The sequence below is a fragment of the Pleurodeles waltl genome, chromosome 1_2 (genome assembly GCF_031143425.1).
Source record: "Pleurodeles waltl isolate 20211129_DDA chromosome 1_2, aPleWal1.hap1.20221129, whole genome shotgun sequence".
In the NCBI taxonomy this organism is placed as follows: domain Eukaryota; kingdom Metazoa; phylum Chordata; class Amphibia; order Caudata; family Salamandridae; genus Pleurodeles; species Pleurodeles waltl.
The window spans coordinates 827,681,365-827,753,453 of NC_090437.1; the positions used below are offsets into that span (position 1 = coordinate 827,681,365).

The 72,089-nt window shown below is 45.6% G+C and overlaps 1 protein-coding gene across 5 annotated transcripts; it reads right to left on the minus strand.

Annotated features, from left to right (window-relative positions):
- Positions 1-4,000: 4,000 nt before the first annotated feature.
- LOC138304411 (uncharacterized) lies at positions 4,001-45,715 on the minus strand. Of its 5 annotated transcripts, none has more exons than XM_069244428.1 (3): positions 45,354-45,680; positions 21,113-21,169; positions 4,001-4,644 (listed from the first exon to the last, which is right to left on the minus strand). In XM_069244428.1, exons 1-3 carry the CDS (start codon positions 45,663-45,665, stop codon positions 4,333-4,335), a joined length of 681 nt encoding a protein of 226 aa, XP_069100529.1. In that variant the 5' UTR covers positions 45,666-45,680; the 3' UTR covers positions 4,001-4,332. The 5 variants fall into 5 exon arrangements, 3 of the variants coding, with proteins under 3 accessions (XP_069100529.1, XP_069100537.1, XP_069100546.1); XM_069244436.1 differs by lacking the exon at positions 4,001-4,644 and adding an exon at positions 10,615-12,650 and having other exon boundaries at positions 45,354-45,704; XR_011205565.1 differs by lacking the exon at positions 21,113-21,169 and having other exon boundaries at positions 45,354-45,715.
- Positions 45,716-72,089: the final 26,374 nt, after the last annotated feature.

A 72,089-nucleotide genomic window follows, 5' to 3' on the forward strand; every position in this document is an offset into this window, starting at 1 on the left:
TGCCCTTGGGGTTTCAGCCACAAACCAATGGTCAGACTGAAAGTGTGAATCAGGAACTTCAGCAATACTTACGATGCTACTGTAATGGCACTCAAAGTAATTGGTCAGATTTTCTTGCCCTTGCTGAACTTTCCTATAACAATACAGTACATAGCGCAACCGGAGCAAAACACCTTTTTATTGCACCTATGGTTTCCATCCTAGGGCCTTTTCCTCGTAAAACTTTGTCAGTTCCTGCAGGCACTTCATTTGCACGAAGAAGCCACCATATCCAGAGCCGAATCCATACCACTCTTTTGGCTTCTAAACAAGCAATGAAACAAAAGGCGGATCGTCAACGTCAGAAGGTGCCTTTGTATGAAGCAGGACACAAGGTGTGGCATTCCTCCAGATTTCTGCCCTCACGGTTATCTAAAAACAAACCAAACCTCATTTTTATGGGCCCTTTCGGATACTTCAAGTGTTGAATCCTGTTGCTGTTCGTCTACAGCTGCCTCATACTTGAAGAGTTCATCCTCTTTTTCACTTGTCCCAGTTAAAACCTTTCATTCCTGATCCGTACAACTGACATTTTCAATGACCTCCTCCCCGCTCTGTGGAAGGCCATCCTGAATATGAGGTGCACGAGATCTGTGATTCTCAATTCTTTTGGAATCAACTGCAGTTTTTGATCCACTGGAAGGGTTATCCCCTCACTGACTACTATTGGAAGGATGCCTCATCTGTCCATGCACCCCGTTTGGTTCACCTCTTTTCTTCTCATTTTTCTGACAAGCCTGGGGCCTTGGGAAGGGGCCCTACTGTGACGCCGTGCTCCACTGTGGTGTCCCTCCTGCGCACCTTGGCCGGGCCGACGCTCCGATACTCGAAGCGGCAGCATCGCCGTGCCCCATGTTTTTGCTTGTCTTTGTTTTCGGCGCAGTCGGTAAGCACATTTCGTGCTCCCGGTCACGCCGCTCTTCCTGCCTGCATACCTGATACTTTTTTCCCTCACTTACCTGGTCAGGACCCTATTCTTTCTTCCTTTTTCCTTCTTCTTTTTCCACCTTCACTTCTTTTTCTTGTTCTTGTGTCCACGTTGTTTTCTTCTTGGTGTTCCTTTTTCCCAGCATGCCTTCTTTCTTTTTCCTTTTATACTGCTACATTTTTCCTATTCTTTCCTATGTGGCCTTCCCAATTCAAGATGGTGTCGCTCTTTCTTCCTGTTTGTCACTTCCTGTCTCCTAGTATATAAGCCTTTCAGTCCTGGCCCTCTTTGCATTGCAAACACTTCCTCTTGGTGGTGATCTTTGCTCCTGTTCATCGTGTTTTCTCCAGTTCCTGTTGCTCTGATTGAGACTTTCCCAATTTTTTCCTTTTTTCACTCTTGCTTTTTTCCTCTTTTTCAGGAGTTCCTGTTTGGAGGTTTTTCACACATTCTTTGGGATTTTCCTCTGGGACTCCTTCTGGAGGGTACGGTCTGCTTAGGCGTTTCCTGTCAAGCAGCACTGTGGCTACTAGAAAGAGTCTCCCTTATCTTGGTCAGTCCAGAAACAGCAGAAGACCGGGTGCACTTTCAAATTCTTCAGTCAAAGTTGAGAAGCATTGTGCAGACCATGACATCTACTATCAATGTAAATACCCAGATATTTATAGGATTTAACCTCCGCTAACTGGGATCCATCCAACCAAATTTTGAGAGAGTCAAGCTTCCGACCCATTGACATTGTTTTTGTCGAGTTTATTTCCAGTTTATAAATTTTTACGTAATTCCTTAACTCATTGAAAGATCTTTGCAATCCCACCTTTGTTAAACTCATCAGCACATCATCGTCTGCATAAGCAAGGTGTGTCAGTTGGAGGGAATCCACGCATGGGGGATGGGAGTTAACGACATTTAGCATAAGTGGTAAATCTGCCATGTATATATTGAAGAGATTAGGGGCCAGGAAAAACTCTGTTTTTTGCCCTTATTAGTTGGAATCTTCCTTGATATACGTGTGCCATTTCCCAGTTTTTCACAGACCCAGGTATCTGTATAAAGTTGCTCTGTCCCTCACAGTATTCTAGCTGGAATGTTCCACTGCCTCAACTTTCTACAGAGAGAAAGCTTTTAAGTCCATGAAACGTAAGTCCAATTCCTATTGTTTCCTCTTGCATTTGTCAGCTAGCAATGAGATAGCTAATACGTTGGTGTTTGTACCCAGGCCTTCTGAAAAACAATCTGATTTAAAGGAATAAGGTGATTCATGTCTGACCAATCTAACAGGTCTTCTAGAAGGAGTGATGCATAGTATTTTGCTTCTGCATCTAATAGAGCAATTAATCTGTAGCTGCCGGGGTTCTTACGATTGCCTCCCTTAAATGGGATTAATTATAGACCCCGCCAACTAGCTGATATGTTGGCTGCTAACTCCAATTCCTTGAACAGTGCTGACAGTGGCTGGGCCCAATACACTGGATCACATTTGAAGATAGCCTGCGGGATACCATTTGGGCCAGGGGCACCGTCTCATCTACCTCTAGTTATTACTGCTCTGATTCGTTCTTGGGAGTACAGTATATATAATTGCTGCTGCTGACTTTGATCTAATTTAGCTCTTTCGGGCATTTCCTCTTGGCTGCTCTGATTGTGTTCCACTAAAAAATTGTTTACTGAAAATTTGACCTGCATAGGGCCACACCCGGACATCTCTGTCAGGTAGTCCACCCAGTCAGACTCTTGCACATTGACGTTATTTACATATTTTGGTTGGCCTATTCAGGTCATTCACAATCCCCCAGAATGATCTTGAATTAGGCATTTTTGAAGCGTAAATAACTTTTGTCCAAAATGCTTCTTTCATTACTTTTCTATCCACCCATAACTGTTTCTTGTAATCTTTTCTCAGCTTTTTTACTTTATCCCACGCTGCAAGATCAACGTCTGCAATTTTTAGTTTCCTTGCTGCCCTTTTTAGTTCTTTTTTTGCAGTCGAGTTTTTTCTGACATTTTTATTTCCTTATTGCTAGCTACTTGCTTAGATGTTATACGTGAACATCCCACTATGAACCATGTACAGTATTTACCCCAAGCATCTAGTGAGATATTTAGCAAATGGTTATTTTCCTCTCATAATTGCTTTGCTTTCTCATCTAGATATGCCAAAGAGGCTGAGGACCATCTCAGGCATTTTAGATTTACTGATGTTAAAGCACCAGGGTCTTCATGAGCTGTTGCATGTTGCAGAGCATTAAATCTGAAAGTTATCCATTGTTGACAATGATCACTAGCTGTGGTGAAATTGATTGAATAGATTTGTAAATAAAGAAACAATGTAAGCAAAATAATTGTGTAATCTAATATGAATCGAGAATGAGGCCCATAATAAGTATATTTTGGTGGCGTATCCTCAATTGTTCTCCCATTGATGATCCTCATTCCAAGATATTCTAGGGCTTTAACCATAGATTGACCATGACGATCCATTCGTTTGGATGTCAAATTATACTGTGGCATCACAGGATCTGCTAGCTTTATGTCTGTTAGTGTTGAAATTATTCATTTATTCAATGTTTGTTTATTTTTTGCATTTGGATGCACATACACATTCAACAGTAGAACCAGGTTTGTATTATATCTCCGCCAGCAATTGAAGTTAACTAGCTGTAGTCCTGGATCTAGGAATTGTTGTTGCACTGTGTTAACCTCTAGAGCTGTTGATGCATAAACAGTCAACCCACCTTTTGCTCTTCCAAAATGTTCAGATCTTTCTGCCTTAACGAAGTAATGGGTGTAGCCTTCCAGCGGTAATTCTTCTGTTGCCCATGTCTCCTGCAATGCTATAATATCAAACAATTCCCATTCGGGAAGGTGGGTTGCCCTCTTGCAGCAGTGGTTTAGCACCTGCAATGCTCCATGATAAGATGTGTACATCAATTTTTGGCTTCCCACTACAATTGGAAATGTGAAGAGGCTGTTCAATTGCATAAGTTTATACATGAAGTGATACTGGATTTTGTTATAAAGATGACGCTGTGATTAATATTTATCTCTTATCTTTATTGCTGTCTCCGCTCTCCATCAAAACACCTTCTCCACTCCTCTCATCTGTCCCCAATATTCTAAGACAAGATGCATTTCTCATCTGTAAGGTTGTACTGTTGTAGAATAAAGAGAAGGGGTGGTAACAAACATACTATGGAGATTATATCATGAATATAATAAAGGGAAGGGGTGATAAGGAACATCCAATATGACTGTATATCATGAAAGTAATTGACATAATAACACATCTTGTGGTAAGTATGGTTTTCCTGTTTGGATTGAAATTGCATAAGTAAGGGGCTGTCAGTAAGGCTTATTTGAGCTTTTCAAATGAAGAATGGTGTTCTTCCAGTCATATGTATTGTGTATGGTTTTTGATGAGTTCCCTCAGATTGCTTGTAGGCTTGCAAACTTCTTACAAATGTTGCCATATATTCCACAAACCCTAAGAAAGACTTGAGTTCATCTTTGTTTTGCTTCAAGTAAACATGTCTTGGGTTTGAATCCTTCTTTAGAGATGGTGTGACCCTGGTATTCCATTGCACCAACTCCAATTTGGCATTTGGCTGCCTTTCCACAGTTTTTGGCTTCATCTTCGAAGGCAGTAAGGCAGCATGTCCATCAGAACTCAGAATCACCTAGGGACAGGTACAATGAGCTTTTTTATAATGGTCACAAATGCTTGAATTCAACATTTTCTGACTATTCAATTGCTTTTTTCTATGAACTAATCCCATTTTAGGAGTTACAAAGTTTTTTTCTGACTCCTAAAATGGGAGTCCAAATGGATTCTGATTCAGTTATCTGGAGGGGGCATGTTGTAGGTGTCCTTTCCAAATACCAAATCGGTATTATAATCATATGTATAAATGTTTTCACAACTGAAATCTGGTTTCAAAACATCTCAAACAAGGTGGTAATGCATTCTGAAAATGGAAGGGGGTCTTTTGAGACCTCTTAGCTTTTGTGAATGTAAAAAACAAAGAGTAGGCAGTAATCCAAGTTACCAATGTCAACGAAAGAAAATTTAATTAAAAAACGAAAATACTTGACGATTTTTTTAAAACAGCACCGTTTCCTACAAGGAAAAAAGGCTGCATTAAAAAGAGTTTGTTTTTTATTTAAAATCAGTTTTGTGCCTCCTCCCATGATTGACCTCCCTCCCCTGAAGGCTACCACGCCTGTGATGGCCTCCAATCATATTTGTGACCCAACTCATTCATATTCATGAGATATATTGGATTACAACTATCGATTAGACTTTTAAGAAAGGACCTATTATTACAACAGCATCGCAACAGTAAATTGTGACCAGTAAATATTTTGTCTGGGTTCAAATCTCAGACACATCTCCTAGTCGCCAGCGAGCTGAGATGTTGACTAAATAAGGCTTCCCTAAGGGATCAGGCACAATAATTCCCTGGACCCAGAAGGCATTTCCTACTCCTTCCAGGCAATTTGCAGCTTTCGTTGCAGAGCCACATTTTAATTTTGTCCATAACCTGAAAAGAAAGCTGACAATCAAAGATCTAACTCTTTGAATGCATAACTTGCCCCACCCTGCACTGTTGTGTGTCTTTGCACCGGACAATGAAAATCCTTGTCGATCAGAGCAGAGAAACTTAGCAATATTTATTCTTGGTTCGACCATTCATATCTGCTCTGTTCAAATTGTGCGGCAAGTGGGCTCCTCCCATCAAATGTTCCACATGAGGATGCAATTTCCAGAAACCCCTCTTTCTGTAATTTGTTTGAGCCAAATCATGTTTTTTTTATTATTAGTGCCAGACTTTTACATCCACATCCCTTGTAACCCAAAAGCTGCAGGAAGAGGGGTGGATTTGGGAGTGGCCTGACAGGGGACAGAAGGCTGTAACCCAGTTAATGTACTCTGACTGTGGTGACATTCTTGACGGAACAGGCAGCAATCTTCCAATGCACACTTTCAACTGAATCAAAACAAAGAATGTTCTCACTATCCCACCAGTCTTCAGCTGCAGTCAGCATGTCCTGGGATGGTTCAGGAAACTTCCAGATCTACTTGCAGATCAAAAAAAGACCTGGGAAGCCCTCGATTTTGTGCAGCCAATCACAAAGAGGCACTCTGAGATGGACTCCAGGACCATACAGTGAAGCACAAGCGGCACACTCCACTCAAAAGTCCTACCTCCTGCATGAAAAGAAGAGAGGTACTCTTCCCCAGTGAAACACATGGATGGACAGAAGGACCAAGATGAGGAATACTAGCAGATCTTTTAACAGGTGGGGCCTGTAGTCATACCCCTCCTGAAGGTGACAGGCACAAAGGGTCTGTCCCTTCTACTAGAATGCTGCCACCCCACCAGTCTTTCTCAGCCTAGTGAGAGGATAGTAGACATTCCCAAAAGGAGGGCAGGACTTTGGTGCCCTTTTTGACCTCAGTCATGTTCTGGAGTCCCAGTCCATCACACAGGAGACATATCATATCATGACTTTATACGCAGTCAAAAGTAAGATAGTGGCAAATACTGATCAGAGCCATGCTGGTGGCATTTCTGTCTCAAAAGTAGGTAAAGTGGTTAAAGTGCCTTAAAGAGAAGGACTTTCTTGCCATTCCATTTTTTTAAATAATAAATCTGGAGTTGTCTTTTAAGAGAAAAGGATGTCTCCTAATAGATAACTATTAATCAAATTAGACTGAATAATTACCACACTTTCTTTTAAGGATCTTGTTAACTCAGCTCATAGCTCTTGTGAAGTAACTATTACTGATTTAGTAGCATCGGGATTCACTAATTTTGCACAACTGAAACTAATTTCAGGATAAACAATGACCTAATCATGTTTGACAGAAAAAAATAATTGATCGGAAAACAACATCTTAGTGTAATTCCATACTAGGTTTAACTTGAATAAAAAAATGTATGAGTATATGTATGTACATGGTACTTTTATAGAACTAACCCCAACAAAAAGCAGCAAATGCTGGGTATTGAACTTTCTCCATTTTTCTTCTAATGAGCTATAACAACTTTCAGTTTGGTAAGCTCTTTGCAGAAGTAACCATTACGATAACCCTGTTTTCCTATGTTACTAAATTAGGCAATCATCCACAACATACACTAGTACAGTTTTCTTCTGCGTTCAAAGTACAGCTAGGTGGTCATATCTTTTAGGATGCTAAATTACTTACTCTTTAAATTCCATTGTTAGAATAACTGATTTAATTCTGACAATAAAAAGATGTCCGTCCTTATCCACTTCCTTGATAAAACTTTCAAAAGAATTACAATTACCTCTCCAATTGCATTTAAATTTATTATGGCCTTCAAATTCAGTACAAAAAAGTTGTAATAGTCTGGTAATAACTTTTGCTAGGTGTACTCTCTCTGTTTTAGAATGTAAGATCATTTACATAAAATATCTACTACTGTTTTTGTGTTATTTTTTTATGTCTTCCTGCTACACTTACAGTTCCGCTGTGGGGATGTATGGACTTTGATGTGCCCCATCCTGCCCACCTCCTACTCTGAAGAAGACTGAAAACAACTTCAGAGAAGACAGAGGGAAAAGGGAATTGGGAAGGATATGTGTGACTGGGTAGCACCCTCTCTTGGACCTACTAGGGATTTAGCTCATGGGTTTGAGCCATGAAGAGAATACATAAACAACATTTACTATATAGTTTTCTGAAATGTAATATCTCAAAGTATCTAAAATATTGTATATAATAAACATTTTGGAGATGAGTAACACTGCAGCCATGTGTGCTTGTGAAAACAAATGGTTCGCCTTCAAAATATAATGTGAACCTTTAGTCTAAAGTCAAACCCTTCACCAGGTGGGATGATATATGCATGCAGAACATAATCCCTGAACTACCTTGGATAATATAAAATGCATTTTATAACTCAAGGATGTTGTTTAAAGTCTTTGGACAGAACGGGAGAAATGTCACTTAGCAGACCATAACTGGATTCAACAGACTCAGGCCTTCATTACGAGTTCTTGCAAGACCGCTGAAGCCACTGCCACCAACAGACTGCCAGTGTGGGCGGTCCGAAGACCACCATGTTTAGAGTTGCTTAGGATTTCTGCCATTTAACGGGCAGAAATCCGACCATGTCGGCCTGGCGTAATATGGTGCAGCGGTGTCCTGTACGGCGATGCGGGGCTGGCGGTGGCAGACAGCAGACCCATATCCTCCCAGACAGCCACCTCGCCGAAACAGGTAAGTAGACTGTCTGAAAAGGGGGGGGAGTGTTGGGTGCATGACTGTGGTGTGTGCAAGTATGTGTAGCGGAATGGGTGTGTGTGAGTGTGTGTGTGTATGAATATTGGGGGAGGGGGTGTTGTCAATTTGGAGTGTTGTGTGTGTGTGCGTGAGTGTGTGTATGCTTGTGTGAATGCGGAGGGGGGAAGGGGTGGTTGTTTGAGTGCATGTGTGCGAGTGTGTGTGTCTGAGTGCGTGTGTGCAAGTGAATGGATGTATCTGAGTGTGTGTTTGGGTGCACGTGTGTGGGGGTGTATGTAAGTAAGCAAATGAGTGGGTGAGTGAGGGTGCGTCAATGTAGGTGTGTGGTCATGTCTGAGGGTTAATAACACACAAAAGGAGAGCACTGGGAGTGTTGCTAACCCACACCACCACCCAAGAGAAATCTATATAATCACTAAAGGTGTGGGGTAGTAGGAACTGAGGGTAGGACTGAGTCAGTGTTCCCTCAGTAGGAGGTGTCAGTTAAGTGGCTTTAGGTTCTAAAGCGGGGAAGGCATGGTTGGAAAATGTCCAAGCAAAGGGGTGCTATGTTATCCTACAGGGGGAGGGGTGAGTTCCCTTACGGACTAGGTGGTTTCACACACGTAATAGTGTCTTGCTTCATCATATGGCCACCTAGCCCCACCCAAGTAAGATGATACTACTTGGGCGGACTCAACCTCTTGGTTAAAAGAACCAGAGGGAGTGCTGAAATTAGACTGACTGGATATTTACAGGGATCCAGAAGGGGAGAAAATAAAATTACCAAGCATGTCACCAGTTGCTACTGCTAGTTTTAATGGGGGTGCATGCCTGTAAGGCTAAGAACAGGGGGGAGAGGCTCATTCGAGAATAATGTCTCTTGGAGTCTAAAAAGAAATACGTATGACCAACATGTTTCTGCCCTCACAAAGTGCTGGTAGGTCAGGGGCATTCGTCAGGGTCGGAGCACACGCAGTAAGTGAAGTGCTCAAAGTAAATAATGTATGGCCTACCTGAACAAGTAGTTCACGGTGTGGTAGGTCTATAATAGCCCAGAGTTGGGGGCGAATTGCCTCTGGTCTGGCTAGTGCCGGGGGGGGGTTTCCCTTGTAGTCACACTCACTCCAAAGGGAATACCGAGGGGGGTACCTACATGCCGGAGCCAGGCCGCTCATGTCTGAGGGTGTCTGCCGGTGACAGGTATGGAGATTCCTGTCGCCGGGTGCATGACCGCCAGCATTTTCGTGGCAGTCTGCCAAGTCATAATACCGATGGCAGTATTACAGCTACTGCCAGGCTGGAGGTACTCACCTCCACCGGTCTGACTGCCCTGGCGGTACGGGTGGTGTTTAATCAGTTTGGCTTTGGCCAAACCACAGAAGTTGTAATATGGCGGTCTTTACCACTGGCCCAGCGGCGGTAAGACTGCCACTGTGCGTCTGGTGGTCCAAGTACCGCCAGACTCGTAATGAGGGCCTCAGTTATGAAAAAATTTCACCTTTGAAGAAATGTCTAAGTTCTTAAAAACACAGATGGCTGCACCCCACAAAAAATAAATTTCAATGAACAAATTCAGCTGATACCACGATGATGATTTTCCAGAGATGATCGTAGCACAATTCAGTCTTCAAACAGAGTGAGATGCCAGCAGGCAGAAAATGGCCACACAGAAGCAAGATTCCCCAAGGAAAGCAACTTGATATACTAGAGTTCAAAGGTGGCTGCCACATTCTAGGACACATTTGTTCTCATTTTGAATAGGACTCTCACTATGTGGATGTCATCTTGGTTTGGGAAGGATACACCAGGCGCTCATCATTTCTGTTTCACTCTTAGAAGAAATATATAACATTACATAAATCTGCATTCAATATCAAATACATTAAATCATTATTCAAAGTATAAATATTATGGATTACTAAACGTAAGGAATCATAAATGCTCCTAATGCCCATGTCTGTCTACCTTGATTGACCCCCGTGACAAATCTTTTCCTACTCTGATCACAAATAATGCATAATGTGTTGATATTGATGACACTTGGTTCACAATCATAATGAGAACCTCTCCAGCAGGAATGTGCTCCATCACGTATTCCTCGGCTATTGTTTTGGATAGACGGATTCTTCTTCCCCCCTTAAACCACCTGCATTTGCTAGAACAACAAAAAAGCTGTGAGAAAATGAATCACAGACTCACTTAAGTCTCAATATAGAGAATTTGCTACTTATAGATATGAAACCCTCTATTACAATCCCCATAAATAGTGGATTACCAGATAAATGCATTCACAAGAATAGATGATGCACAGGAAATCAAGCATACTATTACATTTTATATTTAAAGGATAACGTGTAGACACAGTATTCTGCTTGTTTGCAGTTCCTTTTTTTTAATCGTTCTGAAAATATAAGTTAAAGATATACAAGGGCTGGTACAAAATAATGGAGTTGCCATGTATTTCATCCATACAACTTTAATAAGGCTAAACACAAACAACGCAAAATATATACGAATGAAAAAATGTATACAAATTGCATATTCAAGTGTTGAACATAAATGCATAACATATCCAAATGTGAAGACACCTGTGATGTCAATAGAATGCAAAGGTTTAACCAATGTGAGTTAGCTTGACAACAACTGCAAAGTCTATTCAAAGCTATGTGCTGTACTAAAGACTGTAATTCACTCTGAAACCACATGCAGAGCCGAAGCCCATTGCACCATGTGATGTGGGCTAGGAGTGGAAAACTGATGTGACGAAAATCAAAAGGGGATGATACATGAAAAACCTGGTTGAGATGACAGTACTAAAGGAAGAGGTTTTGGATTTATTTTTATGTGGGTTACTGCTGGAAAGAGGAGTAGTGTAGTAATAATTGGCAGGTCCAAATGCCCAGAACATATTCCCGTTGAATGGATGGTAAAGAAAAATAAACTATGCAAAATTGACAGATGTATTCACCAATAGCTATGAAGAACAACTCACACCGTGCTAGCTACAGCAGTGACTTAGCCTAGCTCCATGCTGGTAAAACATGCAAGAGAATGTTATAAAATGGTGAAAAAAACTTGTGGTTCAATGGGAGACGAGGTAGATGTACGAGATATGTAGCCATATCAGCTTATTGGTAGAATGCCATGTTGGACATGTTGGAAAAACAAAACAACTAGAGTAAAGAGTGGAATGGAGGTCTGTGGCACACTGGAAATATTGTCAGAATAAGAATAAAGGTCTCAGAGTCAAGGTATCACAAACCTGTAGATCTGTTGCTGCAGAAATGACATAGAACAATCTTGTTCCTCATCTACAGTGCCAAACACCCCCAAGCCTGAATTAGATGCTGATGGTGAAGTGAGTAAGGAGGGGTCGGACATGAGTGAAGGCACTCAAGATACATCGTCAGGTTGCAGTCACAAAGTTCTGCTTGTCAAATGGAGGCTCTCGGGTATTCTGAAGTCTTACTCTCTGCTGTTACATCAATTTCAATCACTTGCAGTTTTTTCTTTTGTACTGATTGCAGGAGTGGTAACATTCAATAGAAAATCATAAAATACACAAGAATCACACTAGCAACAGGTGAATTATAGTAAACACTCAATGTATCAATAGCACAGTACATTAACCTTGTTAGAAATCAGGACATAATCATGAGACTCGTCCTGAACCTATGTCCTAAACACAGTTGTTAAAACTCCTTTACTTGAGCCACCGAACAGAAACAAAGGTTCATTCAGGATTTGTAAATAGCTCGGGGAAGGTCCAAGAGATAGTTGTTGCAGCACACCTTAGAAGGTGAAGAAGAGTTCCAGTATGTAGGCACAAAAGGCAGTTTATGCATCCACAGTGATCTCACAATTCAAACGAATATATCTCACTCTTCCTAACTAACCTGTGGCCTCTGAAGACAGAACTGAAAAAAGTGGAAGAAAGCCAAGCATGCAAAGATGTTTTGGAAGAGTTCCAAAGGTGTGAGGACATTTTTTGAAGTGACGCTGCAGAAGAAGTTCCAATACATGCCACATGCAGGAAATTTCTGAGAAGAGGATCTCGACATCTGGCTTCAAAATTATCTCAGCTGGAGAGCTAGGAACACATATGAAGAGCAGAGCCCATGGAAAGGCTTCTTCTTATCAAGACAAGCACTTGGCCATGCCCTTGGTGTAAATATTATAGACTGTGTGATCCTCAAATCCTGCATTTGGTCCTTGAATCTTGTGGAAGATCCTTGAATCCTGCTGTAGCCAGCCACTCCGATGGGATACACTGTTACACCTTTTGGGGTCTCCACATGTGGACAGGATTGGCTGAGCTAACAATGGAGGTGGGGGATCACAACTGGCCAGCACAAATGTAGCAGCCACAATTCTAGGTGACTTGGCTCCTGTCATGCCAGTGTGAACAACACCCTGAGTGGCAATACCCTAAGCAAGGGGAAGAAGAGAAAGACAATTAAGCCCAGGACCAGAGGTGGTTGTGATTGACTGTGAGCACCTGGGGCAAACCATGACAGAATCAAAACCAGGCCATTGATAATGCATAAAAAAGGTACATAATGGGAAAACGGGGATACAGAATGACCTGGAAGTATCGGCATCAGATATTAGCAGGCTTCCATTAAACCAAACTGGATTTACAAAAAGTGAAGGTATACTAACAAATCTCCTGGTAGATGGGCTGACCCTTAGTAGAGCAAAGACCACAGGTACTCCCCTTAATATGTGCTTAGTTGACTTTAAAGCAGCATTTAACTGTGTTTTGCACAGCAGGTTATAGGCAAAACTTCAGCAGTGAGGATACCGCCCAACATCCTGAGGGCCATCAGATTATTTTATTTGGACATGTGGATTAAGATAAAGATCAGGGATGGAACCCACCTGTCAAGGGAAGTGAATACATCAACTAGTTCAAAACAAGGCTGTGTTTTAGCACCCTTTATTTTTAATTTATACATTGCAAAGCTTTCTCTGGAATTAGATGGCCAGGTGTCTCATGCCCCAAGTCTTGGTAGCCAGTCATTGCCACATTTTCTGTATGTAGATGATTTGCTGCTGCTTAGCAACCCCAAAATAGCCCTGCAGAGATGATTAAACTGCCTTGGATCAATTGCAGAGGATAATGGGCTCCAGATAAATTGTAAAAATATTAAATTATTTCATTTAATCACAGCATTTTAAATAAACCTAAATGGTATCATAATGGAGCCAATTGATGAAACCTCTGCATACGTGTGTTTAGGAGTTAAGAAAGATGCACAAGCTAAGTTTGCACCTCAAAGAGAAGTAATTGAGGGAAAAGCACAGGCCTTACCCACGCCTTTTTATCTAAAATCTATTAGAGGGCACAACCTCCAGCCACTGGTAGCAGTAATGAATCCAAAACTGCTACCTGCACTTACATATGGAACAGAAATAATAATAGGTGCAGAGGCCAGCCTCTTTGACAAAATCATGATGAAAGCATATAATCGAGTCTTCCAGCTACCAAAATCTGCATCGCCCGCTCAAGTGAGGCCGGAGTTTTCATTGATAAAGCAAACATTTGCCAGACCTGTGGCATTCGTTAAAGGCTATCACAAACTGCAGTCAACTGTTAAGGGTACACTGGAAAATCTAGTTTGGACTGAAATTAATATTCAAAGGGGGGAATGGCGAATACAAAAGGCACCAAGAGAAGAACACTGAAAAGCTTGAACTGGTTGATTTATGGAACCTTAACATATCTGGGCAAGCCTTCGGAAGATCAGTAAACAAATCTATTAAATTGCATAGTTGGCTGGGGGATGAATGCAGAGTGGCTAAGCCACTGCATGGGTGGTTGGTCTTGAAATCCTACGATGTGCAAAGAGACTCCCACCTATCGAAAGCCAACTATCCCCTGAGGGTTAAACAGAAATTATTGACACTGACATTTGGTGACATCCCTACCTTGAACTGTTTACCAAAATTGAGGGAGGTCGGTCCAAGGAGGATCAAAAGTACTGTTTATGTCACCAGGCAGCTGAAACATTGCAGCATGTTATCTGCATTTGTCCTGTTCTTGGCCAACAGCAAAGAAGTGTGCTGATAAGAGAATTTAAGGCATTAGAGATTAGATCTTGCAGATCAGCTATAATCAAGGCATTGGATCGAAGGAACATAGGCCCTGATTCTAAGCTTGGCGGGCGGCGGTTGCCGCCCGCCAAGCGGGAACCGCCAGAAGACCGTACCGCGGTCAAAAGACTGCGGCGGTCATTCTGGGTTTCCCACTGGGCTGGCGGGCGACCGCCAAAAGTCCGCCCGCCAGCCCAGCGGGAAACACCCTTCCCACGAGGAAGCCGGCTCAGAATGGAGCCGGCGGAGGGGGGAGGTGCGACGGGTGCAGTTGCACCCGTCGCGAATTTCAGTGTCTGCAAAGCAGACACTGAAATTCTTTGTGGGGCCCTCTTACGGGGGCCCCTGCAGTGTCCATGCCACTGGCATGGGCACTGCAGGGGCCCCCAGGGGCCCCACGACACCCCATACCGCCATCCTGTTCCTGGCGGGCGAACCGCCAGGAACAGGATGGCGGTATGGGGTGTCAGAATCCCCATGGTGGCGCAGCAAGCTGCGCCGCCATGGCGGATTCCCATGGGCAGCGGAAAGTCGGCGGTACACCGCCGGCTTTCCGCTTCTGGCCGCGGCTGTACCGCCGCGGTCAGAATGCCCGGCGGAGCACCGCCAGCCTGTTGGCGGTGCTACCGCCAACCTCCGCCATGGCGGTATTTACCGCCAGGGTCAGAATGACCACCATAATGCTTAATATTTGATTGGTACAGTTCCTGGATGTTTTCAAATCCCTGGTCAAAGCAGCATCCCAAGCTCAGGAGGAAGACAAGATGGATGGCGAAGAAGGCCTTAAATAGAAGTTTCAAAACATTATAGACTATGGAGGGCTGTTAAGGAAACCGCAATTTCACTGTTTCCCTATCCAGCCATAGTGGACATTAGGCCAGCCTTTCTTAACCATTCCTACGATGAAGCATCACTATTTATTGCATGTTTTGCACATTTTTATACACAGCATAAGCCTTTATTAACCCCACATATTAAACATCAGCATATTTGCACTTCTGCATAATTTTGCACATTGCACAGGCTTTGACCAACCGTGTTTGCGCATCTTTGTGTATTGTATAAGACTACCAGCCCTGTACATCAAATACAAGCACATTTGTACTTCTGTGTAGTTTTTCAAATTGTACAGGCTTTGTACTAGTTGGTACCACCAGAACTGGATGAACTTGTACTCACGCATACTGATTGATTATTCCTTTATAAATCCTTGTTTACTATGTTTTCAATTGTGTATTTTAATATAATGTTTATGGTTTTAACTCACTAATAAATGAACCACTACTACTAGATTTATTTGGTGTAGAGATTAGAGAGGGTGTTATCTGGAATAAAATACATGCAGTTGTTTTAGGCTCCGGCCACATTAAATTGGCAATTTGTTTTGGTCTCCAACTTCATTCGCACCCTGTATCTTGTTAGTTGCTTTCAGTATTGTTATCACTTGAAATTAATCATAATAATAATTTTTCAGCTGTTTTGGGGTGGAATATGATTTGTTTAATTGCACTGCACTGTAGGGTTATAGACATGCACTGTTTGGAATGGAACTGCAGTGCATTAGGTGGCCGCGTGCAAGGGACTAACAACTCCTATCCAGGCACCCCACCAACCATGGAGCAGACCTTCTAAAGCCAGCTGATGCTGATGTCATCTCTAAAGCTAATTGTAGTAAATAAGGCATTGGCCCGATAGGATACTGGTGCCTGGTATGGTTTATTCTGTAAACAATCTGCCCCAGTGTAAAAATACATGAGAGTTTTCCATGCCTTTGTTCACTTGATTTCTTCTGCTTCTTTTAATCATTTTGACTCAGAATCATGCAGTTTCCTTGTGTACTTCAGGAGGTATGCTGCTGTTTTTTCTTTTTCTACAACATTACAAAATATTTATCTTGTGAGTACAAGATGAGTTAACCAGTGCTTCACTGTACTGGCTTCGTACTCTGCATCAGGGAGAAGGGAAATGGTTAAAAAGGAACCCTGCATCGCCAGCCTATCGCTGCTTCTTTGTATGGGATAGAGTGAGAGCTGTAGACAGCTCCTCCTCCTCCCCTTAACAGCTGTAGACAGCTGTAGAATTGTGAGTCTACATTCACAGCTGATATACAGATGATGAACATACAGACGGTGTTCCGATTTTTAATCAGCCATAGCCAACTAATGGTTATCTATCCAGATTCACACTGGCTAGATAAGCAGGCGGGCTAAATGCGCTGTTTAAAGGAGATACTAGTAATCTGTTTAGAAAATTGTGATACTACAATCTCTTCTGCCCCGTGCATCTATTCCAGTCATCTGCAAAGAAACATGCACACAGAAAAACAAACACGTACAGAAACACATGCACACGGAATCAAACAAACAGAAACATGGAGAATCTCACACACAGACGCCCACACATAAGCACATTCAGAAACGAGCACAAGTAAACACTTCACGTACACACACCAACACACAAAGACAGGTACTCACACAGAAAAATGCACACATAAACACTTACACTAGACTCCACAACGTGTTTGTGACTTCTTTATGTTTTTAATTTGTCCTTACTTACATGTTGCTTGTTTCTTAATATAGCTACTGAAACGATTATTGAGATTACTTTGGCAGCTGCACGCTGTTAAAAGGTACTTAATTTGGGTAGTTTAATAACAAAACTAACATTCAGGTAATGCTACGGCAAAGGAAAAAACACACCCATTAAATTACGCAAATGTTTACATTAGTGCGGGGGCAATAAAGAGGTGACTGCAGAGGATTCTGGGATCTGTCGGATGGATTGCGTTACAGCAAAGACAGCAACAGTACAATAAATTTATATATGCAAGCAGTCCACTCGAATGCCACTGGCGTTCAGCAGTGAACACATTCCAAAGACAAAAGAATTCGACAATTAGGTCTCAAAAAAGTTTGCATGGTTTCTGACGGCCTTGGCATGCATCTATGTGTAGTGTCTCCACCTCTTCAACTCTCCACATCGAGCCCCGTGGCCGTCCTTGCATGCTTCACCATCCCTTCCTGTGTTGGCCGTGTCTCCTTCACTGGCATACACAGCTGGAAAGAAAACACTACTGGGAAATAATATTACTGCCGACGCTAAAATCAGATTGTGTTTTCCAACTGACAAAAAAGTCTGAATAAAAATGTTTGCATTTATCACCAGAAAAAACTTTACTCTCTCTCTCTTCATTTTGTTTTAATATAGCCACTGGAACGATTTTTGAGATAATTTTGGCAACAGGTGTGTGAGTTCCCATCAGTGTTATTGATATTGGAACCGGCCACATCAGAAGCATTCCCTGGACTGTTCCATGTAAGGAAAGCGGCCCTGCCATCTCAAAAGCGTTATACATGTGCACAGGTTTCTTAATGCCGTGTTTTCGGTTTAAAAATAAACAGTGCACAAGATGTGTTTTTTTAATCACCCTTTACCTATTCTCCCCATATCTAAACCAATGTCATGCATACTTATCAGGTACATGTTCTTTCATAGTACTAACTCATATACCCAATCTCCCAACTTTAAAAAACTTCAGTAACAACACAATATACTACCTTTCTTTAAAAAAAAAAAATAACATAACACATAAACAGACTTTCAGAAACTTATATTGCACAACTATCACCAATCTACAACTTTCAATAAAAACAGCTTATTATTAATCACATAGGCAAAACCTAATGCATTTACCGATGCTTGTTTAATCTAGGTGCAGCATAGCTACCACCTACGAGCTAGCCCGTCCAAAAGGAGGAATAAAAACAAAGTAAAACTCTTCAACGCACGTGGCAACTTTGGCGTTTACTAGCAGCCATGCGAAAGCCATCCCGATGGACTGAATCCTATATTTCCACAAATATATGAAATGCGCCAAAACTAAAGATAGAAGACCCTGGGGCATATTTATACTCCGTTTGCGCCGAATTAGCGTCGTTTTTTTCGATGCAAATTCGGCGCAAAACTAACGCCATATTTATACTTTGGCGTTAGACGCGTCTAGCGCCAAAGTATGGGCAAATAGCGTCATTTTTTAGCGTGAACGCCTTCCTTGCGTTAATGAGATGCAAGGAAACGTTCCCGTCTAAAAAAATGACGGCGACGCAAATGCGTCGTATTTATACTCCCGGGCAAAAATCACGCCCGGGAGTGGTCGGGTCAAAAAACCCCGCATTTGCGCCACTTTTTAAAGCCTGGGTCAGGGTAGGCGTTAAGGGGCCTGTGGGCTCAAAATGAGCCCACAGGTGCCCTCCCATGCCCCCAGGGACCCCCCCTGCCACCCTTGCCCACCCCAGGAGGACACCCAAGGATGGAGGGACCCACCCCAGGGACATTCAGGTAAGTTCAGGTAAGTTTAAAATTTTTTTTTTTTTTTTTTTTGTGGCATAGGGGGGCCTGATTTGTGCCCCCCTACATGCCACAATGCCCAATGACCATGTCCAGGGGACATAAGTCCCCTGGGCATGGCCATTGGGCAAGGGGGCATGACTCCTGTCTTTACTAAGACAGGAGTCATGTAAATAGTGTCTGGGCGTCGTTTAAAATGGCGCTAATCGGGTTAAGACGATTTTTTAGCGTCAACCTGACTTGCGCCATTTTAAGACGCCCTAACGCCATTTTTCCCAACGCCGGCGCTGCCTGGTGTACGTGGTTTTTTTCCACGCACACCAGGCAGCGCCGGTCTGCTTGCGCCGGCTAACGCCATTCAATAAATACGGCGCCCGCATGGTGCTTCAGAATGGCGTTAACCGGCGCAAAATTTTTTGACGCTAAACTGCGTTAGCGCAGTTTAGCGTCAAAAAGTATAAATACGGGCCCCTGTTTTTTCTGAAGTACCTCAAAGCACCGAGACTATGGTATACTTCAAGGGCAGGGATCATACTTTCCCTACAGATAATCCACTAGGGCGAAGCCATTTAAAACATGCGGAATCGGAAATCAGCAGCGTTTGCATGCGACCTGATCCACCGTGGATGGCAGGAGAGTTTGTGGCTTCTAATTGGTTTAAAATTCCCGTAGGAACTTTGGATACGTAGTTCTGTGAACTGACATGCCTACGGATCGGTGAAGAAAGACTACTAATATTTGAGGCTTCCGTCTTCCTAAATACGGATCTGTGCACATATAAAACTAGTCGGTATGCAAACTTGAAGTCACGTGAGCGTGAATCTTTAGAGTGTATAGCTTCCACATATATGCTCTCTTCATAGTTGCCAAGATTCCTGGGTCTATGCCTGGCTCCCTTCAGTCCAGCCACGGAACTGTAGCCCTATTTTGAAACTGAGCAGTAGCGGCTGGCGATGGGGCAAAGTGTCGAGGTGGGGGGAACAAAACAAAAATAAAAATATATATAAAAAACTTACCTTGACCGCACCGCCGCACCGCCACTCTCCGCTGCACTTCAGGCACAGGCTTCCAGCCTGCCCTGCGGCCAATCCTGACGCTGCTCAGAGCAGCTTTCGGATTGGCTGGAGCACCCTGGCTGGGCTTTCCATGACAGAGTGAAAGTCTCTGCCTGTTCCCGCCAACCCAGCAACACAGTGCCAGGTTGGAGAGAGCCCTGTGCGCATATGTGATTGGCCGGCCTGAGACAGCAGGCCAAACACAGAACTATCATCCCCACATGGCCCACCCCTTTAAAAATAAATGATAATAAACATTGTTTAATATAATTTTATTTTTACAGGTTTGCAGCTGCTGCTGGCGGGGGGCAACTCCCGCCATAGCAGAAGAGCCGCCCCTGATATTGAGACTACATGTCCCATAATTCTAGGAAAAAAGTGGGTCTGGCTTAAGTAGTCACAAGGTAAATGCTGCAGCTTTGTCAATTAAATGGCTCAACCCACAAACGTAAACATTAGCACAACTTGTTTTTTATTTTAAATATGTGCATGTTGCACTTGTGACCCTGTCTCATAAGTGAGAGTTTCATTTCTTGTGATTTTGCAGTTTTACATAGCGTGAACGCGGTCAGGGAGAATCAGAGCTCTACAAGATAATGTGCATATAATAAAGGATAATAATTGGCTAGGATAAACAGATAAGAAAACAGGTCAGGAAAGTAGGATCAGTTCAATGAGAAGTTAAGCAATGGATCCAAAAGAGGGAAGTAGATGAAGTGGTCACAGCCTTAGCCCTATTGTCTTTAAAATGGCTGAAGCTTAGGAATGTTAGACGAAGGCAGCATAGCAAGTCACCTTGCTGCACTGCCCTACGACAAAGTGAAAAGGCAGGAATGCACCGTATTTGTCCAAAACGAAGCCTTCCTGTCATTTTCCCCTGCGCTGGCACCGTTTTGGCAGCCTAGCGCAAACGCAGGCACCCTTGCACCAGGATGCAAGGGTGCCTGTGTTGTCAGCAGGATTGTTTTTGTGCAGGAAGGCGCACCTTCCTGCACAAAAACAATCCTGAGAGGCATTTTCCTCTTTCTATGTGTGCTGCAGAATGCAACACACATGGAAAGAGGAAAAACAAGCAGTTGCAATGCAATGGGTCTTGCGTTTGCTCGAGCTAGAGCAATTAGCATTGTAAACTCCTAACCGGACTTTTCTTGTCATATGAATTGAAAATGAAAAGTAAAACAGTTTCACATTACTAACAAGACTTTTCTTGCCATATAAACTGAAAAGCAAAAGTTTCACATAAGCGAGCTGACGGGCGCCATTAGCGCACAGCAGACGCACAAAGGAAAATAAAAGTTCACTTGCAGTGAAACCTATTGGAAAAAGTGCAATTTTCCATGTAACCCGCAAAAGTGCAATTATCTACGTTACCGGCAAAAGTGTAATTACCTCTGTAACAGGATCAATGTCATACAAAGGGCTCGACTTAGGCCCAGCGAGATCACGCTGCGAAAAAATAAAAAAAGTAGTTCAGAAACCGGATGGAAAACATGGAGCCTCGTATGCTTTCAGTACTTGGTCGGTGCATTGCTCCACTTTTAAATATGGCACTGTAAAAAACAACTTTAGCGCCGCCATAGCTAGGGCCTCTTAAATCAGGCCCCTGGTGTTCTCAATAATGGTGAAATTGTAGTTGAGGAAGAAATACTTCTAAAATACCTCTCTCCCCCACTCTATCCAGGCAAGTTACTTTCACATATCTTAGCTGAGAGGTAAAGGTTTTGTCTATGCTAAAAACACACCATTATTAAACCACATGATTAAAAGGCCTAAAGAAAAGGCACCCTAAGCATGTTGCCTTTACTGTGATCCATGCCTGTGTTCACTCAACTCTGCAAGTGTTATTTGTTGGTGCCCTAAAGCTTTTTGATGCAGCATGTTGGTGGTAGGCAAACCACTAGAATTAAGCACAGAAATTGCCAAAGGTTTCTTCATTTGAAAGACTTAAAACAATACTGTACTGTATGTTTAAAGATCTAAGAATTATCTAAAGTAAAAGAACATTGTAGGGACGGGTATTTATTCCTCCCAGAGGCACTAGGCGGCCTATCTCACCTGTGTGAAACCCAGTCCTTATGATGTGGCAAGTTATTCAACTTTTTTTCCAGGAGACTAGTAAATGTGATATTTGAGAAAAACATGCTGTCTGATGTTTTATTCCCAGGGCACTCCTTATGATCTTGAGGCTGAAGCTTGTGCCCAGTACCCCTCTGTCCTAACGAACTTCAACAGCTACCCTCTTATGAAAGAAGATTAAAACGGATATGTGTGTAAGAGTCATGCTCTGGTCATATTAAAATTGTGAATTAAAAAAGAAAAGAAAAATAATAAAAGGAACTCAAGAAGGTCTGAATGGTAGACCAGAGGTACAAAAAGCCTGGTGAGAGAAAGGAAGGGGCGGGAGAAATAAGAATAAGCAAACCAAAAAGAAGTGGTGGTACACAATGAGCTGGGAATGAAAGATGGTGTTGAAAAGCTGATGGTTAAACAGATATGTTGATGAATCGGTGGATAGATGAATGAACGATTGGAAATGGATGGATAGATCGAAAGAGTTGATGAAGAATGGATATGATTAATAGATGACTAGATGTGTGAATGAATGGACAGCAGTATAGATGGGAGAGTGGATTGGGAATAGGTGGATGGATTTAATGGGTGTGGGGGTGTTTGAACAGATGCAGGGCTTTAAGCGGGAGGGTCCTGCGAAATCACAAGCCCGCAATAATTCAAAACTAACACTGAAAGAGGAACTACTGGGCCTGTAGATTGGTTCTTCCACAGTGACTGCAAAAACTGTTAAGGCAATCCATGTCAACAACAACACTGCAATCTTTACTTACAGTTCACAAGTTTTACTTCATTTTGCATTCAGTGTGAATAATTGTTTTTCAAGATGTTGTGTTTCTGACCGTTTTCATGCACATAGTAATCTTGTATAGTGCTTAGTGTGAACTGAGTCACCTCTAGGTGTCTGGGTGAGTTCAAGTTCTCAGTAGATGTTCCTAACGATTGAGTGCTTATGGGACCAGGCTGAGGCAGCTTGAGATTCTCAAAATGGCTCCCAGTGGATCATAAATGTTTTCAGTCTGCATGCGTGTCCAGTCCTCGGCCTCTCCACAGAGTGCACGCAGCTACGGTCACATATGGGCCAAATGTAATTACCAGTGTATATGAAAGTCCAGAGGATACAGACAGCTGTTGAAAGATTTAAAAGGCAAATTAATTGGAAACTGTGTGTTTACAGGTGAGGAGGCAGAGACAAATGGTATAGCTGAAGGTGAGGTGACACGAGAAAATACATACAGAAGGACAAAGTGAAAAGACAGCAATGAGGAAGACCGACAAGAATCTTATGCAGGTGCATTAACTTATATTTATTTATATTTTGCAATTATTTTAAATAATTTAATTTTATATTATTTCCTTCAGGGTTTTATTTTAAGACCCTACCTCCATTATTTTCTATAAGAGAGTGCTATAGAATCAGTGGTTGGGAATGTGGGTACTGGACTTAATGCTGCTTCTTTTCTAGCTATCATAACTTACGCCCTTTTTTCAGGGGGGGACATGTAAGTCTGCACTTTTGAGTAACTTTAGAGTCGAATTATAGTGAATTTTAGTGAATATTCAAAAGTAGTCAAGTTACTCAAAAGTATGAGAGTAAATTAGGTGTGTAAATTGCTCACATGTGTAAGTCACCTTTGTGAATAGCTCCAAGTAGGTTTGGCTTGCTTTAGGTGTATTTTTGCTGTTGTACGCTTGGATGTGATAACAGAAAACTAAAAGAGGCATCCTAATACTGGCCAGGTGGCACACTTTGAGAAGCAGAGGATTTTAGTTCAGGTTTTAAGCCACACACCTACATTTATGAACCATACCTATTGAAAAGGAATCCTAGTTATGCTTCTTTGGCCACACCTCTTAGGGAGGGAGGAATGGAAAGAGGGAGAGAGATGGACTGACATTAGTGGATAGTTGGATATATTCGAGGAAAGCGATACAATGAATGAGAGAACAGAATATATGTCAAGACCAGAAACACAGTGCACATATTGATGTAGGGATGAAAAATAAGTGCTGGGGTCAAAAGAGAGAAAAAGAAGTCAGAGAATGCATTCAACATAATCACAGCAGTTTCCCTCTCCATAATACAGTGTGTGACACATTTTACACATTTTTCAAATTGCCAATTCATCAGTTGGGACAATCACATTTTTGTAAGAAAAGAAATGCTCAGTTTCCAAAGGCACTTTTGATGTAGCAGAGTGCACAGCAGCAAGAGGCAGCTGCTGGATCCTCCAAAAAAGTGCACCAACAAAATATTTAACTGTCAATTAGTGGTGGGAGACCAACAAAGGGATGAGTGTGGGCAAGCAATGTGATGGGATAAAATTAAAATCAAGACAAGTGAGGAAGGAAAAGAGCATATAATGAAGAGAGTACATGAAGCATGGGGGAGAAGCAGATGAGAGAAAGCAGCACAAGAGGGAGAGATCTAGACAACACATGCACCCTCGTGGAATGCTGAAATAAATAGAAAAAAGTAGTTCTCTAAACATGAACATGGGAAGGGTACAAGCCATCCAGTGAAAAGGCTGGTAATGATGCTATGCTCCAGGAGAGGGACAAACAAAAGAAAGGGAAGGTGACCCATTGAATAGATAGCAACCAAATGAGAGTGAGAATAAAGCCAATCAACGGTAAGCAATAGGTGAGGCCATATGTACAAAGCATTTTTGCCATCACAAATGGCCTGATTCGCAAAATCAAGCTGTTTGGCCATGCCATAAATGCTTTTCCAAATGTACAAACATCCAAACTGCGACTCTTCAGAATCACAGTTTGGATGTAGGAATCGCTATTTGGAAGGGCATGTTGAAGGTGTTCTTTCCATATAGAGATCTCCAGTGTTATGTACCAAGGTTTTGCGACAGAAATACGGTCGCAAAACCTTGACATTTTACCACAAACTTAAAGTTGGTGATACTGCATTTGCAAATTGGAAGGGACCCCCATGGGACCCCTTCCCCCTTGTGAATGTTGGAAGACCATTTTTAAGACCAGGCAGTGGACCCATGGACCACGACCTGCTCTTAAAAAACGAAAACAAAATATTTCATTTTTTTATTTGTGAAATGCATCTCATTTCCCTATAAGGAAAATGGGTTGCACTTCAACAAAAAAATGAAAAAAAACTTTCTCCAGAAGCAATCACATACATGATGGTATGTTGACCTCAGTAGCCCACCATCCTTGTGATAGCAGGCTTTCCTAATGGGTCGTAAACTGCCCTACCTCATTAATATTCATGAGGTAGGTTGATCTGTGACCTACTACGAATCGCAAGTATGAAACAAAAAGTTTCATACATAAGGAATCATGATTTTTTAATAGCAATTCGGATAAAATCATTGTTTTGAAATCGTTATTTCTACCAGGAGTTGCTCCTTCACAATGACGAAGGAGCGTTGCCCCTCTGGCTAGGCCAGGAGATGAAAGATAAAATTATATTTAATTATTGTTTTATCTTTCATCTGCTGGCTCAGACAGTAGTGTGCTAAGGGTAGCGCGGGGCTGGGCTGTGGGAGGTTGGAAGAGGGGAGAGTGTACTAAGTGTGCATGTGTGTTTGGCCGGCCATCTGAGACCGGCCAAACAAACAAGCGCTCTTAGGTTTCTCCAGCCCGGCTGTATACACAGCTGGCCCGGGAAAACAGCCCAGACCCCAGACTTGTGTCAGAGTGGCACTCCGAGCCACTTAGACCAATCCTGACACTGCTTGCATGCTATGTTTTGCATGTAAGTAGTGCTAGGATTGCTGGGGAGCCTGTGCTGGTGTCCCAGCATTTGGTGGGACACCACAAGAAGACCAGAGGAGCAACGCAGCAGGAGGTGGAGGTGGTGGCAGTGACGATGGGAAAAAGTTTTTCTTTTTATTTTGTTTTATTTATCCCCCAACTGCCTCCCCTCCCCTATCCCTCTCTCTGCCCCCCCCCCCCCATTGAGATTTGCAGCTGCCTCCACTGATTTCTATTTGTATATCTGGCCCTGTGTTTTTGGTAAGCCCATATTATGTTTTTCACAACCAGACAGCTTGTACTAGTAGGCAAAACCTAAAAACTGGGAAGGTATGCAGTTTTCTTTTTTAGTTCGACATGTCTAAAATATTGATGTATGAGTTACATATTTATGGGTGGTATGTCAGAAGTATGTGCCGTGGAAGTCAGCAAAAAGACCACATGTGCAGTCCCAGCAGACAGACAGTACAAGCACATGGACAGTACTGACTTTATTTTACAACTAAAATACACTGGAAGAATTCCGATATAGAAATACACTGCGTGCCAATGTCAATAACTGGGAGCAAAAATCCATTGATGACTGGCCCTTCTTGAAGAATGAAAGGGCTGCACTTTCTATTGCACAAACATTGCAATGTCCAGAAGTACAAACCTTATGCAACTTTAAAGACTGGTCGTTGTTGAGCTCCAATTCAGAAGCATTCATTTATCAACTGCTGAAGCGTGAATGGCTGAATTGGTAAAAACATGTCAGCTCCCATGTCGTCGTGTCAGGTTTCAGCAAAGTAACCACGTTATCGTCATTGTTTGATGTACAAATCCATGTAGCGAGGTAAGGCGGAGCACACGTAGAAATGACACTGTCTGAGAAATAAAACACCCTTTGTGTATCAGTACATAGTGAACTTTAGATGTAAATCAGAAACGTAGACAAATAATTACCAAGAATGAACAGATTCAAAATAGAATAGTTTTGGTGCTTTTTTTAATAATTATAAATGTTTTTTTTCCCATTGAAAAAAAAGAAAGTGCATAATATTAGAAAGTGCTAGGCAAGCACGATGCTCTTCCTGAATCTTTCGCACACAAAGGAGTGAGCAACATAAAGCATAGAAGCACACGAGAGAAAGGAAGCAGCACAAAAGTGAGAAAGCAACCCAGAGGCCCTCATTATGATGAAGCCGTGGGTGCCAGAAGACCGCCAGTGCTAGCGGTCATCAGACCACCATATTACGAGCACTGAAGGATTTTTGCCACAATTTGGGTGGAAATCCTCCAGCAGTCGTGCTGGCGGTGGGCGGCGCAGAGGCGCTTCCACTGCATCAACGCCACACCAAAAGGACTCCGCCTGCTGTATTATGAGCAGTAATACGGCATGGTGGTGTCCTGATGGCAGGGAGCTACCGGTGGTGGAAGCGCCGGTTCCCGTTCCCTGGCGGGCGACCTCCTCACCGGACAAGGTAAGTGGATTGTCCGGTAGGGGATGGGAGTGGGAGGGTGGGGGGTGTTGTGTGCACATGTGTGAGTGGATGTTGTCTACATGTGTGAATCTAAGTGTGTATGCATGTAGGAATGCATGTGTGTATGGGTGTTTGAATGCCTGTATGAATGCATGTGTGTATGGGTGTTTGAATGCGTGTATGAATGTGTGTATGGGTGCTTGAATGCGTGTGTGTATGCATGTGTGTATGGGTGTTTGAATGCGTGTATGATTATTGAAGTGAGTGTGTGTTGGAATGTTTGTGTGAATGTGTGTCTGTTGGTGTGAGTGAATGAGTGTGTGAGTGAGAGCGTATGTATGCGTGTGAGTGAATGAGTGTATGCATGCGTGTTGGTAAATGCGTGTATGTAACTGTTGGTGAATGCAGAGTGCGTGTGGGTGTGTGTGCGCGTGTATGCGGGAAGGGGGCGCTGACATGGAAGGGGGTGGGGGAGGAGGTGCTGACATTGAAGAGGTAGGGCATGCTGACATAGAAGGGGGTATTGTAGTTGCTGGTAGGGATTGGAGGAGTCATCTGCCGGCGACAGGAAAGGAATTTCCTGTCTCTGGCAGCCTTCCCGCCAGAGTTTTTGTGGAGGTGCTACGGCTGCGGAAACCTTGGCGGAAAGCTGACTCATTATACCGCAGACAGTCGTCAGTGGACAGCCAGCCTGGAGGTGCTGTCCTCCGACCGAGCTGTCCTACCACCCTGCCGGTAGCAGTGGGGATGTGGCAGTTTGGAAGAGGCCAAACCGCCACACTCATAATGTGGCGGTCTTCACTGCCGGCCTGTCAGCGGTGAGACCGCCAGGGTCGTAATGAGGGCCAGAGTGTGGGCTGGGGGAGAGGTCACAAGAGAGAGTGAGCACAACAGGAGGTAAAGAACATCAGGAAGTCAGAAAGTGTGTATTTGGTGGGAAATAACAGGAGGTTGAGAACTGAGAAGGGAACTCTCACAGGGTGTTTAACAAAGAAGGAAAAAACTGTACTTTAAAAGGAAGCAGTGAAGGGATTCAAGTCAACCAATTAAAAGTAGAGAAAAGAACCTATGCTCAAAAGGAGAGACAAACACAATGAGATGAAGGCAAGCCATCACATGAGAAGCAAGCAAATTAGATTAACATGCAATTGGCCATTTCTTACCAAATGTACGTTTTTGGTAAGCCCACAATAGGTCTTTTGCAACCAAACAGCAAAACCTAAAAATTAATGTAAGCGTTCGATTTATATATAGAGTGTGACACATTAATCAAAATTGCTAGGTGGAAGAGCAACATACGTCGATATGTTTCAATGTTTTGATTTTTTAACAATTACCGCATTCGACAAAACAGTCGTGCTCGCTTGACATTTTCAATCCTAAATGAAGCCAGTGCTTGACGCTTTGCCAGGGTCCCAAGAGCTTGTAAGGGCCTAAGATGGACACAAGAGGGCACTCGTGTGTGACAAATGCTGCAATCAATTGAAGCAGCCTAGACCGCTTGGATCAAAGGCCAAAGTGCTCTTCGAGAAACAAAGATCAGCAACATGCTGGCTACTTCACATGCAAGGTTTACTCACGTTTAAACACAAACTAAATTTTAACTGAATTCTTCTTGCGCAGCTAGTCTGTACTAACGACGTGGTTTAGTTCTAGGATTTTGTTAAAGTGACTCTGGAGTACATAAAACTATTTTTTTAGGCGACCCGTGATTTCCGTAAGATGAATTCAAAAAGAGTCCGCCTTGTTAAGCGTACCCAAGAGCAGCATCTACTGACACTGCGACAGGCTTTTTAGCCGCCCCTACATCCTTTTAACGGCATACGAACTACAGTCTCTGCTCACCCCGTGAATGACCTCAGCCTTGTGAATTATTATCGTAAATCACTTCGGCAAAATGAGCCCGGATAGGAATTCATAACCTCAGTGCCAAGTCCCGAGACCAGTATAACTTGGCAGCGCTTTTGTATAGTCCAAACCTGAGATGCTGTTTAACCAAGGGCCTCTGTCCGGGGATATTCTTCCTAAAAGGTCAACAAACAGGTTTGTTACAGAAAGGCAGCCTGTGGGTAGCTGGACGTCAGAAAGACGAGCCACAAATCCCCACCTCCCTTAGATACATTTTACAAAACAACACCTGCTGGATGGCTGGTTGGTGGAATAATCTGTTCAGTTGGTTTTTCAAGCACCATAATAAATTTCCACAATATTGAAATATGTGTTCCCAAGACTCCTTATTGCTTAACCCACATCGCACATCGTTCGCACATTCGACTAAACTCAACGTGTCTCCGAAGAACTTAAACAAGTTTGGATCGGTGTCTCCTTTCTCTGTTGTATTTCCTGTTATTTCCCTACCTTCCACTAAAACCGAATAATGAAACTTGTAGACCTGGTTCTGTTATAAATGCATGTTCCTCACCAACGAACAGCCGGGGTTTGGTGGGAGGTGATGGCAAGTGTTGTAACACAGAGCTTAGAAACTGCAGAAGTAGGTACGAAGCGCTATAAAAAGCTAGCTAGTCCCGTTCCTCACTTCTTGTAATGGAGCTCTGTTGCTCCACTTTCTGGGTTTGCTTCGATTACTTTATAGAGGCTGTCCCAAGCTCATGCCAGGATCTGACTAACCAGCTCGTTTACACGGAAACGGAGCGGCTGCGAGTGATCTCAGGCCACAGAGATGCAGATTAGCCGCAGACATAATGAATGGCTTTCCAGGGCGATCTGGAGATCAACGCTGAGCGCAGGCCCCTTTAATCGGATTTCCCTACGTGTAAACTGTTTTGTTCGAAGTCCTTACACAAAGTGGAAAAAAACGAGAAACAAGCTGTATTTCAGCTCGTGCATGCGTTTATGAACCGCAGACAGGCCTTCTACCTTCAGAGGGAGGCATTAGAGAGACAGCACACATCGGCTGCTCTCCTTCACAGAGGAAAGGTCCCCAGCTCCATTAACTTCAGTGATGTTGGTCATCAATTGAAATGTAATCTACGAATAGGTATCGATTTGAGAAAAATAACATGATATGGCATTGCGCTTTATACCGCGCGTCCTCACGGGGCCTGCAAATAACAGATAGTGCACAATTTACATGTACCCACCTCGGAAGGATGAAAGGCAGATTTTGCTTAGCTATGTTTTTATTTTATTTTTAGTATTATTTTTTGCAGTTTTATACAGCACGAACTTGACCTAAAGGTATTGGAGTCTTTATATGAACAGTAGTTACAATATATATGTTCACGTTGTTCTTTTTTTCATTATTTTTAGACGGGGGAGTTTTAGGGATTTGCCCGGAATCACAGGATGTCGAACGGGCGCCGAGACCTCCATAACGCTCATACGGCCTCCGTAACACTCACACGGCAGTCGGCGTGGTTTAGGGTTTCACTTGTTCCTGTAGTAAGGCCTGAGTAAATAAACTTCTCTAAAAAAAGAAAACACGATGTATAGGAGAGGGAGGCAGGAAGAAAGAGAACAGCGAACGGTTCCATCTCTAAAAGACACGGCTTTGCCTGACAGGCTCAGATCCCCCCATCAGTCCTCTTGACAAGCCAGGGGCAGTGACAGCGTATCTCCACTGGAGCTGCTTCGACACAGGGACCTCTTCAAAGCAAGAGGCGGATTCCGAGAGGGACAAAAATAGCCAAGCCCCTTGCGAGGAAAAGAAGCGTCTGAAGGAAACGTGCTTAAAAGTGTATTAGTCTCGTGTAACACACATCTTTTACTTAAGTACAGAAAAATGCGCACGAAATGACATCTCAATACATCGGCAGAAAGCAGTTGTGATTAACAAAACAAAAAATCGAAGCATTCCATACAGGATCCCCTCCCTATCGCGGTGTGGGCCTCGCACGTCGACAGCTAGCTCGCTGTAGGTCTTGCAATATAAAGCTGCCGGTCCAGAGATGAAGGCTGGCAGTATTTTTGCTTCCGGTTCTTAGCCTGTGGAACCTGTGATTTACGAGAAAGCGAATAGAAGCTAACGTGTGAGGCTGAGGTGGGTGCCACACACGTGCAATGTGATTTTCGTTGGAACCTTCCAGGTCGGAATGTACGGGTGTCGGTGATCTGCACAAGCTAGGAAACGGTTAAGTTCGTAGCGTCTGCGCACCTAACCCAACCCCCCCACAAACTTGATTGAGTGATTTATGTATAAACTGATAAAATCCACTTCGGGCCAATCGCATTTTATGGTGATATTTTAATGAGTAGAGGAAAAATATTGTGACATTTGCAAAAGCAAATGGTTGCAGTAATATGATGAGTGCAGTTGTGTGGCGAGTAGTTGTAGCATCACAATAGCACTACAAATATCTCAGCAATTTTCATACAGGGAACTAACAATGCCATGCTTTGTGGGAGGCAGATTTAATGGTGTCTGAATGTGGACGTTCGTTAATGCCTGTGCTTGCTTGCCCTCGCGCGCCTAGGTTCATACGATTTTATATTCGTGGTGACTGTGCGTGCGCGCCCACAATGGTTCATTCATGTTTTCTACTGAGAGTGCGAGCGCGCACACGGGTTCGTTCAAGTGTACCGCTGAGAGGTAGGTGCGCGCGCACATAGGTTCATTCAGGTGTACCACTGAGAGGTGTGGCGCGCACATAGGTTCATTCAGGTGTACCACTGAGAGATGTGGCGCGCACATAGGTTCATTCAGGTGTACCACTGAGAGGTGTGGCGCGCACCTAGGTTCATTCAGGTGTACCACTGAGAGGTGTGGCGCGCACATAGGTTCATTCAGGTGTACCACTGAGAGGTGTGGCGCGCACATAGGTTCATTCAGGTGTACCACTGAGAGATGTGGCGCGCACCATGGTTCATTCAGGTGTACCACTGAGAGGTGTGGCGCCCACATAGGTTCATTCAGGTGTACCACCGAAAGGTGTGCGTGCTCACATAGGTTCATTGGGGTGTACCACAGAGAGGTGTGCGTGCTCACATAGGTTCATTCAGGTGTACCACTGAGAGGTGTTCGTGCTCACATAGGTTCATTCGGGTGTACCACTTAGAGGTGTGTGTACGCACATAGGTTTATTCAGGTGTACCACTGAGAGATGTGCACATTGGTTCTTCCAGGCGTACCAGTGAGGGGTGTGTGCTATGAAGAGTAGATCAGTTTGATTTTTAGTGCGCATGCACGTGCGTGCTTTTATGGTTTTGCATTAAGGAATGCAGTATTGCTGTTTCCTCCTTCCCACCACCACATTTTGAGCACTCACTAACATAGATGAAGGGGCTAATTTACGAGAGCATTTAAGAGTACTTTGCATAATACTGCAGAAGTACCCTTTCAATACACTTACATGCCTTCGTCAATCGGTACCAAAACAATCAACTACCTGTTAGTAAACGTTCAAAAGGGCACAACAAAAAAGGGCACGATACTCTTGAGGGTGATTCAAAGAGGCAAGCAAGGGTATGTAAAAGGGTACTACAGGAGTATCACTTCAGATACCCTAAAATGCCATTAGGAATAGGTCAGGAAGTGTGCTGGAGGCCATCACGAAGAGGGCTTCTTTGGCACCTGGAGAGACGGGTACGCAGTGGCAGGAGCAATTACAATCCAAAATAAAGTCTGGGGTGTGCCTGTTATTGTGAGCTACACAACCATAACACTGCCTTTGACCCTCACTGTGGAAGACCTCTCCCATAGACACAACACATGCAATCAATCTATCTATCTATCTATCTATCTATCTATCTATCTATCTATCTATCTATCTATCTACCTATCTATCGATCTATCTTGCATGTGTGGCCGCTTTCATTGCATTGAAAACATTGATTTCAAAGAAGCCTGCTTTTCGCCATAAAAATAAGTGGCTTCTAATATTATTCCACAGGTACATTATGCTATTTCAGCAGACATTACATCATTCTTGTGAAATATGGATTTTATCCAATGGGAGGCCTCGTCTCACTCTGGTTTCCGACCCTTCAGCTGCTTAGACTCCGCGCATGACAGTGCATTTAGATGAAGACGGACCCAAAGCATTATTCTAAGATTTCCCGCTGTCCTTTTCATTAATCGTCACTCCCTCTAAGAATGAAAAGCTTGACCAAACATTCTAACTGCTACTAGGTCCGGTTAGTTGCTGTACCTCGAAGATGGCAGCTTCAACAATGTCCAACCTCCACAGATAGACTGTGTTTTGTGACAAAGCACAGCGTACTTTTGGAAACCCCCAACTTCAGAACTCCATAGTGAAAACTAATCTCTTCTGGTTACTATAGACAACCTAACTGTATTGTGATGCAGTTTATTAAATGTTTGCAATAAAAGTTTGTCTATTACAAACAAAAAACATTTTGTCCAAGCAAAATTAAACGTGATAAAAGTACATTTTAAGTAAGACTTGTAATGTGATCTGATACCGCGATCTAAGGGTTCTGGTGATATATATAAACTATGTGGTATTTTACAAAACACGCGCACACAAACACGTACATGAGTTCTTTTCGTTTTCTGTGGCCTCAAATACGTTACCTCAATTACTTTTCATCCCACCTGCTTTGCTATCACAGTAAATTAACAATCATCCATTAAGTGCATTATGACAGATCGTCAACAACTTTGAGCCAATGGGCAAACATTTCGGACGGAAATATGGCTGTAGGTGATTTAAACATAAGAGGTCGGCATGGAGCGCTCTGAGGATGTGTTGTTTTACTTTTTCCTCTGCCCAGTGCCTCGTGATGTTGGTCGTCTGATTTTGTTTTTGTCTCATCTGGCTATGGACTTTTATGTATTTTTCTTTAGTTATCTTCCCCCTTTTGGTATGTGTTTCATGTCGTTTCTTCTAAACAAATGTTAATATAAAGTTGTGAGCCGAAAATGAGATTTGTTTACACAGGAAGATTAATCTCTCTCGTAGTATTTCAAAGATCTGTGGCAAACTGCAGCAAATCGTATTGAGTTATTAACAGGCTGCTTTTAAATATAAGGCAATCAAAGCGCCTCAATGGTAAGTATGGCGCTGCACACGCGGACACACTCTATGCAATCGACAAAACAGCGCATGGTGCCTCCCTGAGCGCAGGCTCTGCCTTGAAATGCTGCAGAATGGGTTCAGATAAGTCAGAGGTCACCTGGTGTCAGCCCTCCCAGACATTTACTAAAAATAACACGTCTATTAGCGTAACACTGGGAGCCGTGGCTCGTCCTAAAGGCTGGCCCTAATACCCAGGCTTTCCACAATTGTGCCCTGGGATTTTCTCAAATGTTTCTGTCGTGATTCAGATCCCATTTTCACCAACAACCCGAGTTATCGAGTAATAAAGACTCTGTAGCTAAACAAATAGCTTCACCGGTGTGGCTGGCGGTAGTTAAGCTGGTCAGCATGCAGGCCGCAGTCTGAGGACCATCACATAGCGCAGTCTCTCTGTCACAGACTGTGCTCCCCTGTCACACACTGCAGCCTCTCTCTCACAGACTGCAGCCTCTCCGTCACAGACTGTGGCCCCCTGTCAAAGACTGCAGCCTCTCCCTCACAGACTGTGGTCCCCTGTCACACACTGCAGCCTCTCTCTCACAGAGCGCAGCCTCTCCATCACAGACTGTAGGATCCCCGTCACAAACTGCATCCTTTCTCTCACAGACTGAAGCCTGTCCGTCACAGATGGTGGCCCTCTGTCACAGACTGCAGTCTCTCGTCGCAGAATGCAGCCTCTCCCTCACAGACTGTGGCCCCCTGTCACAGTCTACAGCCTCTCTGTCACAGACTGTGGCCCCCTGTTACAGACTGCAGCCTCTCTCTCACAGACTCCAGCCTCTCTCTCACAGACTGTGGTCCCCTGTCACAGACCACAGTCTCTCGTCGCAGAATGCAGCCTCTCCCTCACAGACTGTGGCCCCCTTTCACAGACTGCAGCTTCTCCGTCACAGACTGTGGTCCCCTGTTACAGACTGCAGCCTCTCTCTAGCAGACTGCAGCCTCTCCGTCACAGACTGTGTCCCCCTGTTACAGACTGCAGCCTCTCTCTCTCACAGACTGCAGCCTCTCCGTCACAGACTGTGGTCTCCTGTCACAGACTGCAGCCTCTCGTCGCAGAATGCAGCCTCTCCGTCACAGTCTGAGGCCCCCTGTCAAAGACTGCAGCCTCTCCGTCACAGACTGTGGTCCCCTGTCACACACTGCAGCCTCTCTCTCACAGAGCGCAGCCTCTCCGTCACAAACCGTAGGCCCCCGTCACAGACTGCAGCCTCTCTCTCACAGACTGCAGCCTCTCCCTCACAGACTGCAGCCTCTCTCTCACAGAGCGCAGCCTCTCCATCACAGACTGTAGGCTCCCCGTCACAAACTGCATCCTTTCTCTCACAGACTGAAGCCTGTCCGTCACAGATGGTGGCCCTCTGTCACAGACTGCAGTCTCTCGTCGCAGAATGCAGCCTCTCCCTCACAGACTGTGGCCCCCTGTCACAGTCTGCAGCCTCTCCGTCACAGACTGTGGCCCCCTGTTACAGACTGCAGCCTCTCTCTCTCACAGACTGCAGCCTCTCCGTCAGACTGTGGTCCCCTGTCACAGACTGCAGCCTCTCGTCGCAGAATGCAGCCTCTCCCTCACAGACTGTGGCCCCCTGTCACAGACTGCAGCCTCTCGTCACAGACTGTAGGCCTCCCGTCACAGACTGCAACCTCTCTCACACAGACTGCAGCCTCTCTCTCAGAGACTGCAGCCTCTTCATCACAGACAATATCCTTCCTAGCAAGGACAAGCCCTTAGTCATATGGCCGGGTATCGCCGAGGCCTCCTACCACCAAACACCACTCACCAGCAATCGCTCCATCAGACCACAGCCACTCGTCACTGACAGTAGCCTTCCTCTGCCACAAGCAGAAGGCTCTCCTTCACAAACAGAAGTCACTGACAGTCGCATCCTCTCCGTGACAGACTGCAGCCTCTCCGTCACAGACTGCAGGATCTCTCTCACACAGACTGCACCTTCTTCGTCACTGACAGTAGCCTTCCTCTGTCACAAGCAGAAGGCTCTCCTTCACAAACAGGAGTCACTGAGTCCCAGAAAGAGTCGAGTCTTCCGTCTTACCTCCCCCGGTTTATTGACAGGAGCCTCTCCGACATATACAGAAGCCCCTCCATCAGAGACAGGAGCCCCGTGTCATAGAAAGGAACCTCTTCGTCAGAGACAGGAGCCCCTCCATCAGAGACAGAGCCTCTCTGTCACAGAGAGCAGCCCCGCCTTCAGAGACAGAGCCTCTCTGTCACAGAGGCAGCCACTCTGTCATAGCCTCTCCTTGGCCGACAGGAGTGTCTCTGTCACAGTCCGTCACAGGAAGTAGTCTCTCTCCAGCCTTTCCCATTTATGAGGAACAATTAGGCGCTATCATCCCTCTCCCCCGCCCACCGCTGACAGTCAAAATAGTGCCTAGACCAGCTTTCTTGTTCTATGGCACAAAGGCGGGGGCAGCTTGTCTTCTCCACTGGTCAGTTAGCAATAAACCGCTTTTAAATATGGATTATATTCAGGGAGGTAAAAAACACACAGAGTTTAAATCCGCCTCGAAATGATTGTTGCGTATTTAACTGCAAAAACCAACATAAGTAGAAGCTAGTAATGGCGGCTGTAGTGCTGCTGCGAAACTCTAGGTCGGACCCGGAAATTAGCTAAGGTGACAGCAGGACGATGGGTGAACGCGTCACTGCACCGGTGCACTTGTTGGTTCCGGGTGATCAGGGACACATAGCACACCCCCTCCCCCACCTCAGCGCGCCTCATACGTACTGCTTGACACCCAAGATTGCTTTCTAACCTGCAGTGTTCAGTGCATACTACGTGAGTCTTCTGTTTGTAAAAGCGCCTGTACACGATCGTACAGCGCTGCACACTGCGTGCAAAGCTTGGGGTAGCAGCTACAGCTGCTTTAACCTATCTTCAGATCCCCACGATTGGCATAAATCATGCAAATCTATGAAACAGTAACAGCAGCATGACTTCCATATATTTAAAACCACGCCCAGGCGCATAGTGCTGCATAAATTATGCAAATCCCCAAAAGTAACATTTACAAGAAAAAGATTGCTCCAATTTTACAACCACACGCTGGCAATTCTAGAGGGCTTAAAAATAAATAATTGAAATAAATTATGTGGATATTTGAAATGATACAATCTACAGCTAGAGGACTGTTTTATGTAAAAAAAAAAAACTCATACTGGCAAGCTTAGAGGGCATCATAAATTATGCATATAATTCAAAAAGGGACATCTACCGCTACAGGAGAACTTTATTTTTTCCCAAAACACCTTGCAACCATAAAGTATTACATACATCATTATGCAAGTCGTGGAGCAACAGCGATAACTACTTTATCCTATTATCAGATTCACAAGTGGCACACAAACTCTGCAAATAATATTTGAAATAGTACCTTCTGCAGCTACAGGATTACCCTAGTTTAAAACCAAGTGCTTGCAAAGCTTGCCACGCAGCACGCATTGTGTAAACCTTTGAAAGATTAACATCTCCAGACACAACATTCTTCTGTTTTTTAAACCGCACTTCGCACATTTAAGATGTCATGAATTTTTTGCAAATCTTCGAAGGAGTAACATCTGCAGTTATAGGATACTTTCATTCTTACAACCACAAGGTGGCAAGAGTGCCCCATACATTCTGCAAATCTAGAATGGAATATCATGTATGCTACAGGATTCTTCTATTTTATTATTAAATACAACTCGACATTTTAGAGTGTCCCAGAAACTACGCTTCATAAACTATGGGAAGTGCCCCAAAATTACGATTAATAAAGTATGCAATACTTCAAAAGTGTTAATCCACATTCTGGCAATTTTGGAGTGCCCCAAAAATTATACAGGTTTTTGAAAGAGTAATATCTATAGCTGCAGTATTCTTCCACTTTAAAAAACACTGCGCAGCCTTACTGTTTTGTTTGCATCATAAACATACGGAAAAGAGTAACATCTACAGCTATAGCGTTATTTTATTGTTGAAACCAATTTCCCTAGTAATGGATACATTGTGCTAATCTTTGACAAAGATTAAAGTAACATCTACAGCTCTAACATTATTTTATTGTTGAAACCAGTTTCCATAGTAATCGATACACTGTGCTAATCTTTGCAAACTTTAAAGTAACATCAACAGCTATAGCATTTTTTATTGTTAACCCGATCATTTTGGAGCAATATATAAATTCTGCTAATCTTTGACAGAGCAACATCTACACCTACAACCTTCTTTTATTATTGAAGCCAGTCCCCCGAGTAATAGATGAATTGCGCTGATCTTTAAAAGATTAACACAGTTAGATTGTTCTATTTTCAAAGATAATCGTTACAATTATAGATTAATTTATGTTTTTTAAAAGGTTAACCTATACAGGTATTGCATACTTTTATTGTTAAAGCCAATCCCTTGAGTAATAGATACATTTTGCTAATCTTTAAAAGATTAACAACTACAGTTAGATTTTTCTGTTTTTTAAATATGATCGTCACAAACATAGAGTTATTTTTTTTAAAGGTATTGCATACTTTTATTGTTACAGTCAGTCCCTCGAGTAATAGATACATTGTACAAATCTTTGACAGAGTAACATCTACAAACACAACAATTTTGAATTAATGAAGCTAATCTATTGAGTAACTGATAAATTGCGATAGTTTTGAAAAGAGAAACACCGACAGATAGATTGTTCTATTTTTAAAAATGATCGTCACACATATAGATTAACTTCTGAAAATATTTGAAAGTGCAACATGCATCCACAGGGCTTTTATATATTTAAATCACGCATACGGCACATATAATTCACGTTTTGATGAAGCAATCCCTGCAGGGTTCTACTGTTTTTCAAAACCATTTCCTTGAAGTTTACAGTGCTGTTAACAGTGAGAAAATATTTCAGTGGCTTGAGTAACATTTCCCGTTTCAGCATTATTTTATTAGTTAAAACAACTACTCAACAGTACCGATAGAAATGATCAAACTCTTTGCAGAAGTAACAGCTGCAGGATATTTATTTTTCTAAAAACATAATTCGCAAGCTTGGGGTGCTGAACAGGGTTGTTTTATTTTTAAAACCAGAGTTCGGAAGCTTGGTGTGCTGCATAACAGGGTTATTTTATTTTTAAAACCAAGACTCGCAGGCATAGAGTTACGCATTAATTTAGCAGATATTTAAAAGAGTAACACCCACAGCTACACGGCTGTGCTATTTTTAAAACCGCAGCTCGCAAGATTTGTGTGCCGCATAAATTATGCAAGTACTTGAGTGTAACATCCACAGATACACGACTGTGCTATTTTTAAAACCGCAGCTCACAAGCTTTGTGTGCCGCATAAATTATGCAAGTACTTGAAAGAGTAACATCCACAGCTACACTGTTCTGTTTTTAAAGCCGCAGCTCGCAAGCTTTGCGTGCCGCATAAATTATGCGCAATGTCAGGAACACGCTGGAACCTCTAGGTAGTTCCCTGTTGTTTTAAGTACAGACCTGTTCTTTCTCAATGCTCTTGGGCTTTGTGCGAAGGATCATCTCCCGCCCAAAGCCAGAGAACTGTCAGGGCTTCTATGGCCTGTCGTTTGCGCTATTTGCAGCCGGAACCAGCATGTGCTCTTAAGGGGTGGTAGCACTGCCTTTTAATCACGACCCCTATATTAGATTCAAATATGTCACCCAAAGTGTGTTGTCAATAGAAAGCACACTGTTGTGCATGCGCAACGCGAGCATCTGCGCATGTGTGTGTGGTAATCTGAACTTGTGTGTCTGTGTCCGGCATCAGTGTGCGTCTACTTCAGCACGTGTGTCTTCATCTTCCCGTTTGTGTCTCGGCTGCTGCGTGCTTGCGCTTTGTGTGTGTATAATGTGCGCACGGGTGCTCTCGGACTCACATCAACATTTAGAAGTCATAGCAGGGGCGTTTAAGTCTGACGGGGCTTAGATGTACTTGAATCGTTCAATTGATAAAATATTTTGATCATCGTATTGCTTGCCAGGTACCCTAATGAATATTATATATTGTTCTCTTAATATTTCATTTTGTAACGCTTGAATATTGTCATGTTTATAAGGTGGTTACCAACCAATAATACGCAATAAATAGAATAAATATTTGTATACTCGTCTTCGCCGAAAAAGACGTGGCGCATCTCGGCCCGTGGATGGGACTCGGGCTTGAGAGCGGCGCTGCCGGCTGCTTCGGAGGCCTTTGTTTCGGTTTACACGGCCACTCTTATTCCGAGAGCCTGAGCAGGCGGTGCTGGTGGGTAAAACACAAAGAAAGACAATATTGTTATCGCTCCCCAATGATCTCTCCCTGACAGCTCGTTACGCTGCGGTAAGTCGCCGTCTGCGTGGTGCGCTGGGTAGCTAGTTACTGGCTCTAAGTGGCCTGTTGCTGTGCCCGGGGCTGAGTGAGGACACGGCTCCCTAGCCCCGGACGGGCGGCTCCAGGAGACCTGGCACCGCTAATGGGAGGCAAGACACAGTTCAGGGCCCGGGCTGGACACTGGGCCACTTGGGAGGTCCGCAGTTGCTGGGAGGCCCCGGGGGCAGACAGGTCACCAGGCATGGCCTGTCCCTGCTGCCTGGGATGTAGCAAACGCCGCTCTCGGGGTGTGTGTTCTGGGAGGAAGGAATAAACCCGGCGCTGCTCTCAGGGTGCTTCGCGCTTCAGAGGAAGGGAATCAACTAGGCGCTGCCCTCAGGGTGTGTTTCCCTAAGAGAAGGACCCAGGCGCTGCTCTCGGGGTGCTTCGCGCTTCGGAGGAAGAAGGGAACCAACTAGGCGCTGCCTTCAGGGTGTGTTTCCCTAAGAGAAGGACCCAGGCGCTGCTCTCAGAGTGCTTAGCGCCTCGGAGGAAGGAAGGAACTAGGCGCTGATCTAAGGGTACTCTGCGCCTCGGAAGAAGGAAGGAACTGGGCGATGCTCCATGGATGTCATTTAGGGGTGCCGCAGTCGCAGCTGCGACCCTTGGAGCCCCTGCACTGGCTTTGCGTCCTCTGGCCTTAGAGGTAGCAAAAGCAGTGGCAAGAAAAAAAGGGGCAGCTCGTCCTCGTGGACGTCGTTTGGGGTCTACTTTTCTTGTTTACTGTTATTTTTTCATTACTCTAAATAGTGTATTGTTCACTGTTATTCTAATAAAAATGGAGTACACTTAACTCTCTCTTCCTTTCAGCTCTGCTGTGCAAAACGTGCTTTAAAATGTATGTTGCTTGTGTTTATTTGAGAGACAGTGTGTGTATTTGTTAATGTGTGCGTGTGTGGTGTATGTGTAAGATGAGTGTGTGAGTGAAAGTAACAGTTACATGGTGTGGGATGTCGCATCCCCTGTTCCTGGCATTTTGGTGAGTTGAGCACCATGCGCTCCACTCAGGGTACTTTGTGCCTCGGAGGATGGGCTGAACCAGGAGCCGCTTTCGGTGTACTCTGCGCCTGGGAGGAGGGGGTAAATCAGGCCCTGCTCTCAGGGTACTTTGGGGCTCGAAGGAAGGGGTGAATCAGGCACTGCTGTCACAGTACTTTGCGCCTGGGAGGAAGGGATGAAGCAGGCAGGCGCTGCTGTCAGGGTACTTTGAGTCTGGGAGGAAGGGATGAACTAAGCGCGGCTCTCGGTGTGCTCTGCGCCTGGGAGCAGGGGGTGAATTAGGCCCTTCTCCAGGGTACTTTGGGCCTCGGAGGAAGGGGTGAACCAGGCGCTGCTATCACAGTACTTTGCGCCTGGGAGGAAGGGATGAAGCAGGCAGGCGCTGCTGCCAGGGTACTTTGTGTCTTGGAGGAAGGGATGAACTAGGAGGAAGGGATACATTAGGCACTGCTCTCTGTGTACTCTGCGCCTAAGAGGACCAGATCTCGGAGTACTTTGCATCTGGGAGCAAGAGATAACCCAGACGATGCTATCAGGGTATTTTACGCCTGGGAGGAAGGGATGCAGCAGGTGCTGCTCTCAGGGCACTTTGCCCCAGGAAGGGATGAATTAAGTGCTGCTCTAAGGGTGTGAGGGGCAGCGAAGGAAGCTGACCCTGAGAGGAAGGGATGGAGCAGAGGATGTCCTCATGGTGCGTTGCCCCGAGAGGAAGGGATGGATCCGGCGCAGATCTCAGGGTATGGTGCTTCAGGGCGGAAGTGGGCAGGTGCTGCCCCCAGGATAATATCATCAATCCTAGAAAGGAGAGGGAGTGCGGCGGCTCGCCGGGTCAGCATGTCCGTGTTTATGGTCCCACGGTGCCCACTGTCTGCGGGCTCTGCTGGCTCTCTTCCACTCTGCGGTTGACTCCATTTGCCCTACTGCCCGGTGTCTGCGCTGTTGTTCACCCACTTATTTCCACCTATACTACTCGCTCTCGCAAAAAACGGCATCACTTGAGGGAGGGCCGGGAAGGGAGTGCTACGGTCATCCTCCGAAGGAGGCAGAGTGCTCTCAAAAAACAGGGGAGACTTAAACAGGCTAGAGAACCGCCTCGTGCCAGTGTCTGCACATGAGCAGACGTCCAATTCCACGTGACATTGCTTGAGGCTTAAGGTTGCATTTCTCCTGAATTGGGACGGTGCCCACACTTCCTGCAGGACACGTTGACCAATGTGCCCAGTAAGCCTTGGGCTGCCGCACTTCCAAGATACAGCAACAATTCCCAACGTGTTATTATCTTTCTTTTTTTCTATTCTTATGCCAAACCAATGGGCAAATACTATTTTCCGCCCTTTTTCTACCGCAAAATCTTCCTTTTGGCAGTCGCCAAGCGTCGGGTTGGCGTATGAGGCTCTGTGATTTGTCTTCACGTTGGAGGTAGTGTTTACAACCGGGGCCCTTTTGTGAAACCGCTCAAACTGTGAGCTCCAAAACCGGGAGTGGAGGCCGGGTTTACATTCAGCGGGGGATTAAGATTGATTTTCGAGAAACCGTTAGGCCAACTGTATGAGCGAGGAACTATTGTTTTATTTATTTATTCATTCAATCAGTTTTTGATATAGCGCCAGTCTCACGAACACAAGGGGCGTCGCGGTGCTTTCAATACCACTGGGAAGTATAGATAAAAAATGGCGGGAGAAACAGAAATTTACGATGTTTCTTAACTTCATTATGCGCTCCGCTAAAATGTAGTCATGGTCGCTGCAACTTTCAGGGCCGCCTCTCCACAAAGGACTCCCTCTGTGGGTGTTAGGAGAAGGTGGGGTGCGTACGCGAAGGGGTGACAGAACTGGGGTGACCAGATTTTAAAAAACAAAAATCGGGACATTTCACAAAAATAGAAGAAGGACTAACATTTTACGGCAACCAAACCCCACAGAATGACAGCGCTTATCAACGCAGAAACACGGAATAGGTATTAAGAAAATACACAAAATGTCATTTTAAACTCAGTATCATACCTGTAAGTAAATTGCCTTCTTCTAACATCTGCTAACTAACCATGCTTTGGAACACATACAAATGTGCCTCATGCGGTCTTCTGTCGACCCTCTCTAAAAACCGGGACATAAGCCAAATTTGACAGAATCTGGCGGGACAGGTGGTGAGAAACCAGGACTCCTGGACACCCTAGATAGAACCTAAATCTCGCACTGTCTCCCGGCTCCTTCCCTCTGCTTTTTTCGTAGTCAGGAGAAATCTAAGCTTTGACCTCGCAGGGCAAGAGCACCGCATAAGAGCGCTTTCCCTTGCCGCATACTTAAAGCGCTGATGCTGCCGCCGGGCGAGCAGTGAAGCTGCTCTAAACTGCCTCATAATTGCCAGAGCATCAGTCGGTGAGTGGGGGCAATCCGCAACCCCGTCTCTGCCACGGGTAATTGGGGCCTTCAATATGGGCTAGCTGGCGTTTCTCGCGTGTGTCCGCTCAGTAAACTAGACCTCTATTAAACGCTTCTGGGTGCAATAACTGTAAAAGAGGAAGGTAGATTAATATATTGATAGAAAAACACAAATGCCAGCGCGTTTCTGTGTATTGTCTGAAAATGGCAAAATAACGAAGATTTGCAACACTTAAAACATGGAAGGGAGGTGAATGGATTATGTAATGATTAAACCAAACCAATGTTTCGCCTAGGGTATAAATGTATTATTTTCTCTAAAAATCGCACTTTGTCGCCATTACTGGGCGACTGAAAATGTCCTACCAACGTTCAATAGTTTGGACAAAATAAGCGCTGGAACCTTAGAAAACGAGGGTCTGCGTGAACGTTCCTTGCAAGCCTAGTGTTATAGCTTTGAATGACATCACCCTCTTTACTATACCGAACCAATGATCTGGACATATGATAGAGCCTCCCCTCATCTCGCTCCAGGGGTACGCAGCAGTCCCAAATTTCATAATTTCGAAATTGGTGCTCCTTTCATTTTGGCCCTACTTGGTAGCAAAATGCGTGCCTGCTTTGTTACAAAAGTCGAATTTCCACATATTGCATAGCCTGTAAGTATTTGCCTGTTAATGTACCTGCTGCTTTGTCCAATACACAGTGACATTTGTGGAAACACGTCTGTCCGAAAGTCGCAGTTAGCGGCTTCGCGCGGGAACCGCCTCTCTGCTGAGAAGTCTCAGGGAGCTACCTAAAGCGGCCCCCTTCCTCCGAGTGCCCCCGTTTCTCTCTCTCAGTGTGCCTTTTGGCTGCCCAGTCCTAGCCCATCATCACCAAATACCCGCGCTTTCTAGCAGGATTGAAAGCTCCTTTTCAGGCAGAATACGACTTTACCGACCTAGGCGCTGTTGTCTTAAGGCGGCTGAGCCTAGTTCTACTGACTGCAACAGCCGTTACCCCAGACCTGGCTAGGCAGAGAAGTGGTGGTGGGATGTGCCTAACCCCTTTCTTGGGGTGACGTGTGTTTGAAGACAGAAGAATTGTGTCTTGGGACTAGATATTGTGTTGGCACCGTCTTGGGTTGGGGAGTCCCCCCAGTAAGGGGCACGGCAGGTTATGCACCTCGACCTCCCCGTCTCGCAGTTCACAGGGCTCCCGGGGTGTTGTGAATTTCCCCAGTCCTTTGGATTAAGAAGTATGTTATAGGCCTTTCTTTGGTCTCATCAGATCGGAATCACCGGGGCCTCAGTGGCCGAGAGGGCCCGTGGAGCAGCCGCCCATTCCAGTCGACGCCCCTGACCCTACTCGCTGGAGATATAGATACATATCACCAAGTTATGTATGGCAGACATACCAGTCACCCCTACATTCTCAAAAGGAGGTTCGAACTAGGGGTGCCGGATGCCGAGGGTCCTGAGCCAGAGGGAGGAGCCGACTGCGGTTGTCAGAGCGGGGCACACGCGGCAGCGCCCTCCTCTTCCCCAACCAAAAGCCTCTCCGCCCTCGAGGCCACAGCGACCCTCCACGCCGAGGAGGATTATCGAGATTATCGTGACCCCTCACGAGCTCCCAGGCTCACTTACCGCGCCTGAGGTGCGCCGCTCCTGTCCGGCCGGTGCGCGGGAAGATCCCAGGCTGCGGCACAGGCCGGGAGGCGGAATCCGGGCAGCAGAGCCGGGCAGCAGCCCCACACAGCCCCTCCTCAGACGCACACACCGACGGGCTCCACCGGTCCGGGACTGGGACGCGAAGAGGCAGCTTATCTCCTCTCGAGCCTCCCATGTCTGCTGCGGCGAAGTGACCTGCACTATCTGCAAAAGGGGTTTTGGAGACATTAAGCCAGGCAGAGCGTTTTCTGCTGGAAACTCAATCTCACAATACAGTAGCGGCTGCATCTGGGATCTGTCACTGCTGACAGCCGTGCAGGGCACAGGCAGATACTCAACATACACTAAACAGTCTCCCCGACTACCCTGCTGCAGAGCCACAACTCCCAGCCCGAGCCTCCAGAGCACTAAACAACAGAGTGCGCCCAGCAACAAATCACACACTGCACTATACCAGCAGAAACAGCTCACTGCACCAAACCAGCACAGTACGAACAGCGTAAAGCATCAGACAGCAGCCAAAAACACAGCCATGAGCACCAAACATCACCAAAACACAACAAAGCACACACTGTACCGACAGCATCCTGCACTAAACAGCAGATCAAACAAAATACACGAAGCAAACCCACAAAACTAAACACTATAGTGTACCAAACTAAAACGCAGACAAGCTAAAAATAGTACTAACACACCACCAATAAACTTTTTACATTGTTAATTCTGAACAAACGATATGCTAAAAGAAAAAAAAAAAATAAGAACAAAAAACCACTGGCAAATGTGAGCCTTAACTTTACAATGCATCACCTTGCATCAAACCATATTCATCACCAAGCAACATGCATAATCTAACAGCAGAGGACCAAACATATCACAATAAACAGACAGCAAGAAGCAGATAGATGAAACAAGTAAGTGCTCCATAAACATCATAACACGAATCAAAGGACAGCTTCGATGAACACACTGCACCAAACACCAGGCACTCCCCAACAACTGGAAAAAAACGTAAAGAACTGACAACACCAAACAACAGAGACCATCAAACAAAACCCAGCAGCAAACATCCTATCGCACCGAACAGACAACACATCCCGATCATGCAGCCTGTCACATACCCCCATGTCCTAGCCGGAGCTCCCAGGGAGACAAACAACACGTATCATCAAACAACATTCACCGCCAAAGAGAGCTCAATGCGAAACCACCAAGTGTACAATACACAACACAAAACAGTACATTGCATATCTGCAACTATTATCCTGAACCAATCGGTACCGGAGAACGTATTTATTTATTTTTCGTTTGGGTTTTATGAAGTGCTACCGTTGTCCAAAGGCACTGTACAACATCAAAAGGAAGACAGAGGGCAACCACAGCCTAATGAGAGCACACACTATCTAAACACTACAAAACAAAATTCAGAATATACCGAAGAGATCAGAACAGCGCATGGTTTAATAGAAACACATCTATCTATAAAACAGAGGAAATTCAAAGAACTTTGAAGGGATTAGAAAATTCTACGGTATCAATCATATTAAGAGAGAATCCAGAACGATCTGACCAAACATATGAAGCACAGTTTTATGCTCCGAATCAATTTAAACCTAGGTACACCTAGTCTCAAAGCGTCACCACTCCTCGTGCTCCCAGTTCTACTGCAGGTTTCCAGCTAAATATGCGTTGCTCAAAGAACCACTTTAGAAACTGGGCGCACAAACGTAAACTGCGACTACAGCTCTGGAGGGAGCCAGTGCAGGTTAAGTAACACAGGTAAAACATAATGCCACTTACCAGCCCGGGCAAAGAGCCTCGTTGTGGCGTGGTGCCCTTTCTGGGACACAGCACACCTCCCCCAAGGGCTCGAAGCACCAAGCAGCACGTTGATCCCAACAAGACAACGCCTACTAAACGCTCAATCAAAAAATGCAGCACGAGTGGACACAAAACACCAAATAACACATTTCATTACATAGTATATTACACCTACACACCTAACAAAAAGGGCACAAAACCTCATAGAGTACCCGAGCAACAAACCTTACGCTGCGCCAAATAAAACATGACGCAGATAACACATTGTAACAGACACAATGCTCTAAATAATACGCTATGTCCTGCAATAACAAAAAATTCAGAGCATTAATCAAGTAACACAAAACACTACAGCATAAATAAACACAGCACAAATAGCGCAAAACACCAAACAAAAACAATGCCATACAACTTACCACGCAACACCAAACGCTAAAGAACAAACTACAAAGCAACATGGAACACAATCACATCACAACAAAACCATAAGATTAGAAATTTGGCATTCCAGAGTCTAATTCCACAACAGACTCAGATAAAACACAACGTGTTGTCATCTATTTACAAGATACCATTGAATGTGTTTACAATGTTTGCTCAACTCAGACAGAATGTATTTACTTAATGTTCAATCAGATTAGTTATTTTGACAATTTTTGTTTAGAACGATTTCAAGATCGTTAGCCCAAGTTTCTCTAGCTTTGAACACATGTATTCTTAATAGAAGAGAAGCTGAAGGCGATCCAATGCTTGGGTCACTTTTCTCCATGACTACATTTTCTCACGCATATTTATCATTCCTGTGGAGAGACAGTCCTTTCTGATATCTGGACTACAGATTGCTGATAGGTTTGGTAACCGCGGGTGACCTTTAACCTTTGATAAATAGCAGGAGACAAGTCAGTCTGGCTGCCTCATGACCTATGACTCCCCTACGATACATTTTTATTTAAGTATGAAATGTGTATACCTCCTTAAATAGCAAACCATGCCTTGTAAGAGGAAATGATGCAATAACCCCACAAATAGGAAGCAGATATGGGCCTTTGCAGGCCTTGTACAACCTGAAAACTCAACCCACAGATGGAACTTTGATATGACAGTATCCAGTCACATATGCATTTATATGAACGTGTTCTTGTGAACGGTTCACGTGTGTTACACTAGTCACATATGCATTTATATGAACGTGTTCTTGTGAACGGTTCACGTGTGTTACTATTTTTAGGTAACACATTATCATGTTTTGTTAGTTTGTTAAATATTTACAATGTACCCAAAACAGCCACACCTGTTAAGGCAGGCTGGCAATTTACGGTCCAGTGTCTTCTGGCGAGACCAGAGAGAGCTGATGAATGATGGCAAGAGTGAGCCAGGCAGGTTGGCATGAGAATGAGCACCAGGGGTTACTGAGCGGTGGATATATGTGCATTAGTCAGAGTGGTCACAGAAATGGGCGACTATGATCTTCTGTGGGACATTATTTCTGATGCCTGTTATGGTAATTTGAAAGGAGTAAATGCAGGGGCTGACTTAACCACAGCATCGTATTAATCAAGGAAACATTTGATTGGATGATGAGGATGGTGTTTTTTCTCTGGTGTTAGCTTTGAAGGATGATGGGTAGTTGATGCGATGATTTCAACTGGAATATGCAGGCCAGGTTGCTGCCTCTTCCTGCACTTGTTGACTTGGTCTTTCTCTCTCCCACTCTAGACCCAGGAGGTGCCCAGTCCAGATCCCGTCCTTCCAACTCAACCCAGACCGCACAGCCTTTCGGGTTCACACGGACCATGTTTAATAATAAAACATAACAAGAAAACATATATTCACACAGGCCATATTTGATAATAAAACATAACAAGAAAAAATATATTCACACAGGCCATGTTTAATAATAACACATAACAAGAAAAAATATATTCACACAGGCAATTTTTGTTAATGAAACATAACATGACAAAAATTCACACATTTGCAAATTATAGTTATCGAAATAACATCTCAGGTTAAAACTCAAAACCGCTTCTATTTAACCTTGACTAGCACTACTCTGCAATATCTACACTGTTTGCATGTTAGTATCACATAGCATACAGGTCCACTTTTCCTTCCAGCAATCTACACAGGTGAAGCCACCTGCATTTAGAGGGCCAATCCCTGCCCTCGCCCCTACGGGGCACCTGTCATGGCCCTGCACCTCCAAGACATCATGGTTAATGGAGGTCTATCCCTTGCGCTGAGACTAGGGCTGTACCCCAAGCCCAGCACTGCTGCTTCAATTGTTAGCCTTCACCCCCAGCTTGGAGAAAACCCCTCCCAGAATGAAAGTGCTGTCTGATGGTGACTGGAGATGAGAGTTCCATGTCACATATGCATTTATATTAAGTGTTAATATCTGCTGTTATGACCCCGTTCCCACCTCAAGGGAGCCCAGAGCTTGCAGGCTTTCCACCACCATACCAGAAAAGTATGATGCTGTAAAAGCGCAGGTTGTGTCACTAGACAGATCAGTACCCAGGTGATGTAAGTGAACCCTCACTATATTGAGTGGGCTATGTTGAAGGCGAGTAGTCCCAGAACATGGGAAACATCCATTTTTACGACTTTTTTTTTACGAAGGTCGTGGTTAACGAAAGCGCAACAACGCTTTTTTTAACCACGACTTCGGTTTTTTGTGCCTTAACTACGTATGTTCTGAACAACGAACATGCGTGGTTAAGGTACAAAGAAGGGACTTGGCGAAGGTAAGTGGTGGGTTTAGGTTTTGGGGAGTGGGTGGGGGGTCACGGGGTTTGGGGTTTTAGGTTTTAGGGTGGGGTTGGGGGGTGGGGCGTTTTTGGTTTTGGGGAGTGGGTGGGGGGTCAGGGGGTTTTAGGTTTTGGGGTGGGGTTGGGGGGGTGGGTCGTTTTTGGTTTTGGGGAGTGGGTGGGGGGTCAGGGGGTTTTAGGTTTTAGGGTGGGGTTGGGGGGTGGGGCGTTTTTGGTTTTGGCGAGTGGGTGGGGGGTCACGGGGTTTTTGGTTTTGGGGTGGGGTTGGGGGGGTGGGGTGAGGGATGTAGGGTGAATGGTGCTTATTGCTAATGATTTTATCAGGAATGCCTTTACAACGAAATATCGTTGTTAAGGCATTCGTGGTAAAATCATTAGTAGTAGCAACGAGGTCGGTGTTCCGACCTCGTTGTTAAGGCAGTAGTTGTTTTTGCAGTCGTTGTTTCGTCGTATATTCCCAGAACATACCTTGGCTAGCTGATCCTTCTTGACCTAGTTCCTCCTAGGAATCATGTGTGGCCGTGCAATGCACACATAAGGGTGCAGGAAGTCATCAACAGGAGGGGAGGATCCTAGTAGCCATTGGCTAGTAATGGCTTCATCCCTAAGGGCACTTTCTGGGCATTAATATGGCACCCTTTGCACTCAAAGCTCAGTTCAAACATAGACAGGACCGAGGACCAAATAAGACCTGCCCTGCTGTTCCCTGAACCTAGCATGAGAAGCTGTAGCAACTGCTGCACTGTACTTGATGATCCTTGGGCTAGAAAAAAGATAACTCTGCCTGTGGTGTCTGGCTTGTGGAAGAGACACCCGAGCCCCAGGTAAACTCCAAGAGTCAGTTGGCTGACTTCCTGTTACAGCATCAGGGCCACAAAGGCTGAAGAAACTTGTTCTGGCCAGTAAGTAGCCACAATCACCTAATTGCCAATGACTGCCAACATGCAGCCTGGACAACCAAGTCCTAATGCTCAAAAGTTGCACCTGAGTATGCCGGACATGGAAGAGTGCAGTTTTGACACCTAAGATGGACACTAGCCTTCACTAAACAGAACTGCTAATTTTGCTGTGATCAGAGACCAGGTCCAATGGCAATGGCCTTTTGTTGGACCAAAACGGGCTTCGAGGGACATCGACCCGTGTGGCTAAAGTCACCCCACCTGGATCATGGACCGAGGTGTAGCCTCAGGAATACCCCACTGACCATAAGAGATCTTCAGCATCCTGTATCCCTTTCATCAGGACCGTTCTTTTGAAGTCTATGGCCATTCAACCATGGCACCTGAAACTGGACTTGCCACTGGTTTGGTGGCAAGGCAACTGTTCTACTACTCCTTGTTGGCCCCATGACCTTCCCCCTGTGAGAATTGGTCACCCAAAGTGGGCTGTACTAGCCAAACTCAACTCTTTAAAAGTTTTAAACTTTGTGGTTACAAATACTTGTCAGCATTTGTTGAGTGAAAAGCTCTGATTTATGATTTACTTAAAAATTCATATCTCAGGAACTCTCTGATGGATTTTGTTCAATTTGGTGTCTAAAATCCATAAAAATAAGATCAATTTTGGTAATTTGATTTTGGATTTCTTTTATGTTGTGTGACATTCTTATTTTGCTGTTTTGGTACTTACAAATGCTGTATACTTGTTCCTATGTCGAAACTTGGCTGCTTGAAACTAGAGCTACCCAGGGTTGAACTAAGGTTTAACAAACCAGCCTGACTGGGCCCAAGTTGGCAACATGTGCGTATTCCACAGTGAGGTCACAAAATCACACCATGCAATATACCACTTTCCTCACAAACTGAATGGAGTGTATCAGTGTACAGCTCAATTCAGGCTTACTCATGAAGCAGAGGAGCGGATTCAAACTGTCACTGACAGAATGATTGGAAAGTGCATTTTGAAAGACGTGCAAGGGAGTCTGTAAAACTCCTTGATTGTGGAAATAAAGAAACTGTGTGAAACTGGGTTGTTGATTGACTGGGGTGTGTTCCCTGGTCAAGCAGCAACCACAATTCTTGTCAGGGTAAGGAACAAGAAACCACAAATGAACCTGTGCTCACTCTCTGGCATCTTTGTACAGAGCAGTCAGGCTTAACTTGAAGGCAATGTCTAATGTGTTTGTGCAACACTTCAAACAGTAAAATAGTCAAAACACCACACTAAAAGGGTCCCACACCAGGTTAGAAAAATAAAACTTAATTTAATAAATAAAACAAGACCAAAGCGACAAAACTCCAATCAGTAGAACAAGAGTTATAAATTATGAAAAATTTTAAGGAATAAACTGTAGAATAGCACCTAAAAACAAAAAGAGCCACAGGTCATCTGGTCACATCAGAATGGGACAAAGTCAAAAGTTCAGGTTGACTAAGATGGAGCGCAGGCTTGCTACATGGACCCAGCGAGGCTCACTGAACAAAGTAACTTAAATCCTAGTCACTGAGTGTAAAGAAATGGCTCCCAGTTGCAGTTCCCCCCCACTTTTTGCCTGAAACTGATGCTGACTTGACTGAGAAGTGTGCTGGGACCCTGCTAACCAGGCCCCAGCACCGGTGTTCTTTCACCTAAAATGTACCATTGTCTCCACAATTGGCACAACCCTGGCACCCAGGTAAGTTCCTTGTAACTGGTACCCCTGGTAGCAAGGGCCCTGATGCCAGGGAAGGTCTCTAAGGGCTGCAGCATGTCTTATGCCACTCTAGGGACCCCTCACTCAGCACAGACACACTGCTTGCCAGCTTGTGTGTGCTGGTGGGGAGAAAATGACTAAGTCGACATGGCACTCCCCTCAGGGTGCCATGCCAACCTCACACTGCCTGTGGCATAGGTAAGTCACCCCTCTAGCAGGCCTTACAGCCCTAAGGCAGGGTGCACTATACCACAAGTGAGGGCATAGGTGCATGAGCACTATGCCCCTACAGTGTCTAAGCAAAACCTTAGACATTGTAAGTGCAGGGTAGCCATAAGAATACACGGTGTGGAAGTCTGTCAAAAACGAACTCCACAGCTCCATAATGGCTACACTGAATACTGTGAAGTTTGGTATCAAACTTCTCAGAATAATAAACCCACACTGATGCCAGTGTTGGATTTATTAAAAAATGCACACAGAGGGCATCTTAGAGATGCCCCCCGTAATTTTGCCCAATTGTTCAGTGCAGGACTGACTGGTCTGTGCCAGCCTGCTGCTGAGAGACAAGTTTCTGACCCCATGTGGTGAGGGCCTTTGTGCTCTCTGAGGACAGAAACAAAAGCCTGCTCTGGGTGGAGGTGCTTCACACCTCCCCCTGCAGGAACTGTAACACCTAGCAGTGAGCCTCAAAGGCTCAGGCTTCGTGTTACAATGCCCCAGGGCACTCCAGCTAGTGGAGATGCCCGCCCCCTGCACACAGCCCCCACTTTTGGCGGCAAGTCCAGGGGAGATAATGAGAAAAACAAGGAGGAGTCACCCACCAGTCAGGACAGCCCCTAAGGTGTCCTGAGCTGAGGTGACCCCTGCCTTTAGAAATCCTCCATCTTGATTTTGGAGGATTCCCCCAATAGGATTAGGGATGTGCCCCCCTCCCCTCAGGGAGGAGGCACAAAGAGGGTGTAGCCACGCTCAGGGCTAGTAGCCATTGGCTACTAACCCCCAGACCTAAACACACCCCTAAATTGAGTATTTAGGGGCTCCCAGAACACAGCAAGATAGATTCCTGCAACCTAAGAAGAAGAAGGACTACTGAGCTGAAAACCTGCAGAGAAGACGGAGACACCAACTGCTTTGGCCCCAGCTCTACCGGCCTGTCTCCCCACTTCTAAAGACACTGCTCCAGCGACGCGTTCCACAGGGTCCAGCGACCTCTGAAGCCTCAGAGGTCTACCCTGCATCTAGAAGGACCAAGAACTCCCAAGGACAGAGGCTCTGTTCCACAAAGACTGCAACTTTGCAACAAAGAAGGAACTTTGAAACAACACACGTTTCCCGCCGGAAGCGTGAGACTTTGCACTCTGCAACCGACGCCCCCGGCTGGACTCGTGGAGAACAAACACCGCAGGGAGGACTCCCTGGCGACTACGAGACCGTGAGTAGCCAGAGTTGACCACCCTGAGCCCCCACCGCGACGCCTGCAGAGGGAATCCTGAGGTTTCCCCTGACCGCGACTGCCTGCTTCAAAGACCTGACGCCTGGTAAAGACACTGCACCCGCAGCCCCCAGGACCTGAAGGATCCGACCTCCAGTGCAGGAGCGACCCCCAGGTGGCCCTCTCCCTTGCCCAGGTGGTGGCTACCCCGAGGAGCCCCCACCTTGCCTGCCTGCATCGCTGAAGAAACCCCTTGGTCTCCCATTGAATCCTATTGCGAACCAGACGCCTGTTTGCACACTGCACCCGGCCGCCCCCGTGCCGCTGAGGGTGTACTTTTTGTGCTGACTTGTGTCCCCCCGATGCCCTACAAAACCCCCCTGGTCTGCCCTCCGAAGACGCGGGTATTTACCTGCTGGCAGACTGGAACCGGGGCACCCCCTTCTCTATTGAAGCCTATACGTTTTGGGCACCACTTTGACCTCTGCACCTGACCGGCCCTGAGCTGCTGGTGTGGTAACTTTGGGGTTGCCCTGAACCCCCAACGGTGGGCTACCTTGGACCCAACTTCGAACCCCGTAGGTGGTTTACTTACCTGCAAAACTAACAAACACTTACCTCCCCCCAGGAACTGTTGAAAATTGCACTGTGTCTAGTTTTAAAATAGCTATATGTCATTTATGTGAAAACTGTATATGCTATTTTGATAATTCAAAGTTCCTAAAGTTCCTAAGTGAAGTACCGTTCGTTTAAAGTATTGTTTGTAAATCTTGAACCTGTGGTTCTTAAAATAAACTAAGAAAATATATTTTTCTATACAAAAACCTATTGGCCTGGAATTGTCTCTGAGTGTGTGTTCCTCATTTATTGCCTGTGTGTGTACAACAAATGCTTAACACTACCCTCTGATAAGCCTACTGCTCGACCACACTACCACAAAATAGAGCATTAGAATTATCTCTTTTTGCCACTATCTTACCTCTAAGGGGAACCCTTGGACTCTGTGCATACTATTCCTTACTTTGAAATAGTGCATACAGAGCCAACTTCCTACACTGAGCATTGTGTGGATCTGACTCCAAGCTGTGTCACGCAACTGAGGCAATGTGTCAATTCTGAGATGTGGCAAGGCTCCGGTGTGAGGTCCTGTTGCATTGACATTGTTGTGAGGATCTTTTGGACCCTAGTTTGTTCACCCTGTTTCTTAGTTTCATTTTAGATTTCATATTTTTCATGTTTTAGTTGCATCGCTTTTAGAAATGACATTGTACACACTTTACTTTGCTTCACCTGCATGATGCTATTCTAGGAATATATTGTATGCCTTGCTTGTTTTAGTTAGCCATTTATCAACGTAATCAGTTAGTTCAGTCCAAGGCTAAGAATACAATACATGATATCCTAATGCTTGTGTTGCCCATTCAGGAGAAAACTTCTAACATTTTGACAAAGGTTTGCATCAGAGCTGTGCTTCTAACACAGTGTGGTTTTATTACATAAATTATGCACTGACTCGGAAGGGGCAGTGGGGCATTCCAGCCGTGACAATCCTGGATCAAATGGTGTATCCGACATGCAGCTTTGCTGTTGCTAATCATCCAGCTTCCCAAGAAGATCGCCATCCACACTACAGGCTGACTCCTGACACTGTCTCCATATATAGGGCTAAGGCTAATCCTCAGGCAGGCAGAAGGGTGCACCTGCTATGCTCTCAGTATATCTTTAGGGTTAGGTAGGAATCTCTAGGAACTCTAGAACTAATTTACCATGGTTAGATTATTCATTGTCTTTACCATGTTCATAATGCTGGTAACTTTGTTTTGTTTTGTCTGCCTACTTATTGCAGCACAGTCTCTCTATGCAAAATTGTGATTGTTTCAATAAATGTACTGAACACTGCATGAGTAATACAATGAAAGAGTAAGATCTGTTTCCACAGCTTCTTTGCTGAGTCAGGGTTTCATGTTCAGGTTGCCATAATCACTTTCTACCCTGGTCAGGTTAACTGGTCCAGGTGAGGCACTGTGAGCTAGCCAGGAATTGGGCCAACAGTTTCAGATTATGTGGAAAGACTCTGTTCCTCACATTCAGAAGTTCTGCTGTTCTAAATATGCAGTCCTATTATCTTTGTAGGAACCGGTTAACAACATCAAGGATCCTGGTGATGGGGCTTGTGATGCAAAGGCCGATGTCAGGGAGGCACTGCACAGTCGAGGTGAGGCATCAGTTCCGAAGAGTGGTAAAGCTGAGGTGCGGAACTTTGGCATCGTCGTTGAGGCTGCAGTTGACAAGGAATGCAAGCACTGGCTCCAGGAAAGAGTCATGGAGTGGTGGTTCTGGAGGTGGTGCGTCGAACTCAAGATGTGGGATGCGATGACGATACACGTTTTCTGCACTCAGTCCAATCCAAACAGCAGTAGCAATGCATCGGTTCTACTTGAGGGTGTGCCACTCAATCGAGATGTGTCAGGGATGCACCACTCTGCAGAGAGGTGACAACACTCTTGCGCTCCATTACCTCATATGGCCCAGACCAGCAGACTTCCAGGGTCCAAAACTCCAGGGGCTCCACAACTCACACTTTTCGACCAGGCTAAAACTCAATCAGGGTGCCATTCTGGTTATACCTCCATTTCATGCGCTTCTGGCTAACGTCTAGATATTCTTGCACTAGATTCTGGACGTGCTTCGTCTGGTTACCAGCATGTAACTGACCACACCTTGGGAGGTCCTTCCTGGAAGCGAGCTCCCAGCCCTCCCTCACCAGACTGAGCCCTCTCACAGGGTGCCCGTAATGAAGTTCAAAGGGGCTGAAACCAACCCTCATCTGTAGTACCTCTCTGTAGGCAAATAAGAGATATGGCAGGAGGATGTCCCATGTCTGCCTCATGGAATCTGACAGGCGGTTATCATGTCTTTTAGGGTCCTATTGAACCTTTCAACAAGCCCATTATTTTCAGGGCGTTTAGGAGTGGAGAACTTGTAAGTTGCGCCACACTCCTTCCACATAGCCTTCATGTACGATGACATGAAGTTGATATCCCAGTCTGACACCACCTCCTTGGGGAGCCCGACACAGGTAAAGATCCCCATTAGTGCCCTGGTGACTGCAGGTGTGTTCACCATCCTCAGTGGGAGAGCCTCCGGGTACTCGGTGGCATGGTCCACCAAGACAAGGAGGAACCTGTTGCCCATGGCTGTCTTGGGATCTAGAGGCCCAATGATGTTGATGCCCACCTTTTAAAGGGATTGCCAACAAAAGACAAAGATTGCAGGGAGCTTATGCTTCCCTCCTGACTTGCCACAGGCCCGACAGGTGTCAGGACCTAACAACTCTGCCTAATTTGTCAACATCCTTAAGGGCGTTGTTTTATTCATGCCTGTGTAGCACCACTGGGTTGCTTGTAATGTCATTGTACTGTCTGCATTTCAGGATAGATATTGCCAATGTTTGATATGTACTTAATGTTACAAATGCTTGTCCCACTATATAGTTGTTTTCACCAATGCTTGGTGAACACATGTGACTGTGTCAAGTCCTCGTGCTTCTAAATGTATCAGGGTCACTTGTTTATTGGTTGCCAGGCAACCACCTCACCCCCAAGGACTCCAGGGAGCAGCTGGCTTGTGTTTTCAAAGACATGAGCCATGCTGGCTACAAATACCCTTGCTGTACACATAACTCTGCTTGGCTTTCTTCCTGGCTGGCAAGGAAAGCCCTCTGCACTCTGGAGTTCCCTCCAGACCCCACCCGCTGCCTCTTGACTGGGCTGGCAGCAAAGAGCCTCAGCAGAAATCTTCTGGAAAGAACACACTCCTATCACTTAAGTGGAGTATGCTGTCTGGAATCTGTTTGTGTAGAATTTTAATATGGTTGCTTTGTTTTTTGGTGAAAGCTGAAAACTGAGACTGATTGCACTCTAGCCTTCTTGAGACTTTAAAAGGCGTCTTGTAAGGACACATTCATGATTTATGAGTGGGGCCTTGATGAGGGTTGAATAACAGATTTATCGTGGGGGCCTCGACAACTTTTGTTTTGTAACTGAGAACTGTGACAGAACTTCACTATCCTCCACTTGTTTATTTTTGTAGTAATAGTGATTACGGAATTCAGTGCTAGGATTACTTTATTTGTGAGTTTACTTGCTTTTGGTATTGCATTTCATTTTATGTTAATAGTGATTATGCAATTCAGTGCTAGGAATATTCTATATGTGAGTTTTCTTGCTCTTGCTATTGAAACTCTTTTATGTTGTAGTTTTACCATAGAAAACCTAAAGTGAAAGTGCAGATCCATGAAAGAGACTTGTAGAACTTCCTAATTTATTTAGAGACATTCAGATTTCGTCACCTTTTTGTATATATTAATCCGTGAGAAAAGAGAGAGGGCCAAGTTGCTGATATTACCAGGTGAATTTGCTGTGATAACCAAATTAGACAAATTTAATGAGATCAGTGCATGCCTTTTTTAATGTTGTTTAGTGGGAGCAGTGCATGTTTTATTGAATGTTGTGAAACAGTCTCTTAATAGCTTTTAGCTTCACCAATACCGTAATTCATCATAGAAAGGCAACTTCCAGGGGCTCCACTGACAGTCCTCCATAACCTGAAGAGCCACACCCGGCTGGACCTGGTGAAAAGGAGTACAGTGTTTCTTTCTCTCTTTTTCCAAATCCCCTTCCCTTTTGGGACACCTGCCGGGGCTCCTGGTGCAATCAGCAGCACCAAGAGGTGCCTCAGGAGGTCGGGAGAACAGTCATCGCCCCTGCAGACAGACTGGTTTTCAGGTGAGTGGCCACACCCCACCAGCAGGTAGGACCAGACCTGGAGAATGCATGTGAGGCTTGTTTGAGACAACCAAAGTGGGTAACAAGCCTGTGAAAGGTATTGTTCTGTCCTAAATGACCTGCCAGCTCCTTTAGGAGTGCCCTGTAGCACTGGGGGGGACCACCAACACATGGGTAGCACTAGGCTTAGAACCTTAGGCTCACTACACAGGATACCACTCTCCCAGGAAATAAGGTGGTCACCAGAGGTGTCTCCAGCTGCCTGGGCCTTGGCCTGCCGCCATAGGCCCATAAGACTAGAACATTCCCTCTGAGCCTTGCATCACTTCCCTGTGGTGGGACCCCTTTCTGCCTGCCAATTGGTCAGCTCAGGTAGGTTCCCCAGATCAGCAAAATTCTAAACTGCAGACTCCAGAGCATCCCCCTCTGGGTCAGCCTCCTAACAGACTATGTGAGTCTCAGGAGCAGGTATCCCAGACCCTTTGCCCTTCTTTTTAGCAGGCACCTGGGCCATTCTTCCAGGCTCCATGTCCTCCTGACTACCTCTCGGGCTGCCATGGACTGTGTGGTCAAGCACACCCACTTAGACAATGCTAACTTCTCCAAGTGGGACCTGCGCTCCATCTCCTTCCAGATGGTGTGCTCCATGTCATTTCTAAGCAGACAATCCACAGGCATTGGCAGACTCACAGCTACCCTCAAGAGACCTGAGACCCCCCCCCAACTGAAAGGAGACCAGAGCCACTAGATAGTGACACTCATGGTTGTCAGCTGGAATGAATTTGTGAAATGCACTAGGGACTACCTGCACTGAGGTCACCAGATGACATCTGTTGGTTGTATCTCAAAGCATCCACCCTTTGTTAAATTGATGGTGACCCACTTCTTGTATTTCCTAGTATTACTAGGCATGTGAGTTCTCTGCACCATCTCTATATCACCCACAGACACTAGGGTAACGCCTACTATGTACCCAACACTACCTGGGACAATCCCCTCTCCAAGAGCTACACTAGCCAGCCCCAGTGACTGCCCACCAGGGGATACTGTGCCTGCTTGGGATACTTGGCATCCACATTGAAGTGTCTTTTCTGTTCACACGCAGAAGACTTGGGGGTTGTTCCCTGAAGACTTACTGTCAGGGAACCAGCTTTTCTTCTTGTCAGTTGGGGGTGGAAGTCCTAACCCATAGATATAGTTTGGGTCCTATTATACCTACTGGTAAGGGGTGGTACAGGAGAACAAGCGCTCACCACAATTATGTTTCACAAGTAACAGAACGGTGCTTATACAAGGTACCTCCCCCACAAAACCTTGTACATGGACAATCCTGAGATTGGTCCCAACAAATAGAACAACTAAAAAGCATTCATGTTCACTACAGAATATAGCCACACAAAATTATTAGCAGACAAGTGTTCCAAGATAAATATCCAAAGAAATCTTCTTTATTATTTCTTCACATATTGCTCCAGCCAAGCCAACACGTGTTTCATCTGGGTTACATTTTTCCCATTGACTTCCTCCGGGCTTCTTATGGCTGTCAATAGCATACACAATAATAACTATTTACATATATACATTTTGCATATTATGTCCCCAAATATCCATTCCATGCAAGTGTATAATTTTTATAGACCTTCTATGATATGCACATACTCTAATTAACATACAGTGGAAATTCCCCTAAACTAGAGATACTCAAACCAGTGTCAAAAATCTCCAACAATATATTACAACATATCCATCCCCTTCGTGATCAACCAACATTTCATGTGTTACAAACATGCACAAACAAGGGAATGTCCTTATTCTTTCATTCTTAGTGTACCCTATATCTGTGCTCTTACTTAGAAATATGTACCTGCTAGTGAGACTGTCCTAAATCCTCTCTTCAAGTCAAAATTCACCAAAAACCGACTTATATAAATACCTATATAATAATAAATAATACAATGTTAACATTCCTAGTGAAACTACAATTGTGGCATGTATAATTTTTGTGGCTATATTCTGTAGTGAACATGAGTGCTTTTAAGCTGTTCTATAGATTGGGTCCCTTTAGAGAACTCCTTGTTTTTATGTTTTTATGACTGTCTCGCCCCTTCGTCTGATGGGGACCCTGCCCACCCTTGTGGTGATCCCCCGATGATAACTACTTATGGACCCTGCTGCTGACCCAGCAGTCTGCCTCCTTATCAAGCTCCCTGGGGTCAGAGAGTTCACTGTCAATCAGGTGTTGGCACAGATCGGCAAAACAAAGACTAAATATGTGCTCTTTTGCAATCAAATTATAAAGACCCTGCTAATCCTTTGCTTCAGTGTCCTTCACCCAACCATCCAGTGCCTTGCTAAAGGAATTCACAAAACCCACCCAGGTCTGTTGGGCCAGTTTCTGACTGTCCCTAATTTTCTGTCTGTACTTTTCTGGGGTCAGACCATAATTCCTGACAAGGACTTCCTTAATGGGGGATACCTCATTCTGCCCTCCAGTAGAGTGTCCCTCCCCTCGCTAGGGATATGCCTCCACGGACTAGCCCCACTATCTCCCTCAGAGCTCTTGTGCATCTGTAAGGCAACCTCTTAAGCTTTGAACTACTTGTCAATGCTGTCTCCAACAACAGAGGCAAGCACCAGACCTTCAGGAATGTGGAGCCTCTGGTCTCCAGGGGACACTGTAGAAATGCTGCCACCACTACCACTGGACTCTACCTGGCTGGCCTTGATATCCAGTTCCTTATGACTTCTCTCATGAGCAAAACGCTCCAAGGTAATTTTCTCCTCCATGGCCAGTTTCTTTTTTCTCCATGGCCAGCCTCTTTTCCTCCATTTTTAACTTAGCTATTTCCAACCTGTACCCCATCTCTTCCAGATCCTCTAGAGATAGGTTGCTGGAGGACACACTGCTTCATGAGCATGAAGGGATCTCTCGTCCTGGGCCTACGTTACCTCCTCCACAACAGGTCCCAGTCCAAGACCCTCCTGTGGGTCCTGCTCTGATGTTTCCTCATGCTTCTCATCCTCATAGTCATCTGTTGTGACTGACAATTGATGGGTTACTGCCCATGCACTCAAAGTTTTTTGGAGCTCCACTTCCTTGGCGCTCCTTTTGGCAGGCAACCGCCTCTCCCGTCAAAACTCCTTGAGCTGAGACAGTGTTGCTCTACAAGTTGGCAAACTCAAACTCCATCATTGCAGGTGAGTTCACAGACACAGTCAGGTAGAGGAAGAATGATTTTAGAAAAAAGCAAAAAGGCCACTTAGGGAGAATTTAAAATTAAAATTGGTTTTAGATATGGGTTGGCGGTGTACACCAAACCACTGTATGGCACTACACAAATACAGGTCTTATCCTACCACTGATAACCAATGTGAGAAATTGGGTTGTTGGTTGACTGGATTGTGAGGCCTGGTCAATCGGCAACAACAATTCTTGTCGGGGTAAGGCACAAGCAAACTCCAATTTAACCTGTGCTCAGACCCTGGTAGCTTGGCACAGAGCAGGCAGGCTTAGCTTGAAGTCAATGTGTAAAGTATCTGTGCAACACTTCAACCAGTAACACAGTGAATAAAACACACAAAAGAGTCCCACACTAGGTTAGAAAAATAGAAATTAATGTAATAAATAAAAGAAGACTAAAGTGACAAAACTACAATCAGTAAAACTTGAGTTATGAATTTTTAAGCAATAAACTGCGGAATAGCCCTTAAAAGCAAAAAACATCAACAGGGGGGATATTTGGTCGTGCCGGACCAAAACAAAGTTAAAAGTACAGGCCAACTGAGATGAAGTGCGGGCTGGATACAGGGACCCATTTAGGCCCAGTGAACAAAGTTCCTTAAATCCTGGTTGCCGAGTGTTGCATAGATCCAAGGGGCAGCTAAGGCAATGTGTTGGTTCAGAGATGCGACGAGGCTGTGATGCAAGGTCCTGTGCAATGAAGTTGAGGATCCTGTCGACAAGGATTGCAATACAATTGCTGGTGTCAGGGATGTGTTGCACGTCGAGGCGATGCGTCAGCTCCGATGAGCGGTGAAGCCGTGATGCGGAGCTTCTGAATATACGTTAAGGTTGCTGTCAACAAGGGATGTGAGGACCGGATCCAGGGATGTGTCAGTGGTGGTTCCAAAGATGATGCATCAAACCAAAGATGCAGGATGTGGTGGTGATGTGGGTCTTCTGCACAAGGTCCAATCCACACAGCAGCGACAATATGTTGATTCTGCTCAAGGATGCTGCACTCAGCTGAAGAAATTCATCAGTTCTACTTGGGAATGCACTTCTCACCGGAGAGGTTCTGCTAGTAAGCACCTCAGGCCCACCTCCAAGGATCCAGAACTGGGGGCCACCACTCAACAGGGTAAACTAACAGATGGCTGAGTCCAGATGTAGAAGAAGGGTGGTTGGAAGTATTTTGTGTCCCTGAGCCTTCAGATCAGGAGGCCAGTCAACCATCCCTTGGAGTCATTCTGGATTCTGTGTTGAAGAGATGCAGGTCCAGACCTTCTCACTCCCAGGGAATAGGGCAGCAGGCAACAGGTCAGCACAGCAAAGCAGGAATCCAGCAGAGAGGCCGTCCTTCAGCAACACAGCAGTCCTTCTTCCTGTCAGAGTATCCACAGCTCCAAAAGTACACTGAAGTTGTGGTTCCTGAGGTCCAGTACTTATACCTATCGGTGCCTTTGATGGGGAGGAAACATCATAGACATGCCTTTGAAGTGAACGGTTGTCTTGCCTTCCCTGCCCCAGCTCCAGACTAAGTGCAGGGAGTTAGCAGCCCTTTGTGTTGGGACCGGACACAGCCTATTCAGGTTTAAGTGAAACAGTGTTCAGCTCCTCCCTCCCATCTTCCCTAGGATAGCCCACCGCGTAACACCTAAGCTCCTAGTGTTGTCTAGAAGGAATACCCAAAGCTTAACTGCCAACTACACCCAGTCATGTGATCACAGATAGGCTGCAGGCACCAAATGGCTAAGGCAAGAAAAAGCCAACTTTCGAAAAGTGGCATTTTCAGAATCACAATTAAAAATGGATCTTACCATAAGTTGGGATTTTAAATTGTGATACCAGAGACACCAAACATGAAGGGGTCATCTCTTTCCATGTAGGAATAATGCTGATAAAGTGTAATAAATCAATTCCATTTCATAACCTATGGGAGTGATAGACCTCCCAGTGGTGAAAAATGAATTTAAGAGTTTTTCACCACCATGTCTTGTAAAATTAACAAGTACGTGTCCTACTTTTTAAATAGATTGCACCCTGCCCTCTGGGCTGTCCACAGCCTACCATAGGGGCGACTTATATGTATTAAACAGAAAGGTTGAAATGGCAGTTTAAAACCACACACAGACTTTGCAATGGTAGGACTGAGGTATGTTTAAAGGGCTACTTAAATGGGTGGCACAATAAGTGCTTATTACCCACTAGCAGCATTTACTTTATAGGCACAGGGTACCTGTAATGCATTTACTGGGGACTTATAATTAAATTAAAAGCGCCAAATAGGTATATGTCAATGTTGTCTCGTTTTAGGGAAAGAGCACAAGTACTCTAGTACTGGTTAGCAGCGGTAACATGTGCAGAATCCTAAGGCCAGCGTAAATGAAGTCAGCAAAAACAGGGGATCTGAAGGCAAAATATTAGTGGGAACCACGTCAAGGAGGCCTCGTCTAACAGAAACATATTAGCAAATGGTGCATAGTATGATATCTGTGCAAAATTAATGATATAGTGATCCCATGTTGTCCTGGGGTACTGAATCCTGCAATCATTTTATTTCAGATTCCCGCAGAAGCTGAGTGGTTCACTATCATAGACTCGTGGCAAGGATTTGTCTCGATTCTTCTTCATGGGGATAATCAGTATCTTTTTGCATTCAGATTCCAAAATAGAGTCCTTGTTTCATTTAGGATTTCACAATAGGATACAGAGAGTCCTTCAATCTTTTCTCAAGTATTGAAGGATTTCAAAGTTTACATTTGCCCTGTGAGTCAGTATTGGTTCAATATATTGATAATCTGATGATATCAGCCAGAATAAGAAAGGGTGTTAGACTTGATCCAGTTGCTCTATAAAATCATGTGGACAGCCGCCAAGTTAAAACACTGTCAAAAAGAAGGCATTAGTTTCGGATACCAAACTGAAAAAGTAGAGAGAAAGGTGAAAAAAGAAATAATTTCTACCATTCTGAGAATGATCCTCCTACAAGTTACACACACTGAGAGAAGAGGATGCTTTTGGAAATTGTTGTGTACTGTCTTTGGTGGAATCCAAATGTTTCTTGAATACAAAACCCCTTCAGAAGTTGGTTCAGAAAGATGAGAGGGACTAGGTGCCTTTGGACAATGAATGCATGCAAGGCTTTCTAGAGCTCAGACACAGTTTGTGTACTCTGCTGGTTGTATGAATGCCCAATTACAAGAACAAATTTTATTAATTCTTTCATAAAAGAGAAGAGTACACACTTTCTGTATTGAGGCAGTAACAAGGAGCTGCAAAGTGGCCCATTGCACTTGATCCAGTAGCCACTGCTCTGCCTGGTTGCATAAAACATATTGCGGCAATCTCTTTGGCAACTGTACAGAGAATTGTGATGAGGTACACACTCACTGAGCCTGAATCACAAAGGTTAACTTAGAAGTTTGGCCTAAACGTAGACCAAAAGTCTAAGTTTAGGACTGCGCGAATTCACAAAGGGTATTTTTGAGTAGTATCTTTATATCTACACTCGTGCAGAGATTCACAAGGGCCGATGTAAAGATACTACTCGTAAATGCCCTTTGTGAATTCCTACAGTCGTAAACGTAGACGTCTGGTCTAAGTTTAGACCAAGGCCCTCATTCTGACCTTGGCGGGCGGCGGAGGCCGCCCGCCAAAGTCCCGCCGTCAGGTTACCGTTCCGCGGTCGAAAGACCGCGGCGGTAATTCTGACTTTCCCGCTGGGCTGGCGGGCGGTCTCGTTCAGACCGCCAGCCAGCCCAGCGGGAAAGAGGCTTCCACGATGAAGCCGGCTCGGAATCGAGCCGGCGGAGTGGAAGCTGTGCGACGGGTGCAGTTGCACCCGTCGCGTATTTCACTGTCTGCGCAGCAGACAGTGAAATACATGTAGGGGCCCTCTTACGGGGGCCCCTGCAATGCCCATGCCAGTGGCATGGGCACTGCAGGGGCCCCCAGGGGCCCCGCGACCCCCCCTACCGCCATCCGGATCCCGGCGGTCGGACCGCCGGGATCTGGATGGCGGTAGGGGGGGTCAGAATCCCCGCGGCGGTGCAGCAAGCTGCGCCGCCGCGGAGGATTCAATGGGGCCGCGGTACACTGGCGGGACCCCGCCAGTGGTGCCGGTCCGACCGCGGCTTTACCACCGCGGTCGGAATCCCCATTGAAGCACCGCCGGCTTGTCGGCGGTGCTCCCGCGGTCCTCCGCCCTGGCGGTCAAAGACCGCCAGGGTCAGAATGAGGGCCTAAATGTCTAAGTTTACCTTTGTGAATCAAGCTCACTGTGTTTATTCCACATTCAGTAGAGACACTGATAACTTGCACCTGCACTCAGCATCTCAAAAATAGTTGATTGATTAAATATGAGCAGATAATCTTTGTAGCAGAGAATATTTCAATCAGAAATTGTAATACCCTGAATCCTGCCACAATCTTGCTTTTGCTAAAGAGGTATGGGAGATGAAGCAGATGATATTGATCATGAATTTTGATGTCACAAAGTGGACATTCAAGATATACAGCTGGAGTTGGCATATTTGATTTTATTTGTGGATGGTTGTTGTCAGAGAGATAATCATGAAACCATTTGAGCAGCATATGCAGTCTGAACAGTGACACATACTGTGGAGGCATCATACTTGTGTAATGTAAATTCAACACAAGTAAAACAATTGATTGTGATTATGAAAGCATGCTGCTTGGTCTATGAATTGAGTGTTACAATCTACAAGGTTAGCCAATATGTTTTTGGTGTGGTTTGCAATATTGGTCAGTTGTGAGAACAACGGGGTTTCATGACATAGGCACTCATTACAAACCTGGCGGTCGGTGATAAAGCTGCGGTAATGCTGCCAACAGGTAAAAAAAAAAAAAGAAATTATGACCATGGTGGAAACGGCCAACACAGACAGCACTTTAACACTCCGACTGCCATGGCAGTAGCAACAACCACCGCGGCGGTAACTGCCAACAGCCAGACGGAAGGCGATGTACCGCCCACTCTATTATGAGAGCCCAATCCGTCAGATTTTCCGGGGAGGTACCAACGCCATCAAAAGCACGGTGGAAACAGTAGACAGAAGGGAAACGACTCACCTCTCAACACTCAAGGGAGAACCACAATGCCATGGAGCCCGAGCTGCACATTTTTCCAATGCTGTTCTACCTACTCCTACATCAGGAACACGAACGCAGCGAAGACCACCACAGTGACTACCGCACCTAGCACACAAGGGAGGGTGGGAGGAAAAAGAGAGTGACACACACACGCAGCACGCAACACCCCCACCCCCAAACCCAACACCATACACACAAACAGATGCAACAACATTATATATACACCCGTGCCTCTCAGGAATAATGCAAGGACAAAAGGAATTGATTAAATTGAGTGTAATAGTACAAATTTAGATAAATACGTCCTTAAAGCAATAAACAGTATGTACAATATATACAAATGGAGCGACAATGCCAACTCCAAAATGTCCGTGGCCCACGGGGCCATAAAACATAGGCCAAGGCCACACTTGACTCCTGCCTCAATACGGAGAGAACACTGCAGGGAGATCAGGTCGAAAACACACAGGCATCTCAGGGGAATGGGGGGCACCTCAGCTGGAAGATGGTATAATCCCATGGCTCCTGGAGGGGGCTACATGCCCTCTGCGATGTCCTGGGGAGTGCAAAGCCACAGTCTCTCAAGTGGTTGGTTTGCCCACTGCTTGGTCCTGGGGAGTACAAGGCCACAGTCTCTCAAGTGGGTGGTTTGCCCACTACTTGGTCCTGGGGAGTGCAAGGCCACAGTCTCTCAAGTGGATGCCTTCTTCCACTGGATCTGGAGGGGGCTTTGTGCCCAGTGTGATTCATCCTGGCAAGGATGGGATGAGTGGATGGCCTCTTCCACTGGTTCTGTAGGGGGCCTTGTGCCCAGTGTGCCTCATCCTGGCAAAGAGGGGGTGAGTGGATGGCTTCTTCCACTGGTTCTGGAGGGGGCCTTGTGCCCAGTGTGCTTCATCCTGGCAAAGAGGGGGTGAGTGGATGGCTTCTTCCACCGGTTCTGGAGGGGGGCCTTGTGCCCAGTGTGCTTCATCCTGGCAAGGAGGGGGTGAGTGGATGCCTTCTTCCACTGGTTCTGGAGGGGGCCATGTGCCCAGTGTGCTTCATTCTGGCATGGAGGGTGTGAGTGGATGGCTTATACCACTGGTTCTGGAGGGGGCTTTGTGCCCTCTGTGCTTCATCCTGGATGGTGCAAGGTCCTAGTCTCTCACCTGGGTGTCACACCTACAGGTGTTGCAGGGGCCAGGAACCACTGCAGCCTATGTAGTCATGACTACACACTGTTCGCCAGCGGTGATGGCTGCTCAGTGGATGGCAGTTGCGGTGCAGGTGGCAGTGCTGTCAGTGGTGGGGAGAGGCTCCAGCGGCCTGCTGCTGCTACCAGTGGTGCTGCTGGCGGAGCAGATGGTGGTGCTGGCAGCGGTGCAGGTGGTGGTGCTGGTGGCGGTACAGGTGGAAGTGCTGTCAGTAGTGGGGGAGGCTCTAGCCCTTCCCCTGCAGCCTCGGACAGCTGCCCACTGGGGCTGCTGCTGCTTTCAATGGTGCTGCTGGCGGTGCAGGTGGCGGTGCTGGCAGTGGTGCAGGTGGCGGTGCTGTCAGTGATAGGGGAAGGCTCCAGCCCTTCACCTGCAGCCTTGGACGGCTGAAGTGCCATGGCAGGTGTTGTTTGCCCAGATGCTGGTCCAGCCCCAGGCACCAGATCCATCCAAACGCGCTGACACAATTTTTTGCGAGGTTATGGTCTTCAAGTCAATTGACGCAGACAAGAAATTCAATATGCACTACAAAATACCCTTGAAAAATAAATAGGTATTTGGTAGGTGGTTGAATCTGACCCTCCAATCATCTCAATCAAGTGGATTACAATCGCAAACGTGTAACAGTAACCACAATGCAAAGAAATGTTGCTGGGCATAACCCTCCTGTGGCATTTTGCCAACGTTAAGATGTGTTTTTGTGACAAGTGTTTGCGCACATGTAAATAGGTAACTGTGATATTATTGTTTGTCTACATGTTAGTTAGTAACTGTGATGTCATGCAGATTTTTGTATTGTATATTACTCACCGATGAGCTATTGCTGACCTTACATAAAAGTAATTGAAATAAATAAGGGAAAGGAGTTGACCCATGAAGACAGTATTCAAGACTGATCTTTCAAAGTAGTGCCTGAATTCGTCCCAACCTGGTGACCAGTTTTTGTTTTTGCATGTTCTAGCACCCAGGTCAGGTTTGGGTTACAGGGTGTCCTCTCTTGATGCATAGTGTTTGGGTGCAGGTGCATGGGCTGGATGCTGTTGTGAGGTGGATGGATGTTGGGTGTCTGAGTGCTTGCGTTTGTGCACTATGGGAGGAGGCACAGACACAGTGGGAGAGGACACAGAGGATGTGTGCATGTATGTGGGGGTGGTGACTGCCAGTGAGGGGCATGCTGTGATAAGTGTGCTGGTGATGGAGGTAGTGGATGAGGATGTAGTGCATGCAGGTGGGAGTGGAGACGCTACTGGGAGGGAGGTGGATGAGGACGACGAGGGGGACAAAGTGGAGGCAGTGGACGTTGGTGTGTCTGCATCTGGATGGTGCTTGTGTAAGTGCCTGTGGGATGAAGTGTGGTGCTTGTGTTTGCCTGAGCCACTTCTGTGTGTTGATTTGGGTGCATGCAGGTCTGAAGGTATGCTTGGGGTAGGCTGGGGTTGAGGGGATCGGGACTGGGTAGAGGAAGTTGGAGGGGGGAGGCTAGAGACAGGGACAATGGCTGCCATCAGTGAGTTGGCCCGAGCCTGGAATGCTCTCTGTTGGGCAGCCACACCAGAGTGAATATACTCCAGGTATGCATTTGTTTGTTGCAAATGCCCTGCTAGATTCTGGATGGCATTCAGTATGGTTGACTGCCCAACAGAGAGGGATCTCAGGAGGTCAATAGGAGCTCACTGAGGGCAGCAGGGCTGCCTGGGGCAGGGCCTGAGGTGCCTGGTGTGAAGGAAATGCCCACCCTCATGGGTGAGCAGGCATGGGAAACTCACTGAAGGGCTGCTGGGAGGGCGGTGCTGGTATGAGGTGGTGGCTGTTCCTGTAGTTGGGGTGGGCACAGAGGTGTCCGCCACCGCCAGGGAGCTTCCATCGGAGGAGGTGCTGCTGTCGGTACTGTCCCCTCCTGTCTCCATCGTGGTGCTCCCCTTGCCCTGCATCCCACTGGTGCCTTCACAGTCGGTGGATTCGCCCTCCAGGCCCATGTGGGATGCAGCTCCCTCCGTCGCTGGTGCCTCTGCTCCTCCACCAGATGATGCTCATGCACACAAGAACAGGGTGACAAAACAAAAAGGGGGGGAAGAGACAGAGGATACACTTGGTCAGTGCCAGCAACAACACTACCGTTGGCGTGCACAACTCACAGGGAACAGCCCTATGCACTAGGCCATGCATTACCAGTGACAATGCTAGTCACCAGGCCACGGGGTACAATGCCACCTGAAACCCACAGGACCCTGCCCAGTAGTAGATGCCCACTAGCATTATTGGAGTGCATGTGAGCTTGCCCATCATGGAACCTACCCTGCCATGTTCGCCCTGGACTAGGGGCACCCACAGCCCACATCCCCCACCCAGGTAACACCTCAACGTGCACAAAGTCATGATTCTGAATCTGTACTCACCCCCTTGTGGCTGCTGTGATGCCTTCAAGCGCCCATCCAACTCCAGATAGGCCACTGCCAGGATGCGTAACATCAGGGGTGTCAGGGTACAACAGGTACACCTTCCTCGTTGGGAGGCCAGCCCCAGCTGGGCCTCCGCCATCTTCCTTGCCCAGTGGCGCAGGTCCTCCCACCGTTTGTGGTAGTGGGTGCTCCGCCTGTCAAAGACCCCCAGGGTCTGCACCTCCTTGGCGATGGCACGCCAAATACCCTTTTTCTGATGGGCGCTGACCTGCAGAAAAAGATACAGCAGAAAAGGTATTATTCATACCGTCCTGACTGTTATACTCATGGCCCAACATCTCCCTCCCATCCCCTTAAGCACAGACATTGCCCACCGAACATGCAGCACTCAGCCCAGGACCCATCAGCCCACCCCCTACACAAGGCTTACATACATCCATCCCCCACGCATCGTGCTGACAGTGTACTCACCTGTTGGTCTGGAGGACCATAAAGTAAATGTTGCTGGGGTAGGACCCCATCCACCAGTCTCTCCAACTCCTCCGAAGTGAAAGCAGGGGCCCTTTCCGCAGACACTCGAGCCATGGTTGCTTCCAGACACAGGTCACAGCAGCACTTGCAGTGTAGGTCCTCTCCTGTTGAAGGTCAGGTAGCAAGTAAGTTAACAGAAAATAGCGGTCACATCCACGGTGGTGTGTACCCTCACTGACGGCGTACATCCACATTGGCTCCTGGAACCCGTAGGCCCCAATGATAACCAATGCGGTGTTGCATGGCGGTCATCGACCACCTCCCGCAAAGGTGCACAACGCCAGCGGAATTACCTCATTTCCACTTGTCCCTCCTCACAGGTCAGGTGGCCGCCATTTCAGGGGAGCACAGGCCATGGCACCTAACTGCATCACAGCAGACACGGGAACATCAACGGACCTACACGTTCACATACTGTTTCTGTAAAAAAAGAAAGGCATATTAATATGAGTTTATGTTTGAATATGACCATCTGCTCGCCGTTTTTTCACCCTAGAGTTCAACCGCTGAGGATGAATAGGAGTTGGAGACATACCCCGTGTAGAGACCCCTGGTGGACCTGGCGACAATGGAGGACAGGCACATTATCCTAACCTACAGACTTGATAGGGCCACAATCCAAGAGCTGTGTGCCCAATTGGAGCCAGACCTGATTTCAGCTATCCGCCACCCCACAGGTATCCTCCCTCTAGTGCAGGTCCTGTCAGTGCTCCATTTCTTGGCAAGTGGTTCCTTCCAAGCGACAGTAGCCATGGCATCAGGGATGTCACAGCCAATGTTCTCAAACATGCTGACCAGACTGTTG

What these genes read in the sequence shown, in the direction of transcription:
- LOC138304411 (XM_069244428.1), bottom strand. Translation starts at nt 45,665, where the DNA reads ATGCAGCCGCTACTGTATTGTGAGATTGAGTTTCCAGCAGAAAACGCT. An exon ending in AGCGGCGCACCTCAGGCGCG is followed by an intron (nt 21,170 to 45,353) that starts GTAAGTGAGCCT and finishes ATTTTTTCGCAG; the next exon opens with CGTGATCTCGCTGGGCCTAA. An exon ending in ACATTGATCCTGTTACAGAG is followed by an intron (nt 4,645 to 21,112) that starts GTAATTACACTT and finishes ACCTGTCCCTAG; the next exon opens with GTGATTCTGAGTTCTGATGG.